The sequence below is a fragment of the Ipomoea nil genome, unplaced genomic scaffold (assembly GCF_001879475.1).
Source record: "Ipomoea nil cultivar Tokyo-kokei standard unplaced genomic scaffold, Asagao_1.1 scaffold1993, whole genome shotgun sequence".
Taxonomy (NCBI): domain Eukaryota; kingdom Viridiplantae; phylum Streptophyta; class Magnoliopsida; order Solanales; family Convolvulaceae; genus Ipomoea; species Ipomoea nil.
Window position 1 is genome coordinate 3,456,615 of NW_017618421.1, and position 72,089 is coordinate 3,528,703.

General features: G+C 38.0%; 3 protein-coding genes and 1 pseudogene across 3 annotated transcripts; 2 read left to right on the plus strand and 2 right to left on the minus strand.

Annotated features, from left to right (window-relative positions):
* Window positions 1-8,063: 8,063 nt before the first annotated feature.
* Window positions 8,064-13,336, minus strand: LOC109147380 (exopolygalacturonase-like). The gene is made up of 6 exons (XM_019295038.1): window positions 13,279-13,336; window positions 11,316-11,386; window positions 10,647-10,949; window positions 9,674-10,186; window positions 9,356-9,554; window positions 8,064-8,209 (listed from the first exon to the last, which is right to left on the minus strand). The coding sequence occupies exons 1-6, from the start codon at window positions 13,334-13,336 to the stop codon at window positions 8,064-8,066; spliced, it is 1,290 nt and encodes a 429-aa protein (XP_019150583.1).
* A 5,656-nt stretch (window positions 13,337-18,992) lies between these two features.
* Window positions 18,993-28,701, plus strand: LOC109147382 (annotated as a pseudogene).
* A 5,677-nt stretch (window positions 28,702-34,378) lies between these two features.
* Window positions 34,379-36,255, plus strand: LOC109147383. The gene is made up of 2 exons (XM_019295039.1): window positions 34,379-34,541; window positions 35,633-36,255. The coding sequence occupies exons 1-2, from the start codon at window positions 34,379-34,381 to the stop codon at window positions 36,253-36,255; spliced, it is 786 nt and encodes a 261-aa protein (XP_019150584.1).
* A 27,124-nt stretch (window positions 36,256-63,379) lies between these two features.
* LOC109147384 (exopolygalacturonase-like) lies at window positions 63,380-65,196 on the minus strand. The gene is made up of 4 exons (XM_019295041.1): window positions 65,056-65,196; window positions 64,348-64,650; window positions 63,737-64,249; window positions 63,380-63,604 (listed from the first exon to the last, which is right to left on the minus strand). The coding sequence occupies exons 1-4, from the start codon at window positions 65,194-65,196 to the stop codon at window positions 63,380-63,382; spliced, it is 1,182 nt and encodes a 393-aa protein (XP_019150586.1).
* Between the last annotated feature and the right edge of the window lie 6,893 nt (window positions 65,197-72,089).

The window sequence follows — 72,089 nt, forward strand, 5'->3', positions numbered from 1 at the left end:
TTTATTATTTTTTAACTGGATCTTTTGTTTTAAAAATAATAATAAATAAATAAATTAGATCTAGACAAGACAAAGCTACTTTGATTATAATTACTTTAAAATATATATTACTATGTAGGTGGATTATAATAATAAAAAAATCATAAATAAAATAAATATTTGGCAATTCAGTCAGCAAAAACCTGGAGTTAACCTGTTAAAAATGTTAATTGCTCATTTTTTTCGGGTTCAATGACTTATTTGGGGGTTATTTGAGTTCGATGGCTTAATTGCTTTTTTCCAAATAGTTCAGTGGCTTATTTGTACTTTATCCCAAAAAGAAATGGTCAGATAATTGCATTTTAATTAAAAATTTGACAAAATATTTCAATAATATTATTCCACATCATCAATAGTAAATGTATATTTTAAACAACAGTAAAGGTAAATTAAAAATGGAACAGAAATATTTCAATAATAATATTGTACATTATCAATTAAAAATGGAACAGAAATTAGGTAAAATATCACTGCATCTATATTCTAATCGACTGAAAATAAAAAAGAATAATTAGCTAAAAATAAATAAAATATTACTAATTGACTGAAAATATAAAATGATCACTAATTGACTGATATTCTACGATTATATATTTTCACCCGAGTCACCCATCCAAATGGACTAAAGATGTTAGCTATAGACGAGGAATGACAAGATTTTTTTGCTACTACCAATGTCGTCTACAATGAGGTTTCAATAATGTATAAATACAACAAGTGATATTTTGTTTTTTTTAGATGGCAAAATTGCTATATATCTAGACAAAAAATATATTTTCCATACAAATGAATTATGATAGCAATTCATTCCTATAACTGAGTTGCTAAAGAACAAGTACATTTACCTAATTTACAAAAATACTAAATAATGATAAATAAAATCATCAAAGTTACAGCACCGCTTGCGTATATCTACAGATTCGCTATTAATTTGAGCAATTATTTGTTCAAATTCAAGCAATGATAACATCAAAACATATAAATGATCTAAACCAAATCTTCAATTGCACTATATAATATTTGATGTTCTAATTTAAATAATTATATATCGATCCAAAGATTTTTAATATATTACAACAAATTCATTCTGTGCATCGCACGAGCGAAAATACTAGTTATAAATTTAATTTCATAAATGGTCTTTTGACTATTGTCATTACCAATTTTTATCTATTTTTATCTTTTTACTTTCCATTGGACCTTAAATGGTCCATTAACTATATATCTTTTCCAATTTTCGTCCACAATTTTTAATTTAACCATAAGTAGTCCCTTGACTATTGATTTTTTCTGAATTTGGTCCTCCCGTTAATTAATTATAGATTTAATTCCTGAAATGGTCTCTTGACTATTATCATTTACGAATTTTTATCTTTCGACCTTCTATTGGACCATAAATGGTTCATGGACTATTGATCTATACCAATTTTCATCATCGACTTTTAATTTAACCGTAAGTGGTGTCTTGACTATTGATTTTTTTTTCCAAAGTTTATCCTCTAGTTAAATATAATTTTAATAAACACTGAATTTAAATGTAATAATCTAAATATTTTAGTTCTTTACAATGATGAACTCAATGTATAAAAGTTATGAACTCAATTTGTCCATCTCAATAACACACTAAATTTTTCATTATTATTCTTAAATTTAATAATTATTAAATAGATATTTAACTGAAGGACCAAATTTGAAATAAAATCAAAAGTCAAAGGACAATTTATGGGTATACTCAAAGTCGAGGTCAAAAATTGGTACGCACACGTGATATTTAATTTCAGAATATAAATATTCGATAATAAATAAAATGTCTTTATTGAATGCTACTGGGCTCTATACATTGTAATATCTGTTCATATACTTTCTCAACCTACTGAAACACAAAGAACCAATAACGCCTCCACTGAAGCTCGAACTCACAACCTTCCAAATGGAAGTCCAACCCAGGTACCATTAGACCACATAGTCCTGGTCGATAATAAATAAATGTAAATTTTCTAAAATATATAGAAAGAAGCTTGAGCGAAGATTATCCAATAAATTGGTCACTTACTTATATGACGGTTTTATCGAAATCAGGCCCACCATAAATCAAGAACATATGTATAGAATGAATCATTATTGCATGGATCGTGGTTCACACATCTCTGTAGACTACAGTCCAAAAATTTATATAATATTTTATTATAACTCATAAAATACATTATTCCAACAGATAATGTACATTATTCTAACTCATAAAATACATTATCTTATCCAAGAAATTTCATTATTCAAATACATGAAGTACATAATACATTATTCTAACTCACAAAATATATTATTCGAACTCATAAAGTACATTATTCTAACTCATAAAATACTTTATCTTACCCAGAAATTTCATTATTCTAACAGATAAAGTACATTTTTCTAACATAGTAGAAACTCATAAAATACATTATTTTACTCCACAAATTTAATTATTCTAATACATAAAGTACATTATACATTATTCTAACTCATAAACTACGGTATTCTAACACATAAAATACATCTTCTTTCCCTAGAAATTTTATTATTCTAATACATGTAAAGTACATTATTCTAACACATAAAATACATTATTCTAACCTATAAAGTACATTATATTACTCTAGAAAGTTTATTATTCTAACATACACGCGAAACAAGAATTTTTTTTAAACATCAAAACAAAGTCGTTGTAGACCGTGATCCACACATCTATATGGACCACGGTCCACGCAATAATTTGCCGTATAGAATGGGAGTAGGAAAATAGTACTTTTATTATTTGGGATCTAGGCCCAAATAAATATGTACAAAGTTCAAGTTACAGGTCGGAGTAGCAATTAAATAATTATTATTGTGTAGACCGTGGTCCAGACAGCTGTGTGGAAAATGATCCTAAAATACAAAGTATATTATTCTAACTCATGAAATATATTATTCTAACGCATAAAGTACATTATTATTACTCATAAAATACGTTATCTTAACCCATAGATTTCATTTTTCAAATACATAAGTACATTATATATTATTCTAACTTATAAAATACATTATTCTAACTTATAAAATACATATTCTTATTCCAAAAGTTTCATTATTCTAGCTGCTCCGTTAAGGTCGTTCCCGCTCAGGGTAGCACGATTGTTGCATGAGTCGTGTTAATTTCGAGAGTTGGGTCCCAATCTTGTCATAGCTAGTGAATATCACGCGCGAACTTGTATGTCGAGCTCTCAATGAAAGCACTAATGATGGATTTAATTAATCCGAATGATCCAAATTATCAAACCCGATAATTAAAGAATAAAGATAATACGGTAAATAGCAAATGAACGCGTATACATCACGTGGACAAACTTGTTTTGATAACAAGGTTGCAAGATGATTACAAAGAATGTATGTAATAATGCTATTAAAATGAATGTTTAGACAATAGAGATGAAGATGATGTCTCAACAAGACAATTATGCCACTATTTATGCTTGATAACCCCCTAATTGTATCCCCTAAAAAGGAGGAATTGATTGCTATTAGGACTCTATTATCCATATTAGACTAGGACTATATTATCCATATTAGACTAGGACTATATTATTCGTGTTAGACTAGGATTCTATCTAGCATCTATATATATTCGTTCCCTGTACTCTTAGATATTATTATGGTATCAGCTAGGTTTTTTTTTTCTCATGGAAAACGTCGGTGTTAATGACGGCTCTGTTCTTGGTTCTTCGGAACGGACCATTACCGAGGTTCCTACGATTCCTGCGAGTAGTAGCCTGTCATCGGCTCATCACTTCGGTTCTTTAAAGTTGACCTCCCGAAATTATCTATTCTGGCGAACTCAGATGCTTCCGTTTCTTGAAGGCCAAGGGCTTCTAGGGTTTGTTGATGGTACAACACCCTTTCTGACGGCATCGCCGGCCCTAACGTCAACCGCGGACAGCGCCCCAGCGGCGGTTTCCGATCTCCCCGCCCGACAGCTCGCTTGGCGTCGACAAGACAAGGCAATCCTCTCCATGCTCATCTCTTCTTTGTCCGAGGAGACTCTTCGTTTCGCCGTCGGCAAGGGCACCTCTCGACAGCTTTGGCAGGTAATCGAACAAACCCTAGGTTCGTCTACTCGCTCTCGTGCGCTCCGGCTACTCGGCGAACTTCAAGGGCTCCGTTAAGGTGATTCCTTGATATCTGATTACCTCGGTCGTGCCCAGATGTTGATTGATGAATTGGCCCTCGCCGGTCGCCATGTTGAGTTGGATGATCAGAATTTATGTGTTTCACGGTTTACGCCCTGAGTTCCGACCGTTGGTGGCAACTCTAGCCCGTGGTGCGCCTGTTCCCCTACCGGAGGTTGCAGATTTTCTTGTTTCGCAGGAGTGGATCTGTTCGGACGATGGTGCGGCTCTCGGTGCACCAGCGGCCTTGGCCGTAAGCCGTGGTGGTCACGGCAGTCGCGGTGGCAGCCCGCAAAACCGAGGCGGTGGCGGCCGCGGCAGGGGGCACGGCGGTCGTGGCCGGGGGCGGTCCAACTCGGGCCCTCGTTGTCAAATTTGCAACAAGCAAGGGCATATAGCTACGGCGTGTTGGCGTCGTTTCACTCCTGATCCTGGTCCTCAGGCGAATGTTGTCGTATCTGGTGTTGATGGTTTTATGGACGACTCTCATCAGTGGTTTCCTGACACTGGTGCCACAAATCATGCTACCCCTGGTCCCACATTATTGACGTCCTCTACTGCATATGATGGTCCGGAGACACTTCGGGTCGGCAATGGTACAGGTTTGCCTATACTGTTGGTTCTAGTTCGTTAGCCACTAATTCTAGGTCGTTTCGTATGTCTGATGTTTTGCATGTTCCTGGTCTATCTTCTTCGTTATTATCTGTTCAACGTTTTGCTAAAGAGAATAATGTCTCTTTTTAGTTTCACCCTTCGTGTTTCTTTGTGAAGGACATTCAAACCAGGAACACCCTTTTTAAGGGTCATGCGTCCGGGGGTTTATATGCCTGGCCTGCCTCGCGTCCGGCTCCCGCTGCTTTCATTGCTGCACGGTCTTCTTTCGTCTGGCATATGCAGCTTGGGCATCCACACTCTCGGGTCCTGCGTCAAGTTTTAGCCTCTTCTAGTCTTAGTTCGTTTAATCCCAGTGATCTGCCCAATATTTGTTCCTCTTGTCAATTAGGCAAGTCGTCTCGTTTTCCTTTATCGCGTGTTGAATGTACTAGTTCGCATCCTTTAGAATTAATATATTCAGATATTTGGGGCCCTGCGCCAATGCTTTCTGCAAATGGCTTTAAATATTTTGTATTATTTGTGGATGATTGCACTCGTTATGTGTGGTATTATCTTATGCGAGCTAAGTCTGATTTATATGCGATATTTGATAAGTTTCGGTCACTTGTTGAATGTTCCTTCTCTCGTAAAATTCTGTCATTTCAGTCTGATTTAGGGGGAGAATACAAAAAGCTTGGTTCGACTCTCGCATCATTGGGTATTCGACACAGGCAGTCCTGTGCGTATACTCATGAACAAAACGGCAGAGTAGAACACAAGCATCGCCATGTTGCCGAAACGGGACTGGCGTTAATAGCCCAATCCTCTGTTCCGTCACGTTTCTGGGATTATGCCTTCGAAATTGCTGTGTATCTTATCATTAAAATTCCCACTCCTATCTTGTCTGATAAGTCCCCTCACTACCTCTTGCATCGGTCTCCGCCCTCTTGCTCATACTTACGGGTTTTTGGGTGTCTGTTTTTTCCTAATCTGCGGCCCTATAATCACAACAAACTGCAGTTTCGGTCGCCTCCTTGTGTCTTTCTAGGATATCCCCCGTCCTTTCGTGGCTATCGTTGTTTAGACACTAACACTAAGAAGGTTTTTATCTATCGCCATGTGCGATTCGATGAGATTGTCTTTCCTTTTGTGGCTTCTGTTGATTCACAGGTACCCGCACCACGCCCGGAGCCATGGGGTGTTGCGCCGGTTGTGCCTCCTAGTGAGCCGAGTGATGTCTCTTCCTTTGATCATCCTGCCGTGCCTGAGCCACACCGCCAGCAGCCCGTTCCTGCCGAGCCGTCTGTGACCGAGTCCGAGCGGATAGTCACGGACCTGTCGCCTGCTCGGCCGAGGGGTCGACCCCGTGGTCGATCCCGTCCTGCGCCCTCGCCCGTTCGATCTCATACGATGAATACGCGGAGCTCGGGACCGCATGATCATGTTGCTTTATCTACTGACATCACTATTGAGCCTACATGTTTTACTCAAGCGGTCAAATTTCCCGAATGGTGGGATGCAATGGATTTGGAATTTAATGCCTTGGTGCACAGCAATACATGACGGCTTGTTCCTTTTAAATCAGGTATGAATGTGGTTGGCTGTAAGTGGGTGTTTAGAACCAAGAGGAAAGCTGATGGTTCGATTGAACGTTACAAGGCTCGTTTGGTTGCCAAGGGATTCAATCAGGTTGCTGGTGAGGATTTCTTTGAGACCTTCAGTCCCGTGGTTAAACCGACAACGGTACGTCTTCTTTTATCCTTAGCTATTTCTCGTGGATGGACTATTCGACAGTTGGACATACACAATGCTTTTCTAAATGGCAATCTCGCTGAGATGGTTTACATGAGCCAGCCCCCTGGCTATGAAGACAAAACGATGCCCGGGCATGTTTGTCTCCTTCAACGTTCTTTATATGGGCTTAAGCAAGCTCCCCGTGCTTGGTTCACTCGTTTGCATGATTTTCTGGTTTCTGCTGGTTTCTCACCTTCCAAGACGGATGTCTCTCTATTTATATATTCACATGGCAATACTCGTCTATACTTTCTAGTTTATGTGGATGATATTTTGATTATGGGATCTGATCCGGCTCATGTGACTGCTCTTATTGACAAGTTGGCTCTTGAGTTTAAAGTTCGTGATATGGGTGTGCCCTCGTTCTTTCTGGGTATTGAGACCGTTCCGTTGTCTGATGGCATGCTTCTATCTCAACAACGGTACATGAAGGATATTCTAAAACGAGCAGGTATGGTTGATTGCAAGCCCCTGGCTACTCCGGTTTCAACCACGAAGGCCGAGACTGATGCCGTGGTACCATACGCTGATCCCACTCAGTATCGCAGCTTTGCAGGTGCTCTGCAATATCTTACAGTAACTCGGCCTGATCTTTCCTATGCAGTCAATCGTTTGTGTCAACACATGCACTCTCCTTCTACTGCGGATTGGGCAGCTCTCAAGAGGGTGTTACGGTATGTAAATGGGACACTACATCTTGGTCTTAAGATTACATTTTCTCCTTCTCTAGATATTCATGCATATTCTGATTCGGATTGGGCTGGCAATCCTGATGATCGCAAATCTACTAGTGGTTTTGCTGTATTTTTGGGGACCAATCTTGTCCCATGGGTTTGTTGAAAACAACGTACTGTGGCTCATTCATCAACTGAGGCTGAATACAAAGGACTGACTGATGTCTCTGCAAAGGTTACTTGGCTCGTCTCTCTGATGAAGGAAATCGGGTTTGCGCCACCTTCTGTGCCCAAACTCTGGTGTGACAATCTGGGAGCTACCTATCTGTGTGCTAATCCGGTGTTTCATGCTCATACCAAGCACATTGAGATCGACTACCACTTTGTTCGTGATAAAGTCGCGAAGAAGGAATTACAATTCAATTTTATTTCTACAAAGATCAGATAGCGGATATTTTTACTAAGTCTCTTTCGTATGTACGTTTTAATTTACTCCGTTGCAAGCTCAATGTTTTGGCTGACCAACCTTGTGCTTGAAGGGGAGTATTAGGACTCTATTATCCATATTAGACTAGGATTATATTATCCATATTAACTAAGACTATATTATTCGTGTTAGACTAGGATTCTATCTAGCATCTCTATATATTCGCTCTCTGTACTCTCAGACATTATTATTGAATACAGAAAATATATTCTCATCATTGCAACGACCTTGATCGCGCACGGATCCCTTCAAAACCACAAGCTTTGTGACACCTTATTATTTTTAACCACCTTATTTTAATAGCCCACACCTTAGCTTTTTATCCTTGTCATACCTCCTAACTTCCATGTCAGCATAGTCAGCTGCATACAATTGGTTATTTACAACTGCAAGCAAAGGAGGTGCTTCAGCTGTAGAAGGCAAACCATTTTCCCTAACTGCAGCCATGCGCACAGGGGACATATTTGGTATTTCCGTCCATGTTCTTTTAATTTCTCGAAATGATATTCCTCCCCACATGTCAAAAGGTATTTTTCAGTGGGGGTGAAACATTATAACAAAAGAGATAGTTTGAAAAACAAAACACAAGACTTAAAATATAGTCATAAATATTGTTGAGTATGAGCAAAAAAATTAAACACATCAAAACTTTATAAAAATATTCATAACATAATATGAAACATAATTAATTCGATAAAATAATTGAATAGAAAACATATTATAAATTACACATCTAATTAAAAAAAATTCCTAAAATAAAAAAATCACTATTACCTTTATTATCCTTATCATTTGAGTAAAAACATTTTGGTCATTAGAATTGTACTTCGAAGAGGAGAAATTCTATTATGAATTGTATTACATTATTTTACCATATTAGAATAGGAATTTGAATGTACAATTGTAGTACGAATAGGAAAGTCGAAAACAATATATTCTATTAGGAATTGTATTATACTATTTACAATATTAACCAAACTTTAATAGTATAAGACTGTTTTGAGCAAGAAGTTAAAATAGAGAATTTTATTTTTATTAACCGTATAGATTATCATTGCGTAGGGGCATTTTGATCATTATATATACTTATTATTCCTTACCATTTCAACTAACACAGCCAAACAATAAAATTAATACTTCAGATAATTTAGTTTTTACCAATCGAATAGTGAAATCAATCTCCCTGAGTCCCTGATAATATATTTTTTATGAAATTTTAATTTCATTTATTTTCAAATATTTTTCGCGGACCAAAAAATACCGTTATAATGTTACTTGTTAGCAGTAAATTAAGTTATAATCATATCCTATTAATAATGAATAGCTCCTTTCAAAAAAACATAATAATAATAATAATGACTAGCTATTTTTAACAAAAGAACTAAAACACCCCATTTTATTAATAGTACATTAATACAAGATTCAAGAACCGCACGTACACACTTTTATTCGGTGTATATAAATGGTTCAAGAACCATTATAAATAGAAGTATATAGAAAAATAAGCTACCATAGAATGTGTGTATCGATGCTAAGCTACCACATACAACTAACATCTCACCAACAATGATTTGGACACTGACATTTACGAAATTTCCCATTAAAATTGTAGCAAGCTGCTTTCGTGGGTTGATAACCATTGTATACTATATTCAATCTCCTGATCTCTATGTCTTTACACGGCACTTTTCCGCTGCAATTGAAATTCGCAGACAACTCGTCCTGGGAGCTCCCATAAATGTTTAAGTATCTGATGTCTGAGACTTCAACTGATGATTCCCCCTGTACACAAAGATTAAATATTAATTAATTAATTCAATTCTTGAGCCCCACACTTCGACCCGACAAATACTACATACTGAATTAGAAAGCTATAGGCGTGCAAGCAGAAATTAGTATACCTGATGTTGGCATTGGTTGTTGGGACAGTAGTGTTGATCGATGAGAATCGGGTTTTGAACACCATTCAAACTGATGTCTTGATAGGTAATGTTGTAGACCTTGCTGGCCGTAGAAGGTGCCCACGTTTTGATCCTAAGCCCATTTGTGGCGTTTGTGATATTGCAATTCTTCACAATAATTCCACTCACATCTTCATTTTCACTTTTTCCTATGCTTCCAATGCTAAAGCCATGGCCAGGACCACAATTCACCTGACTGATCACAACGTTTGTGGTTCCTGGCCCTAACGAAATGCAATCGTCCCCTGTCCCAATATTCACATTATTGACTTGCACAAATTGTGACCGGCCGATGTGAATTCCATCGGTATTTTTGCTATCCGCCGGTGCCGTTATTCTTATATTTTCAATATCCACGTGTTGACCCTCGTCGATTACAATGTGGAAAAATTTACTATCCCGTGAAGTTATCCCTTCAATACGTCCATATACGACATTACCGAATTTCAAATTCTAAACATCAATAGTTCAAGAACAAAAAAGTACGCATTAGAATTATAGGTAATGTCAAATTCTAAACATCAATAGTTCAAGAACAAAAAAAGTACGCATTAGAATTATATTTATATAATTAAGAAAGCAGAAAAGCATGTCTCAGGGATCCTTGTTCGTGAGATGTCAAAATTTAAATATAATACTTAGACTCAAAACTATAATATTAATTAGAAATAAATTGAATGTATATACAGACCGTATTACAATTTCTTATATTTTTTCTTATTAGTATTACATTTTTTTTATCAAGTAAAAGTATTACATTTGTTATTTAAAGTATTACCATTTCTTATATTTTCATCATAAATATTACATTTTTATATTGACACAACTCTACGCACGAATAAAGATTAGTGTGACGGTCTCACAAATTATCAAATTAAGAAAAACCAAAAATTAAATAAATGTATATACATACCGTAGGGAAAGGTTTGCAGTTGGGGTTAACATTGCATTGGTTCACACTCCAGGCGTATGCACCCTGACCATCTAAAACGCCGTTCCCGGTGACGGTTAAGCTTTGCAGATCCTCGAACAGTATCCACTCCGAGCTGTCGAGGAAAGTCTTCTCTGGAGCCTTCAAACCGCCCCACACGGCAAACGTTATCGGGCCGGCGCATGGGCCGCTTAACCTCACGGGATTCAGTAAGAACTCCCCGCCTGTAACGGCCACCGTGCTACGGCTTTCTTTGCATGCATGCATCCATGCTTCCAGTAATGCCTACAAATATACATATATTGAAAGTACAAATCAGATCAGTGTGAATTATTTCAGTGTGACGAAAGAAACCTGCAACCACTATTCATGGTACACAATAGGTAAACTTTCCCATGTAATCCTAACCCGCAAATGACCACAATGAGGTAAATTAGCCTAAGTTACTCATAGCTGGCTGATTCAACAAAGAAAACTGGAATTTAAACACGTGATTTTGTGGTTACAAGTTTGTATCTTAGCTAATTTGGTTTGGTTATCTTCATTCTGTACAAATTTTGCACTAATTCTTCTAATGTAAACCTTTAGTTGCAACTATGGAGTGATGGATATATACATATAAATGTTTTCTATATATATATATATATGTACCTTGCTGCTGTCAGTTTTTCCATCTGGCTTGGCACCATAATTAGTGATATGATAGGTATGGCGGCCATTAACTACAGACACAGTCACAAAAAGTATTAGCAAAAGACACAGCTTAGGATGAGAAAACAAACTGAACCCCATTTTCTCAACTCTGATCTATATTTTCTTTTACTTTTTTTTTTTTCCTGATGATGACAATGATTTGAGCCGAGGTATTTATGTTGACTAATTGGTTACGTTTATGGTAAAGTAGTAAATAGGTGATATTATCATATCAGTACAGCTTTCAAATAAAAATTTATCAGTACTAATTGAATTACCAAGTATACTAAATTTATATTGGTACCAAAAAAGAAATACCACAAACCGCAGTATGGATTTGACAGTACTAGTTATCACCGTGATAATATATGCAAATATCCAAAGGATTCTATTTTCTATAAATGAATCTATATTTGTTTCAAAAAAGATAATGAATTATATTTAATTTATTCCTATATTGGTACCATATTTCCAAGTATAGTAATTAATTATTAATTATATAATTAATTCCAAGAATGGTCTATTAACTCACTACTACAAAAATGAGTATATAAGTATAACTTTACACTACACCCCCTAATGAAGGTGTAGTGGAAAGTTAAAATAAATAAAAATTCGCTATACCCTTAAAACAAAAGTGTAGTGGAAAGTAATTTCGAAATAAAAAAATAAAAAATAAAAAGCTTTCTGCGGCACCCGCCTCGAGAGGGTGCGGCGGAGAGTTTATTATTATTTTATTAGAGAATTTCGCGGCACCCTCAAAAAATGGGTGTCGCAAATTATCGGGGAAAATTTTTATGAAGATTTCGGTAATTCAGTTCAATACATCATTAAAACAAGAATGAAACAGTCTTGTACTTTGAGTCCTCATACTTATCATTATAAATATTGATTTTTTGTTAATATATTAACTGCATTGTTAATTTAAGTAAAATATTTGTAAATTGGCATGAGCTTAAGAATGGTGGTTATTCCCCTATGATGAACTTTTTCAATTAAAATGTTAAAAGTAGTGGACTGAATAATATGCATTTTGAGGATTGATTTGAAATTCTGATGGGTTTCATTTGAGCTATGTTTTTTTCAATATTTCAGAAAACTAGAGAACCAAAATGGAAAATATTAAGTGTTCAAATGGAAAATGGTAACTTTTTGTGTTACGGAAATCAATTATTAAAAAAAATAATATAATACTTTTCGCGGCATCCTAAGTTTATCGGGTTCCGCGGAAAGTCTATATTAACAAAATTAACATTTACTGACAATAGAAGTTGTCACCGAAACTATCAATTTTGGTCACTATTAAAATTAGTTACCAATTTTTGAAGTCGTCACATGTCGTCACTATATCTTCCGTCATTATTGTAGTAGTGACGACTTTTGAAAAGTTGTCACAATTAATCACTACTTTTGTGACAATACTACTTTTGTGACTATTTACTTACACTAAAAGTAGTATTTGAGTGATAACGATAGTTGTCACAATAAATGTATAATTTGTGACTAAATATGCTATTACAAAAACTTGATCTAGTGACAACTAAAATCGTTGCAATTAATTATTTAATTGTGCACACTAGTACAAAATTGAACATAGAAGATTGACAATAGGCCACCATTGTTGAAAGAATGGTTGCCTAATCTTAGCCCAAAAATTTGCGGTGGCAATTTTGTAAATAAGTGATCAATAATCCGCCACCATTGTTAACTGTAATGGTTGCCCATTGTATTTTTTATTTATTTAAAAAAAATTAATTTATAATAGACAATCATTTCTAATAGAAATAGTTGCCTTAAAATAGAAATTATTTTATAATAGGCAACCATTTCTTAAAAATGGTTGCCTAATATTAACCCTAAACTAGATCTACTACCTAGATCAGAAATCGCATCTCATCTGATCTAAAATAGTCTTCATTACCGTTGCTTCGATCCACCGTCGCACCAATCGTCTCACTGCCCTCGTTGCCACCCACCATTCACTGCCACCACCGCGACGGAGGGAGCTTGCGATGGTGGTCTGTGATGCGACACGGAGAGCATGTCTTCTCTCTAATCCCACTCTCTCTCTCAAAATCCTCTCCCTTCTGCGACGCGACAGGGAGCTTGCGATGGAGGTCGTCAACCGCTTAGATCTAGACGGGTAAGTTTTTTAAATAAATATTTTGTTCGGTTGGTGGTCGATGAAATTCTACCAAGATATTTCTCATTTCTCTTTACGATCTCTCTCTCTCTCGCTAGCTCTCGTCCCCTGCGTTCTAGAATTCTCCGGCCGCATGGCTCCGACGAGGATTCGATCGGTTAGTGTTAAGACATAAGTGTGTGGCTTCAAATCCATGAAGAATTGATCTTCTGCTGCATCCACGTCGCATGGCCATCCACCTTGCGCTCCAACACTTACGGACTGCATGTCGCACCATCACCCACGTAATGCACATGTTCCCATTATTCATGCACATTTGTCTCCCTTTGCAATGTATAAATAGCATTGTCTTTGCTTTGTAATTGTATCAAATTGAATTCATTCTTCCTTCTTTATTTTTATTCTTCACGTAGCATATATATATTATATTCAATTTAATATATATATTTTATATTTTCTCATTTTATATTATATTCATTTGTCATTCTATATAATTTCTTCATTTATATATATTTTCCCTATAATTTAACTTCTATAATTCTCAATTTTCGATTCTTCGCTTCCGCATTAGTCCGCTATATTCCTAACAAGTGGTATCAGAGCGGTTTATTTGAGAATTATTTTCAAAGATGTCGACTGTTACTAAGTTCGATATCGAGAAGTTCGACGGGAAAATTAGCTTTTCTATCTGGAAGGTTCAGATGGAAGCCGTTCTAACCCAGAACGGTTTGAAGAAAGCGCTAGCTGGGAAGAAGAAGAAACCGGCTACAATGGCAGATGTAGATTGGGAAGATCTGGATGACAAGGCACGTTCAACCATTCTTTTGTGCCTGTCTAAAGAGGTTTTATGTGAGGTGTTAAGTGAGACGACTGCGTCAGATTTATGGTCCAAGCTGGATACGCTTTACATGGCCAAAACTCTAGCGAACACGCTACGCCTGAAGGAGCGTCTGTACACAATCCGTATGACGGAAGGTACTTCTATTAAATCTCACTTGGATGAATTCAATTCTATTTTATTGGACTTGGAAAATATTGATGTTATAATTGAAGATGAGGATCGCGCTGTTTTATTGCTTGTCTCTCTCCCTAGATCATACACGCATTTCAAAGAAATTATGCTGTATGGTAATAGTAGTGATACCCTTACTTTCGACAGTGTTAAGTCAAACCTATTGTCCAAAGAAAAGTTTGACTTTGAAATTAAGTCTGAGGACAAAGGTGAAGGCTTGACTGTAAGGGGTCGTTCACTTGAATCAGGGAGTAGCAATAAAAATTCTAGATCCAAGTCCAAAGGACATAAGTCCAACAAATCCTGTAAGTACTGCAAGAAGCATGGTCATGATGTGACTGAATGCTTCAAGTTGAAAAACAAGCAAGAGAGAGAAAAGAAGTCCGCTGAAGCTAGTGTTGTTGAAAGTGATTCAGATGGTGATGTGTTGTTATCTGTTAGCTCCGGTGAGAAACGGAGTGAAAGCGAGTGGATTCTGGACTCTGGTTGTACATTCCACATGTGTCCTCACAAAGACTGGTTCGTCTCTCTGGAACCGGTTGATGGTGGAGTTGTCTTGATCGGTGATGATACCCAATGCAAGGTTAGTGGAATTGGAAGTGTGCAGATTAAAGCTCATGATAACGTTGTCAGGACTCTTACCAATGTTCGGTATATTCCTGATTTGAAACGCAATCTGATATCATTGGGCACCTTGGAATCTCTGGGGTGCAAGTACACAGCTGAAGGTGGAGTTTTGAAGGTCATAAAAGGCTCTCTTATTCTCATGAAAGCTTCTCGTTCTGGAAGCTTGTATATCTTGCATGGCAGTACTGTGACAGGTTCAGTAGCGGTATCCTCATCGATGTCTGATGCGGATCTCACTCAATTATGGCATATGCGTCTGGGGCATATGAGTGAGAAAGGCATGCATTTCCTGAGCAAGAAAGGCCTCATTGTTGGTTCAGGTACGGGTAAATTACAATTTTGTGAGCATTGTGTTTTTGGGAAACAAAAGAGGGTTAGTTTCTCTACTGCTACACACCGTACCAAAGATGTTTTGGAATATATACATTCCGATTTATGGGGTCCAACTAAATTCCAGTCTATGGGAGGCTGTAGATATTTTATGTCTATTATTGATGACTTTTCTCGTAAAGTCTGGGTCTATTTCCTGAAACATAAAAATCAAGCATTTTCTATTTTCAAGAAATGGAAAATACTTGTTGAGACTCAGACAGGTAAAAAAGTCAAGAAGCTCAGGGCAGACAATGGCTTGGAGTTCTGTGAGTCAGATTTCAATGACTTCTGTGCGGCAAATGGAATCGCCAGGCATAAGACCTTGCCTGGTAAACCCCAGCAAAATGGTGTTGCCGAACGTTTGAACAGGACTCTATTGGAAAGAGCTCGTTGTATGCTCTCTAATGCTGGGTTATGGAAACGGCGTGATTTTTGGGCCGAGGCCGTTTCTACTGCTTTCTATTTGGTAAATAGATCTCCACATTCATCCCTTGATTTCAAAATTCCAGAGGAAGTTTGGTCAGGTAATCCTGTTGATTACTCTATCTTAAGAGTTTTTGGATGTCCTGCTTATGCTCATTCCAGTACGGGTAAATTGAACCCGAGAGCTGTCAAATGCATTTTCCTTGGTTATGCCTCTGAGTCAAAAGGGTATCGTCTATGGTCTCCTGATTCTCGGAAAATCATTCTGAGTCGAGATATCACTTTTGATGAAAATGCACTACTTTCTTCTGGAAAAGTTCCCAGTACAGATGAGACACAGAGTACTGGTGAGAAGGTGGAGTTTGAGTTCAGGCCTATTGATAGTGTTACTACTGCTGATGGTAATACTAAAGATGATGCATCTACTAGCGTCGCACCTCTCGTCGAGCCACAACGAGAGTATTCCATTGCTATGGATCGTCCTAGGAGGACAATTAAGAAACCTGCTAGGTATGCTAGTGATGATGAAACCAACTTGGTTGCTTATGCTCTTTCAGTCACACAGGAGGTTGATGGTGTTCCATCCTGCTATTTCGAGACTCTTCCTGTTGCTAAGTTCAAGTAGTGCTTGAGTTTAGTCGGGCTGTTCCAGTTGTTAATTCCACAATGGATTTGATCCAAGGTGGAGATTGTTAAGACATAAGTGTGTGGCTTCAAATCCATGAAGAATTGATCTTCTGCTGCATCCACGTCGCATGGCCATCCACCTTGCGCTCCAACACTTACGGACTGCATGTCGCACCATCACCCACGTAATGCACATGTTCCCATTATTCATGCACATTTGTCTCCCTTTGCAATGTATAAATAGCATTTGTCTTTGCTTTGTAATTGTATCAAATTGAATTCATTCTTCCTTCTTTATTTTTATTCTTCACGTAGCATATATATATTATATTCAATTTAATATATATATTTTATATTTTCTCATTTTATATTATATTCATTTGTCATTCTATATAATTTCTTCGTTTATATATATTTTCCCTATAATTTAACTTCTATAATTCTCAATTTTCGATTCTTCGCTTCCGCATTAGTCCGCTATATTCCTAACAGTTAGCTTCGCAGCTCTTTGTTTGTTTGGTTCGGAAGCTTTGATCGCCAGCCAGGATGCCAATCCTCCTTAGCCCAAAGCCATATCTATAAGATTTATCTTGCTTTCTCATTCTCTCTGCTCTTATCTCTTATTGTCATTGATTTTCGTGTAGAAATATCTTAGAAACAACAAATTGTTGAGGAAAACATCCCTAATCTGTTGTGTTTCGGCTAGAGTTGGAATTTTTGCAAGCTGGTTTAGTTGTTTCTGGATTAAGTTTAGCTTTTGTCGTCGTATGCGTTTTATTATGCGATTCTTAGTCAAATTAGCATTATTAGTTTTAATGCTATCAGTTCTATACAGTATGTTGCTTCAATTTTATAAGTTGATGGCAGATGATGAAAATAGCATGATTCTGATGCCTTAGGTTTATCTTCTATTGTTCTAATTGATAAAAGAGTTCTCAAAATTAAATTATTTGAGAAACTTTATATTTTCAATTTATGGCAAAGCAATAGATCTTTCATCTGAATGTGCTTATGTATAGGATCTCCTATCATGCATTAATATCTTTAGAACTGAGAATACTTGCAAGTCGTATGGTTTGATCTTGTGAATTCTACCCCATAAAAAGATATATAGAGAAGTGGAGAACCATTTTTGCAAATGTTGTGTTCTGTTGTTATTGTAACAATTTACATGCATTCATGCTAATGTGGATAACATTTTTGTACTCTACATCACATGTTGAATTCATTATGTAGTCACCACCAAATGGGGCTTCTTTTCTCATTGTAGATAAATGCTTAAATCCAAGAGATGGAAATGCTGCTTTGTTAATTCAAGGTAATCCATCTTTAACTTATAAATTGCAAGATGGATATGATACTTTGCTAGCTGCCACACAGAGGTCAAGCACAGCTGCAGATATGGTCTCAGCCTTTTCGGTCATGGTTGCAGACAATCCAGTTGCAAATATGATATCGCTTGATGCTCTTTTGGGTAAGTTTTGCAATAATTTACTACATTCGCAGTGATTTTGACTTGCTAGAAAGCTTTAAATAGTATGCAAAAGCAAATGCTGGAGTAAATTCAACTAAAGATAAATGCAATACTAACCTAAAGCTCCTCACTTCAATACTGACACATGTTGGGTTCCCCTCCAGGCCTAGGGAAATGATAATGGTATTATCTACTATTAGCTTAATTTCAATATAATACAACTATTATATGGCTTGTATCAATTTACTTTTACTACAAAGTTTTATGTATAATCTTCTCTTGAAAGGGTGTTATATATTCTCTGCCTTGGAAGCTCAGTTTTATATATACCAACCTGGGAACATGTTGTTTGGCCTGAAACTATAAACCATCTTCTTCTGTTGATATCATGTAGGATATGAGGACCACTACTGCATCAATTGATATTTGGAAATCGAAATACTTGGATTGCTACTATGGATGCAGTGAAAGAAGCCATGACTTTGCTCGTAAGTTAGCCATATTTGCAATTTTGCATTATGTGATGACTCAATCATTGTTTTTCCTTTTAGTTTTTTTTTTTTTTTTTTTTTTTTTTTTTTTTTTTTTTTTTGCACCATTTGTCCATTTCCATCTCTTTGTAGCTGAACACTTTGTTTTTGGGGACTTCAAGAGCATATTTCACTAGATAATGCAAGGTCATAATGTTGTGTATGACTCTTATGCATATAAATATGATGTTTGTAACCCTGATGGTCTACCATTACAATTAATAAAAGAACAGCTTCGCTCTCGTGGATGTAGGATCTTTATTCTTGTTTATCTCAATACATAAAAGTTTGCCACTATTAGTTTACCTTTTGGCAAGAAAAACGAAAGAAAGAAAAAATTGTTTATAACATTATTTATTGTAGCTGCTGTTAGTGAGCAATCATCAACTGGCTATTTACTTATTGCAACTAGTGGAGGTCTCAACCAACAAAGAACTGGAGTAAGTTTGGCGAGGAGATGGCTCCTTATGCTCTTGGATTATGCCAGAATCTGGTGAGAGATAATTCATAGTGCAGTTTTATGCAATTCAGATATGCCATTTGTACCTGTAACACCCCGTGTTACGAATCCTAAAACCAACTGATTAATTAATTAATTAAATTAATAACCCAAGAGAAAGAATAAATTATAATGGTTAATTAGGGAAAAAGGCCACCATAGCCCATGGGCCCAATTATGTAAACCCAACCCCTAAACCCAATAGGAATAAACTCTAAATAAACCCTTGGATCTATAAATAGGGAACTTAGGGAGCACCTAGAACCCCCGCCCACACGCCTAGACGCCCCACCACCCCAAAAAGAGCTCCAAGAATCCCCTTAGGAGAAATCAAGAAAGCAAGGAAGCTTAAAGAAAGATCCTTCATAGCCAAGGAATTAATTAAGGCTAAGAGGTAACCCATGTCTCAACAAAACCTATTTTCATAGCTATGATTTCCCCTTAGGGTTTTCCCCGTATAATTGTGAATGGCGAATTACTATGATTACTGTTGATGTTGATATAATGATTCCATGGGGAATCTTGATAATCTTGATATTGGGAGTTTCTTGATAATTGTGATGTTCTTGATGATTAATTGGGATTCTTGATGATTATGTGTTGTTCTTAATGATTATGATGTTCATGATGATTAATTGCTATCCTTGATGATTATGTGTTGTTCCTACCGAATCTTGCAATTAGAAGACGAATCGTATTCTTGTTGATATAAAAGTGATTAGAACCCAAGGTTGTACCATATGCTTTGATTCTTGGATTATCGGGTGGGAAATCGCATGTTTGGGAGTTGATTATGTTTAGAAAAGCATGATAGGATATGTGTCGTTCGTTTCTCGTATTTGATCCGTTAAATTGTCTACGTGTGGTCGTAATTGCGTTGTAAAGAGTCTAAGCATGGTTTCGGGTTCCACAACGGTTCCCGGGGCGAAAAGTGATGAAAAGAGTCAGTGGGGGGTAGGTGGGGGTAGGGGACCCGCCACCTACCCGCGGCAATTTCGGGCAGCTCCGGCAGCGGGCAGCCGGCGGGCGGGCAGCTGCCCGCCGGGCACCCGCTGCCCGGAACAGTGACAGCCGGCGGGTGGACCCCCACCCATCGGCTACCCGCTGGAATCTTTCCCCCCTCGGGAACCCGGCTTCCCCGTTTGATGTTTCCCCGATCCCCGTGGTGTCCCAACGGACCCCGTTTGTCGTGCCTATGTCTAGTTTGGTATTTCGGGTACCGTTCGCAGGTCTATGAGTCGATTATATTGCATGCTAGTTGAATTGGTATCCCGGTTACCTAGGTGGAAGAAGTATGAACCCCCTTAGGACTATTCTTAGTTGGTGATGGTTCACGCATAGGTTTATTTATACGTTTATTCCCCTTCCCAACGTGTAATGTGGGTTGTATGTGCTTGCTATGTGTTATGTGTGCGTGTTGCCCCAATTCGGTTGCGATTGAATTGGCTATTCCTGAGCTGCGGTTCAGAAGCCGGCTACAGTCAGATGGGAATTCCTGGCTGCAGTCGGATGACGGTATCCTGGGCTGCGGTCCAGAAGCTGGTTGTAGTCAGATGGGAATTCCTGGCTGCAATCAGATGACATTTTCCCGAGCTGCGGTTCGGAGGCTGGCTGTAGTCAGATGGGAATTCCTGGCTACAGTCAGATTACACATTCTTATGAGTTGCGGTTCATCGGTCGGTTGCGATCGACCCCTCCGTGTTGCGATACGGGGCAGGGTGCTGCGGGGCCGTGTCAGAGCTATATGCGCTAACCCTCATGTATGGGCATGCGATTGGTCCTGTGGCGCCAACAAAGTGTGTTATGTGTTGTGACATGGACGAGTTGTGATTACGAGTGTCTTGGGGGATGTGACTATGGGATTTATATTGGGGATTGTTCATGTTGGGTTATGATCATTGTTATGCTTTGCCTTATCTGTTGTGAACTGCATATGCTCGTTATAACTGTTGCTTGTGTCTGGCCTTATCTGTCGAGTCGTTCCCGGTTTTAAAGCTAGAGTTCGTAGGATATATCTTCATGCTCAAAATGGTTTTCGTATATCTATATATATCTCTATATGTATTGTATTTCAACGCGTTGGAGTGGGTTACCAGCATCTCTCGCTGAACAGATATATTTGGCTTTCAGGCACAGAAGAATAAGTCACTGGAGAGCGCTAGTACTCGGAACGTAGAAGTAGTTAGTCCCCTTTCGGCCTGCGTGCCATATTATGCATTTACATTATTGAGGATATTAGTTAGTTAGGCTGTGCACCTGGGTTCTCCAGCTCAGGTGTGGCATAGCACCCCGTACACTTGTATTATGTTTTGGGATTTAATGAGATAATACCTTTATTTTATAAGTTTTAAATGTCTTGAAAATCTGGGGTGTTACAGTTGGTATCAGAGCCTAAGTTTGACCTTAGGAAAGACTCTTAAGACCGGACTTTAGGACATTAAGCTTGAACTCTAGGTATTTAGGAACATAGGACTCAGGAATCTTAGGACGCGCGGTGAGATTGTGAAACCTACACATAACCTCCCCTCACTTTATCCCTCTCTAATATTAGGAATCCTTTCCCCGAATAGATGACTTATTTGACCAACTCAAAGGGGCAAGGGTATTCTCGAAGATCGACCTAAGGTCCGGGTATCACCAGATCCAAGTGGCCAAACCGGACATCCAGAAAACGGCCTTCCGGACACGTTACGGCCACTACGAGTTTACCGTAATGCCTTTCGGCCTCACTAACGCGCCTGCCATATTCATGGACCTCATGAACCGAGTATTCCGACCTCACCTGGATGACTTCGTCATCGTGTTCATTGACGACATCCTAGTCTACTCCCGAAATAAAGAAGAACATGAGAAGCACCTACGCATATCTCTGCAAACCCTCAGGGAGAACCAACTCTACGCTAAATTCTCCAAGTGCGAATTCTGGCAAGACAGCGTAGCCTTCTTGGGCCACGTGATAACCAAGGAAGGGATTATGGTGGACCACGCTAAGGTTCGCGCCGTTAAAGAATGGACCACGCCGAACTCACTCTCGGAAGTCCGAAGCTTCTTAGGTCTAGCGGGCTACTACAGGAGATTCGTACCCGACTTCACCAAGATAGCCCAACCCCTCATTAAGCTCATGAAAAAGGAAACCCCCTTCCGTTGGGACAACGGCTGCATCTCGGCCTTCCAAGCACTAAAGGATAAACTAACCATTGCACCCGTGCTAGCCATACCCTCCAGATCGGAAGGGTTTGAAGTCTACAGCGACGCATCCAAGAAGGGGTTAGGATGCGTACTAATGCAAAATGGCAAGGTAATAGCTTACGCATCCAGGCAACTCAAAACCCACGAAGAAAATTACCCCACCCATGACCTCGAGCTAGCCGCTATCGTATTCGCACTGAAAATTTGGAGGCACTACCTGTATGGAGTACAATGCAAGATCTACACCGACCATAAGAGCCTGAAATACATTTTTACTCAAAAGGACCTAAACATGAGACAACGAAGATGGCTGGAACTCATAAAGGACTACGACCTAGACATTCAATACCACGAGGGAAAAGCCAACGTGGTGGCGGATGCCCTAAGCCGAAAGACAAATCATTCCCTTAATGCCACGTGGGTCCTACCGGACCATCTGTACAGGGACTTCCAAAGGCTACACTTGGAAATAATAGAGCAGGGACAAACTCGCCCCAATGCCTATCTACTCAACACACAGGCCGTGCCCACCCTCTTCGAGGAAATCAAATCAGGACAACAACAGGACCCGGAACTAGATAAAATCCGCCGCGACCTGACTCGAGAGAAAGAAGGCCCCTTCAAAGCACACCCAGACGGCAGCCTCCGCTACAAAGGGAGGTGGTGTGTACCCTCAACGCACCCCCACTTGAAACAGCAGATCTTGGAGGAAGGACACAACTCCCCTTACTCCGTCCACCCAGGCGGTGACAAATTATACCAAGACGTAAAGAAATCATTTTGGTGGCCGAATATGAAGAAGGAAGTCGCAGACTTTGTGGCCAAGTGCCTGAATTGCCAAAGGGTAAAAGCCGAACGATGCAAACCCAAGGGACTCGTACAACCCCTTGAAATACCACAAGGAAAATGGGATTCCATATCCATGGACTTCGTCGGAGGGCTACCCCCAACAAAAACCGGTAAGGATAAAATCTGGGTCATAGTGGATCGACTCACCAAGACAGCGCGGTTCATTGCCATGAAAGAAACATGGACGATGACGCAACTAGCCCAAGCTTACGTAAACCGGGTAGTGAAATACCACGGAGTTCTCCGGAACATTGTGTCCGACCGAGATTCCAGGTTCCTCTCGCAATTCTGGAAATCACTACAAGCGGCGTTGGGGACGCAACTAAAGCTAAGCACAGCCTTTCACCCCACCACAGACGGACAAACCGAAAGAACCATCCAAACCCTCGAAGACATGCTAAGAGCCTGCGCGCTCGACTTCCGAGGGACGTGGGAAGAACACCTAGACCTCATCGAGTTCTCGTACAACAACAGTTACCACGCGAGCATTCGCATTGCACCATATGAAGCACTGTATGGACAGAGATGTAGAACCCCATTATGCTGGGAAGATATGGTCAACCCGGCAACACTGGGCCCCCATTACCTACAAGACACCATAGCTAAGGTCAAACACATCCAGGAAAGGATGAAGGCCGCCCAAGACCGCCAGAAGTCGTACGCCGACCTAAAAAGGAAGCAAGCCGAATTCAGCCTCGGGGACAAGATCTGGCTAAGGATCTCGCCCACACGAGGGGTAATGAGGTTCGGGAGAAAAGGAAAACTCAGCCCCCGGTTCATCGGCCCGTACGAAATCGTGGAGAGAATCGGAGACTTGGCCTACCGTCTCGCCTTACCCGTCGAGCTAGAACAAGTACACAACGTGTTCCACGTATCTCAGCTAAAGAAAAACATACACGATCCAAGCCACGTACTCCAACACGAGACCGTGGACCTCGACGAGTCACTAGTATACGAAGAGAAACCCGTAAGAATCCTGGACACCAAAACAAGAAATACCCGGAACCGAGTCGTGGAAATGGTGAAGGTTCTCTGGACCAACCACGGGACCGAGGAAGCCACATGGGAACTTAAGGACACAATGAAGGAGCGGTACCCCGAGCTGTTCACTTCAGGTAACTAAGGGAAAACTTCCCTTTCTTTTTGTCACCCAGGGCCAAGCTTCGGGGACGAAGCTTCCTGCTAAGGGGGGGAGAGTGTAACACCCCGTGTTACGAATCCTAAAACCAACTGATTAATTAATTAATTAAATTAAAAACCCAGGAGAAAGAATAAATTATAATGGTTAATTAGGGAAAAAGGCCACCATAGCCCATGGGCCCAATTATGTAAACCCAACCCCTAAACCCAATAGGAATAAACTCTAAATAAACCCTTGGATCTATAAATAGGGAACTTAGGGAGCACCTAGAACTCCCGCCCACACGCCTAGACGCCCCACCACCCCAAAAAGAGCTCCAAGAATCCCCTTAGGAGAAATCAAGAAAGCAAGGAAGCTTAAAGAAAGATCCTTCATAGCCAAGGAATTAATTAAGGCTAAGAGGTAACCCATGTCTCAACAAAACCTATTTTCATAGCTATGATTTCCCCTTAGGGTTTTCCCCATATAATTGTGAATGGCGAATTACTATGATTACTGTTGATGTTGATATAATGATTCCATGGGGAATCTTGATAATCTTGATAATCTTGATATTGGGAGTTTCTTGATAATTGTGATGTTCTTGATGATTAATTGGGATTCTTGATGATTATGTGTTGTTCTTAATGATTATGATGTTCATGATGATTAATTGCTATCCTTGATGATTATGTGTTGTTCCTACCGAATCTTGCAATTAGAAGACGAATCGTATTCTTGTTGATATAAAAGTGATTAGAACCCTAGGTTGTACCGTATGCTTTGATTCTTGGATTATCGGGTGGGAAATCGCATGTTTGGGAGTTGATTATGTTTAGAAAAGCATGATAGGATATGTGTCGTTCGTTTCTCGTATTTGATCCGTTAAATTGTCTACGTGTGGTCGTAATTGCGTTGTAAAGAGTCTAAGCATGGTTTCGGGTTCCACAACGGTTCCCGGGGCGAAAAGTGATGAAAAGAGTCAGTGGGGGGTAGGTGGGGGTAGGGGACCCGCCACCTACCCGCGGCAATTTCGGGCAGCTCCGGCAGCGGGCAGCCGGCGGGCGGGCAGCTGCCCGCCGGGCACCCGCTGCCCGGAACAGTGACAGCCGGCGGGTGGACCCCCACCCATCGGCTACCCGCTGGAATCTTTCCCCCCTCGGGAACCCGGCTTCCCCGTTTGATGTTTCCCCGATCCCCGTGGTGTCCCAACGGACCCCGTTTGTCGTGCCTATGTCTAGTTTGGTATTTCGGGTACCGTTCGCAGGTCTATGAGTCGATTATATTGCATGCTAGTTGAATTGGTATCCCGGTTACCTAGGTGGAAGAAGTATGAACCCCCTTAGGACTATTCTTAGTTGGTGATGGTTCACGCATAGGTTTATTTATACGTTTATTCCCCTTCCCAACGTGTAATGTGGGTTGTATGTGCTTGCTATGTGTTATGTGTGCGTGTTGCCCCAATTCGGTTGCGATTGAATTGGCTATTCCTGAGCTGCGGTTCAGAAGCCGGCTACAGTCAGATGGGAATTCCTGGCTGCAGTCGGATGACGGTATCCTGGGCTGCGGTCCAGAAGCTGGTTGTAGTCAGATGGGAATTCCTGGCTGCAATCAGATGACATTTTCCCGAGCTGCGGTTCGGAGGCTGGCTGTAGTCAGATGGGAATTCCTGGCTACAGTCAGATTACACATTCTTATGAGTTGCGGTTCATCGGTCGGTTGCGATCGACCCCTCCGTGTTGCGATACGGGGCAGGGTGCTGCGGGGCCGTGTCAGAGCTATATGCGCTAACCCTCATGTATGGGCATGCGATTGGTCCTGTGGCGCCAACAAAGTGTGTTATGTGTTGTGACATGGACGAGTTGTGATTACGAGTGTCTTGGGGGATGTGACTATGGGATTTATATTGGGGATTGTTCATGTTGGGTTATGATCATTGTTATGCTTTGCCTTATCTGTTGTGAACTGCATATGCTCGTTATAACTGTTGCTTGTGTCTGGCCTTATCTGTCGAGTCGTTCCCGGTTTTAAAGCTAGAGTTCGTAGGATATATCTTCATGCTCAAAATGGTTTTCGTATATCTATATATATCTCTATATGTATTGTATTTCAACGCGTTGGAGTGGGTTACCAGCATCTCTCGCTGAACAGATATATTTGGCTTTCAGGCACAGAAGAATAAGTCACTGGAGAGCGCTAGTACTCGGAACGTAGAAGTAGTTAGTCCCCTTTCGGCCTGCGTGCCATATTATGCATTTACATTATTGAGGATATTAGTTAGTTAGGCTGTGCACCTGGGTTCTCCAGCTCAGGTGTGGCATAGCACCCCGTACACTTGTATTATGTTTTGGGATTTAATGAGATAATACCTTTATTTTATAAGTTTTAAATGTCTTGAAAATCTGGGGTGTTACAGTACCCTAATATAGTTGCTGTTATAGGCTGCTGCATTTTGGAAATGTATAAACACCGCGGAAGCTGATGATGAAGCTGATGACCCTGGTGCCTTAGCTGCAGTTGGTTGTTTGCGTGCCATAAGCACAATCCTTGAGTCAGTGAGTCGGCTTCCACATCTTTTTGAACAGATTGAGCCAACACTTTTCCCTATCATGCGTAGGATGCTTACGTCTGACGGACAAGGTACAATTTGCTTCCTTGAGCATTTCCTCTCTCTTTTTTCTCTGTCAAAATGTTTGAGCATTTCCTCCCTCTTTGATTTTAATTAAAGTCCTGATTTTAGTCAATCTATACTTCTGTAGATGTCTATGAAGAGGTTCTGGAGATTGTTTCTTATATGACATTTTACTCGCCAAAAATATCAATGAACATTTGGAGTCTCTGGCCATTAATGATGGAGGCCCTTGCAGACTGGGCTATTGATTATTTCCCAAGTAAGTTTGTTAAGAGCTCTGCTCTAATTATTATTTTGATTAATTGTATTTTTTTCTCCTGTTTTATATTTGATGGTTTGTGGTAACTTTACTAATATGTCCTAGAGGACTTCACCCCATGCATGCATTTAACATGTATTAAACACTTCATTTTATTTTGCAGACATATTGGTTCCATTGGACAACTATATATCGAGGAGCACTGAACATTTCCTTACTTGCAAGGAACCAGACTACCAGCAAAGCCTTTGGAACATGATCTCAACTGTAAGCTAATGCCTCTATTAGAAATGTACCCTTTTCTTTAATCTGCTGCTGACGATTGGCAAGTGAAGTGTATTTCTAATATGGATTTATTTATTCTTTCTTTTCTTTGCAGGTCATGGCTGACAAACACTTAGAAGATAGTGACATTGAGTCTGCGCCTAAGCTCATTGAAGTTCTATTCTAGAACTGTAAAGGACAGGTCGATCACTGGGTTGAGCCATATCTCAGAATCTCAATAGAACGTCTGCATCAAAGTGAAACACCATACTTGAAGTGCCTCCTGATCCAAGTGGTAAGATACTTAAATATTTCTCTGTTTATACATATTCATTTGTTTCCCTTTCCCAGTCTATAAAACATGGTTTCTGGCCTTCTTTTCCTGTGAAATAACTTCTGAGTTTGTTTCTTATTGACAGATTGCTGATGCTCTTTACTATAACCCTTCATTTACGCTGAGCATACTGCAAAAGCTTGGTGTTGCTACAGAGATCTTCAATCTTTGGTTCCATATGCTACAACAAACTAAAAAAAGTGGAGCTCGGGCTAATTTTAAAAGGTAGCTATATGTTGGTCTTGTAGTTCTTGTGGAGAGATGTAAAAGGCATAAGAAAAATGATGGGTTTCTAATTCTTGCCATGTTGGTATTGCAGGGAGCATGAGAAGAAGGTTTGCTGCTTGGGCTTGACCTCATTGCTCAGTCTTCCTGCTGATCAAATGCCAGCAGCAGCCTTAGAGGGCATTTTTAAGGCTATTCTTGATCTCCTTGTTGCATACAAGGATCAACTTGCTGGTAAGTAACCATGTTTTTCCTATACTGGTTTTTCTATTTGCACTTTAGATGGTATATTCTCTTAATGTTTGATATCATTTTCTACCTTGTATATCTTCAGAAGCTGCAAAGGCAGATGAAGATGAAGATGAGATCGAGATAGATGGGTTTCAAAGTGACGATGACGAGTCTGATAGAGACATGGCGGATGATGATGAGGACGGAGATGAAGCTGACAACCTAAAGCTCCAAAAGTTGGCAGCACAGGTAACAGAATTAAGAGACGAATTGTATCATACCCATATAAGCATCTTGTTCCTGCTTGTTTTCTATTCATTGCCTTTATGAAATCAACATCATCTCTACATGCTGAAACTTTGTGGTTTTCAGGAGAGTGCTTTCCGCGCCATTGATGACGAGGATGACTCGTCTGATGATGATTTCAGTGACGACGAAGAGCTGCAGTCACCCATTGATGAGGTGGACCCTTTTATTCTCTTCGTTGATTCCATCAAAGGTATGCCTATTTCCATCCTTTTGGGTTAATTAGTTTTTGCTATAGTGTGTGATCAAAGAATAGTTTTTTTTTTTTTCAATTAATAGAACAATCGTGTACTATTACACTTGAAATACTTTGATCGTTTCTGTTTTGGCTGTCTTACTTGGTAACTTGAAGTTTGTATGCATTTGTTACCTGTCAAAAGAGTCCCGGAGAAGGTCATGACATCAATGGAGAAACCCCCGTATACAATGCGTGTTCCAAGGAAGTCAGAACCGGATTACTATTTGGGCCAAGTACTGCCAGTACTCCAGCGAAGACGTGTATGTAGGCGAGCTCGTTTCTGCTATTAGTTCTTTTCCAATGCTCAAGAAAATATATTTTTTGGCAGGTTTACCTCTTGTAGACAAAATTCATATGTTTTGATGATATTATTGTATTAAAGTATGAGGATTTTAAATATTATTGTGTTTTGATGATAGTATTTGCATTGTGTTAAAAGTATTAGTGTTTAATTTGATGATAGATAAATTGTATTGTGGAGTACTGTTGATATGGATTTTAAGCTGTAACAGGTACAGGAATTATAAAAAAAAAAAATTAGTGTTTTTAATTAAAATAAATTAAATACTAAACCTTTCAAAAAAAAATTAAATATTAAAAAAAAAGTCATCCGCAACCATTCCTAGCCAAAAATGGTCGCGGATGACTAATTATTAAAATAATAAAAAAGGAAAACGCCACCATTTCTAGCTTCAAAATGGTCGCGTTTTACCTTCGAATTAAAAAAAAAAATAATAATAAATAAATACAATACGCGACCATTCTTTGTCAAGAATGGTCGCGTATTACTAACAATGCGCGACCATTTCAAAATGGTCGCGTAAAGTCCATGACTTTACGTGAGCCTCTCATAGGCAACCATTGTACAATGGTTGCCTATTGTCTTTTACAATGGTTGCCTATCTGCAATTTTGTACTAGTGGTGACAACACTTTAGTCACAATAGTTGCACATATTTGTGAGAATTGTTCTTGACGTAAAAACGATTATCAGTGACCAAAAAGTGGTATCAATAATTACTTTCTTGTGACAACAATCATGGTAACAAGTGTTGTATGCATTTGTGACAAAAGAAGTTAACTCTAAAACAATCATTAGTGGTAACTAAAGTCGCACAACAATCCAATTTCTTGTAACCATCATCTTCGTCACTGATATCTTTGAAAATAATGGCAACGTATTTGTCACTAAAATAATGAAAATTAGTAGCGAAATTTGTGTCACAAAAATAAGTTGAAATATTGTAACTATTATCAATCTTAATGTTTTTATAAGTGAGCATTACTTGGTCACAATTCTTTTTCCAAATAATACTAGCCAAGTGCACAAAAATAAAATTATTTATTTCAAATCTTGTCATAATTAAATATTTTAATTTAATTATTATTTAGAATAAAATAATTCATTCAACAAATGTTAGTCATGAAATTAATATATATATATATATATATATATATATATATATATATATAGACATCGATGTCTAACAAATATACTTTGTAAGAAATATAACTGAATTCAAATAAAAATGTTTTAAAATAAGATGTCTTGATTATTCGTCACTTGAGGTAGTTGGTGGAGATGCATTGCTTAGCATATTTTGAATCCCTTGATTGCTTGCTAAGCGAGCAAAAATTTGCTTGATTTCAGCAGCTTGTTTCTCTAAAGCTGCTTGTGCGATTTCTTTAAATTTTACAACTTCTTCTTCTAAATTCTTTTCACGCTTCTTTGAATCTTCTACTTCTGGCCTGGTTGAAGAAGATTCTTCTCTTGGACTTTTGAAGTTATCCCCTTAAGAACTAAATCACGTGCATAGCTTGACTTTCTTTTTAATACCAAATCAAAATGTTCAACAAGTGGTAGAGGTGCAGCTGAAATCTTTTCTTTATTCTTCTCTCCCTCTTCTTGAAGTTTATTCTGCAATTATGATAAATATTAATAATTGAGTAATATAAAAAATATAAATTTATTAATATGATGATCAAGTAATTCTAACTTGTTTTTTTTTTTATTTTTAAAAAAGGTAATTCTAAATGTATTCCAAACCTAATATAATATTGAAATTATTCAAAGTTTCAGTCTTACCTTTAAAAATATCCACATTGTATTGACATCCTCATTAGGAATCTCTTTCCAACTAGAGACTCGAAGTGGTGCAAATTGTCGAATGCACATAGTCACTTCAGCTTTGAACAAACTAGCATCTTTACCACAAACCTTATGGTATGTTGAAGGAAATAGAATACATATTTCTTTGCCTCTAGCTTTTTTCTTGTCAAGTCCTGTATTAATTGTTCGCCCTCGACCACGTTTTTTAATATTTTCGTTGAATCGTTTCCTACAGTAAACTTATATATATATATATATATATATATATATATATATATATATATATATATATATATATATATATATATATATATATAAGTATACAATATTATATAAAAAGAAGATTAAATTTTAACTCAAAAGATTTTTAAAAAAATCACATCACCTGTGCAACCAATAACATGTTCTTGTACTCTAGGTGCGATGTATCAATTATTCCGGAGAGTTGTTGATTAGAAACTTCATTAGTCTAAGTCTCGCCCACCACATGAGAATTATGCTTATCAGTTAAACTTGTTAATAACCTTGGTCTTCTAAAATTAACCATTATACACATATACATAAATAAAAATTGAGTTATTAATAAATCAAGATTAATACATTTTGGGTTAATCTTTCCAAACTCCCACTAATAATAAATAAATAAATACATTTTGAGTTTCTCTCTCGCCACGTTTTCGCGAGTTTTCCAAACCCTACTTTTTTAGGGTTCCGATAGCGACCTTTGGAGGGTTCCGGTAGCGGTGTTTAGCAGATGGCAGCGGACGGAGGAGGGGATATCACAGACCTGTGTGCGAATTTAACCTTGGCAGACGTCGACGATGAGGACATAACGACGCGGGTACCTAATGTTCCAGTAGGAGGGGAAGCCCAGGGTGCAAGCTATTATGCGGTGGGAAGGTTAGTTACCAACAAGCAGGTTAAATTCCTTTTCTTTCAAGATACAATGGCGTCAGTTTGGCAGCCTGCGATGGGAGTTACAATGCTCCAGTTACAGCCTCAACGCTTCCTTATTCAGTTTTATCATGAGACGGATTTGGCTAGGGTTTTGAGGGATGGTCCATGGACGTACGAGCAAAGCTTGCTGGTGTTGAAGAAGGTCGAACTTGATGAAGACCCGGAGACAATTGTTCTTAATCAAATAGAGTTCTGGGTCCAGATACATGCACTGCCGGCTGGCCTACGATCGAGTGCAGTGGCTTCGACATAGGTTCGTTCCTGGGTACTTTGATAGCTACAGATGAAAAGAATTTTGGGGGTTCAATGAGAACATATTACCGTGTTCGGGTGGCTCTTGACATTACTAAACCCTTGAAGAAGCAGTTGAAGATGAAGAAGGATAATGGCGGGGGGGTGTTTGTGGACTTCAGGTATGAAAGGCTGCCGACTTTTTGTTTTCTTTGTGGGATAATAGGGTAAGGTGATAGGGTCTGCCCAAGGATTGCTCTTGAGGCAGATTTAAATGCTGAAAAGCCGTATGGGGTGGGGCTGCGGGCAGGAGCGAGGCGAGCTGTTCCCACGGCGGGGCAGCGCTGGGTTGCGCCTGAGCTTGTTGAAGACCGGAGGGTGTGGTTGGCTCATGGAATGGTGGCGGGGGAGTCTCTGCAGTCTGCAGTAGATGAGACCGAGGTGGCAATTTCAGTAGCTAAGAGGAAGAGGGTTGATGAGCAGAGAGAAACTGATGGGGGATCACGATTTGAGGTGGAAGCGGATGACGGTGTGTCAAAAAATGGCCTGGAGGAGGGATTTGCGTCGCAAGCCCGCCGAGGATTATGAGTATCATAGAATGGAATTGTCGGGGGCTTGGCAACCCTACGGCAGTTCAGGTACTCGCGGACATAGTTCGCGCGAAGCGGCCGAGAGTGATTTTCTTGATGGAGACATTTGTGGACAAGCATAGGATGGAGGGGGTGCGTGTCCAGTTGGGTTATGATAGTGTGTTCGTGGTTGATGCGGATGGGCATAGTGGGGGCCTTGCATTGTTATGGACGAGCTCGGTGGATCTCCAGGTAACAGGTTTTTGTGCTAATTATATTGATACAACTGTGTGTTTGGATGTGGGTAACCCAGAGTGGCGATATACGGGGTTTTACGGTTTCTCCCAAAGAACGAGGCGCCGAGAATCCTGGCAGTTGTTACGGCAGTTGGCAGGGATGAGTACTATGCCCTGGGCTGTAATGGGAGATTTTAACGATCTCATGAGCGAAGCTGAGAAACGGGGACGAGCCCCGCAGCCCCCGTGGTAAATTAATGGCTTTTGTGAAGCGATTGCAGATAGTGGGTTGCAGAATTTCCCGTTTGAGGGCTATCAGTTCACATGGAATCGGCATAAAGGAACGAGTAATATGGTGGAGGAGAAGTTAGACAGGATTCTGGTCACGGATAGTTGGCTGACAATGTTTGAGGGTGCGTCGGCTATGTCATTAGCATGCCCGTATAGTGATCATATGCCTTTGCTGCTTGTACCGGTTGCTGTGGTGCATGCTGCGCGGCGGAGGAGGTTTTTGTTTGATAATGTATGGTTGCGGGAGGAGAGGTATAGGGAGATAGTGGCTCAAAGTTGGGGCCGTACGGTGGGACTTGAGGTGTTGGACCGGATTGAGTCATGTGGCAAGGATTTATGGCGTTGGGGGAGGACCTATAATAGGGACTTCCAACGGCGCATTGATAAGTGTAGACGGGAGCTGGAGATCCTAAAGCCACGTAGTGATCGTGATGGGCTAATTGCTTATGCTAATGTAGAACGGGAAATGCTTCACTTATTAAATCAGCAGCACCTTTACTGGAAACAGAGAGCGAAGGAGCATTGGTATAAGGATGGGGATTTGAATAGTAAATTTTTTCACAACTCAGTGAAAGCTAGGAGGAGGCGGAATAGAATAAGGAAGTTGAAGGATGACGAAGGGAATTGGATACAGTCTGAGGAAGGGGTTGGGAATGTGATGCAGGAGTATTTTACTAAATTGTTTGGGTCTGAACAAGGTGGCATGACTGAAGTAATTGATGCCATTCAGCCTAAGATAAATGCACAGCAGAATGCCCAGTTGCTGCGGCATGTGAGTATGGAGGAGGTGAGAAAGGCAGTCTTTCAAATGCACTCGGATAAATATCCAGGGCCGGATGATTTAGGCCCGGGTTTTTTTCAACATTACTGGGACATCGTGGGGGAATCGGTAACCGGCTTCTGTAGTGAGTTCCTACGTGATACTACTTTACCAGAGAAGGCGAATGATACTTATGTGGTTCTGGTCCCAAAGAAGCCAACACCGGAGTCTATGAAGGATTTGCGGCCCATAGCACTGTGTAATGTAGTGTATAAGATAGCAGCTAAAGTTTGTGCAAATCGGCTGAAACCGTTTCTGGAGGGGATTATTTCACATGCGCAGAGTGATTTTGTGCCGGGTCGCCTTATAACGGACAACATAATGTTGGCATACGAGGCGCACCACTATCTGCGACGGAAGACTCAGGGGAAGGAAGGGGTGGTGGCCCTAAAGGTGGATGAGTAAGGCGTATGACCGGGTGGAGTGGGGTTTTCTCGAGGCTGTGATGCTTAAGATGGGATTTGAGAAGAGGTGGGTGGTTATTTTGATGGAGTCTTTCAGAACTGTAAGGTATCATATTTTGTATGAGCAGCGACAATTGGGGCCTATCTTGCCAGGAAGGGGGTTGCGTCAAGGTGACCCTTTGTCACCTTATCTGTTCCTGTTGGTGGTGGAAGGTTTGAGTGTTATGATAGACAGGTTTATGGGTGTGGGCAAGCTACATGGCATCTGTGTTGCCCGAGTAATAAGAACCAGTACACATGGAATCCAATAAGGGTCTATAGTGGGCTCATCACAAGGCCCATAACTACATCCTTAAAGAATCATTGGTGGAAGAAACAAGAAGGCCCAATAATAATTCCATTCGATAGAGGAAAGTATTATAGTGGCCCATTTCAAGTGATATCATGGATCGAAGACAATGCTTACAAGATTCGAGGTCGAATCATTTTCAAGAAAGTGAGGATGATGCGGCCCAACATAATGAAGATCCATCAAGAGTATCAATTGGGCCAATCACATGGCCCAAGTCCAAACGATTAAGACAACTCCTCATTGGTGATATTCAAAGATGGTGGAAATCTAAGTCAAGCCCATTTGCAAAAGATGAAGAAGATTTCAAGACTTTTTAGAATTGTTTAAGTGCTGATTTTGGTGATTAAATTAGGCACGAATCAGCCGTATTATTTTTGGTCATCATTAATTTAAATTGTTTGGCATAAAAGAGAAAACACTAGTTGTATTTAGAAAGGATTCCTTAAATCATTTTCTAAATAAAACTCTATTTATTTGTTTTCTAGATTAGATTTAGGACTCTTTTTCCCATTGTATTTAGATTACAATGCTGTCCTATACCTATAAATAGGGCACATCCATATCAGTTTGAAGGAGGCTTTAATTCAATAAAATTCTTACGTTTTTCTTTACACTTGTGTAAGAAACCTTGTGGCTAATTGTGGACTCAATTAGTGGCTAGTCGTGGACTCGGCTAGCAAATTGATTCGTGGACTCGAATCAATCTTCCTTTCTTCAACCTTAGATTTAGGTTCGTGGACTCGTTCTTGAATCGAAGGAAACTAGATCCGACTCTAGTTGATTGAAGATTGCAACATCGAGGTACTTGAAGCTACATGGGATTCTTCTAAGTCTTTGAGGATTCGAGACAAAGGTTTTCTCGTGAGGTTTAAGGTATTTTGATCCATCTCTATCTTTAATTTTGAGAGCATTCTTGGGACAATATTCCATCTTTATTTGAACCTTGGACTAGGTTCATATCACTGGGGAGCACCACCGATCTCTCATCTGCTGTTTGCAGATGATTGTTTTCTGTTTCTTCGGGCAAATGAAGGCGAGACTGTTGGTATGAAATACGTGTTGGACAAATATTCGAGAGCATCAGGACAAATGATTAATTATGATAAGTCTGTGGTGTATTTTTCGAGTAATATGAAGCCTGCCCAGCGGACTATGGTCACTCAAATATTGGGGGGGGTGGAGGGGGATACGGCAGGAAAGTATCTAGGGCTCCCATCGATAGTAGGACGGAGGAAAAAACAGATTCTGGGTTTCCTGAAGTATAAGATCCTAGCCAAGGTGAGGTCTTGGAATGCAAGGTTCTTGTCAAGGGCTGGAAGGGAGGTGCTTCTTAAGAATGTCATCCAGGCGATGCCAAGCTATGCAATGATGGTTTTCCTATTGCCACGAGGGACATGTAGGGATATAGAGACTATTATGAATGAGTACTGGTGGACAGGAACTATGGGAAATGGTAAGGGGATACGGTGGAGATCATGGCAAGGGTTAACAGCTCCGAAAGCAGTAGGGGGGATGGGTTTCCGTTCTTTGCATGAAACTAATTTGGCACTCTGGGGAAACAAGCATGGGGGTTGATAACGAGGCCGAACTCAATGGTGGCACGGGTTTATAAAGCCCGGTATTACCCAAATTCTTCTTATGATGAAGCAATGGAGGGGAGTAACCCATCCTTTATTTGGCGGGGTTTGCTCGAGGTCCAGCGAGTGGTACGGGATGGGTGTAGGCGGAGTATTGGGAATGGCCAGGACACGGTGATTGGTAAGCATGCATGGTTGCCATCTGAGGATGAGCCTTTTGTCACTACGCTAGTAGATGAAGGGATTTTTAACTCACCGGTATCTTCTTTGTTTGATGCTCAAAATGCAGGATGGGATGTGGATCGAATACGGGCCATTTTCAATGCCCGAGATGCCAGCTTGATTCTGAATATCCCAATTTCGAAACGGAGGCCAAGGGATTCGTGGTACTGGTTCTGGGAAACGAGGGGCGAGTATTCTGTTAAATCGTGTTATAAACGGTTGAAGGGTATGATGGATGATGTGCGGTTGTGGACTCAGATATGGAATTTGCAGGTGCCACCGAAGGTTAAGCACTTTAGCTGGCAATTGGCTTCTTCTTTTCTGCCTACTAATGATGCCCTAGGAACAAAGAATATTCACTGCGGTTTGATGTGTCATATGTGCAGGAGTGTGCCCGAGAGTGCTTATCATTTGTTTGTGGAATGTGCTGCTGCAGCTCGTGCCAGGACTCTTGTGGGTGTGCCAACCATGGGGGTACCACATGGTAATGATTGGTTTTTTGCTATGTTGTCTCATTTGCATGGGCTTTTAGTACCAAAGTTCGTTATGGTGTGTTGGGGTTTGTGGCAAAGCCGTAATGAGAGTGTTTGGAATAGTGTTGCTTTTAATGTGGAGTTGGTGGTGCACCGGGCACTCAGTTTCTGGAGTGGGTGGATTGCCGTAAATTCACATGACCAAGCAGGACCAACAAATACAGGAGGGGAAAGGTGGGAACGGCCCGAAGCAGGGCGGCTCAAGCTCAACACGGATGCTAGTGTGCTGCCGGACTCCAATTCTATGGGGTTGGGGTGGGTGCTACGAGATCATGCAGGAACTTTTCTGGCCGCGAAGAGTGTGAATCTGGGGGGAACGTCTACAATTAATGAGGCTGAGACCGTATGCTTAAGAGAGGCACTGAGTTGGCTGAAAGACACAGGTATGGGTGGAGTTGATGTGGAGCTGGATTCACAGGTTGTTTATTTTTCCCTACAAGCACCTTCTTTTGTTTCTGCGTTTGGACTGCTTATTGATGATGTAAAAGAATTAGCATCAGTGATAGATGATGTTAGATTCTCTTTTGTTAAACGATCTGTGAACTGTGTCGCTCACACTTTAGCTAGAGGGGCGAGTTCAACTGCAGGTTGTGGAGAGTGGTTTGATGTCCCACCTCATTTTCTTGTAACGCATATATCTTTTACGTGATTTAATGCATTAATCCTTTTTCTTCAAAAATAAATAAATAAATAAATAAATCAAGATTAATATGTATATATTAACAAATCAAAATATATATTCCAGAAGCAGGCTCATTGTTTTGGAAAAAAAAAACAAAAAAAAAACAAAAAAAAAAACAAAAACAAAAACAAAAACAAAAATATGGCAGTAGGATTTTGAGGTCTGATTGGGGTGTGATTTTGGGGAATGCTAGTGTACACAAGTATTTTTTTCTATTTGTATTTTTATTAAAGAAGGTAGTATTATTTCATCTGCTAATTAAATAAAAGAGTAAAAGACATTTTTAGTCCTAAATTTATAGTGGCTTGGACAATTTTTGTCCTTTATAAAAATATTTGTCATTTTATGGACAGAGTTATTGTGGCGAGGACATTTTTGGTCCTCCGTCTATATTTCTGTTAGATAATTGTCTGAGAGAGGGGTAATTACGTTAATTTAGGCTATCTTCTTCTATCTATTATATCTATGTGTGTTTTGTTTTCTTCTCGGTCATAATTCGAAGGAGTCGGAGAGTCCAAGTTGCAGTTGTACGAAGAAATTGCCGGAGAATCGAAGCCACCAAACAGGTTACTAATCAAATAGATAGAAGGAGAATAGAAGCCGCCAAACACACATAGATATAATAGATAGAAGGAGATAGCCCAAATTGACGTAATTGCCCCTCTATCATACGGTTATCTAACAGAAATATAGACGGAGGACCAAAAATGTCCTCGCCACAATTACTCTGTCCATAAAATGGCAAATTTTTTTATAAAGGACTAAAATTGTCCAAGCCACTATAAGTTTAGGACCAAAATGTCTTTTACTCTTAAATAAAACATGCAAGCTAAATTTTTCATTATTATTCTTAAATTTAATAATTATTAAATTAATATTTAACTGAATGACCAAATTTGGAACAAAATCAAAAGTCAAAGAACGATTTATGGTCATACTCAAAGTCGAGGTAAAAAATTTGTACGCAGACGTGTTATTTAATTTCATAATATAAATATTCTATAATAAATAAATGTGAATTTTCAAAAATATATACAGAGAAGCTTGAGCGAAGATTATCCAATAAATTGGTCACTTATTTATATAATAATGGTTTTATCGAAATCAGGTCTACCATAAACCAAATACATATGTATAGAATGAATCATTATTGCGTGGACCGCGGTTCACACATTTCTTTAGACTACAGTCCAAAAATTTAAAAAATATATTATTATAACTCATAAAATACATTATTCTGAGTTTTTTCCCAAAATGGTCCCTCGACTATCGCTCATTCTCAATTTTACATTCCCACTTTCAATTGCACGCAATGTGGTCCTTTGACTTTTAAAAACTACCCCAAATTGGTCCTCCATTACCTTTTCCATCAACTAGGCGTTAAGTTTAAGGGTATTTTCCGTTCATTCACCTCATTAGCGCCATACAACTGGTTCGTCCCTATTGCGCCAATATGCATTCTCATATGCTCATAACACTTAATAACCATTAGACATAACCATTTTCCATTATTCATTCTCGACAATTTCAACAACAATTACGAATTCTCACCTTCCTCTGCCGTCTAACTCACGCTGTCGACACCGCCGTAGCCAACCACAGTCCGACGCAGAGAGAAACCAACCACCCTAAGCTCCGTTCACGCCGGGAAGCCAACCCACTGCCGGAACAGCTACTCGCCGGGTGAACTGTTGCTGACTAAGAGAAAGGGAATAAAGAACAGGCTGCTTCTGCACACTGCCATCGCTTCTTCGCTGCACATTTTTGCCGGAGCTCTTGAAGTCGCTGTCCGCCACCGTCATCGGAAGGGAGATACGAAGAGAGGAGGGCGCTTATTCGACGAGAGAGAGACAAAGAAGTCAGCAGATTGGGGAAGAAAGATGAACATCAATATATTGTACCCCAATCTGCTGACTGCTGAGGTACACAAGAAGAAATATATATTTTGATGTCATACCCAAGAAAATACATATTATCCAGTCAAGTTGTCAATGTTCTTCGATCCTTGCAGTAATATCAACTGAGGTAGAATTGCTATTGCTACAAGATATAGGGAGAAAGTCCAAAGTAACTGAAAGAAGAAGTCAGATTTCAGGCAGTGTCAATAGAAAACTACAGAGTAATAATGGGACATGTATCAATGATATTCCTGACACAAATGATTGCCCACAAATGGTAACAGGATATACAAAACTAAGCTTCCTCCAGACACTTAAACCCTCCCACCACTGCTAGCTTGTTCCTATCTCAAACATAGTAAAGAATAAAGATCTGAATCCAAGAAAAAAGGATCAAGAGCACTTAGCAAATAAAAAACTACGGAGTATTATTTTTTCACAGAAGAACTTGGTAGAATAAATAGCGTCTCTTTTCAAATATCTCCATCAGTAATCTTATTTTCATCCTACTGACTATGAGGTTCCCTAGCATTGTCCCAAAATGGCTTGGAATATAAACTCAAGCCCACAAGTCACACACCCCTACCAAAAGGAAAAGTAGCAGATAAAATTAAATATATTCGGCACCTGAGGTATCAATAACACATGCCTCTATTATCATACCAAAATAGCTTGGATCCGCAGATTCAAGCCTCACAAGTCACACGCTCTTCCCAACAGGAAAAAAATAGGAATAAGGTGCAAATAAGCCATCAACTAGATATGAAAATGCAATTGGACCACTGAACTAAAAAAAAGTTACAATTAAGCCATCGAACAACTTAAAATGATGCAATTCTACCAAATAACACGTTACTTTGCCATGTCACCGGTTACCTTGCTTACGTGGCATTAATTTAAATTATTTTATTATAAAAACATTTTAAAAAAATAAAAAAAAAAGAAAAAAAAAAAAAAAGCCACGCAGACTGCCTTCAACCGGTTCTCCATATCCAGATCCATGGATCCATCTACACTGAAATCACTCACCAATTGCCAATTTTTCATCTGACGCTGCTTCTGGCATGTTAATGTCTCGTGTGGTATCGTTAGAAGTAGAATCCATAGACATAGTTACTGCCTGCTCTAACAAGGCCTTTTCATCATCTTGAAATGTATCCAAGAAAGCTTGGGTGTTAATGAAACTCAGTAACTCACTTCTGAAAATTGAAACTAGTCCTTTTAGTTTTTGTCCAGTCTTTCTTATAATATATATAGTTATTGAAGGATCCTAACCATTAGATCAGAAGCCTTGCTTTCCGATTCAGATATTCCAACAACAACATTTTTTGTCACGCCATCTTGGATAGTTGGCAGGTTTTCTTCTTTCTCTTGTTCTGCAATTTCTTCAGCAGCCATCTTCGCAACTGCTTCTTGTCTTGCTCTTTCTTCTTCCATTAAAACTCGAAGTGCCAGGGTAAGTTCAAGATCCAAGTTGGGATCGACACCAAATTCAAAGCCAAATAATCCACCCAGTCTCCATTGATCTTCATCTCCAGATCCATGGGGAGTTAGGGACGAAGATGCTTCTTCTTCTCCATGGATCTGGAGACCGTCGGTCTCTGTCTTCATCTCCAGATCCATGGAGACGGAGATGCTTCTTCATCTCCATGGATCTGGAGACCGTCGGTCTCCGTTTGGAGGCAGACTTCTCCGGTCGATGGCAGCTTGCGTGGCTGTTTTTTTTTTTTTTTTTTTTTTTTTTTTAATAAAATAATTTAAATTAGTGCCACGTAAACAAAGTAACTGGTGACATGGCAAAGTAACTTGTTATTTGGCAGAATTGCATTATTTTAAGTGGTTCGATGGCTTAATTGTAACTTTTTTAGTTCAGTGGCCCAATTGCATTTTCATGTCTAGTTCAATGGTTTATTTGCACCTTATTCCAAAAAAATAAGATATATTGAGCAAAGGTGTCAACAACACTTACCTCCATCACAATGAATTCATGGTTAACCAAAAGTGCCAATAGGAAAAATGGTACAATAAAAAATCAAGCAGGTGGGAGGAACTCCAGACGAAGCCAACGCCACCACTTACACCTTGGTCAAAGGCCTCCGACCGCCGGGGAGTCAAAGGTCTCGAGGAGAATTCCGATTACCTCCGATCAACCGTCTGAACCATGGGCAATGATCCAGACCCTTCCCTAGGCTCAACCACAGCCTCAGAGTGACCATGCAAAGCCGCGACCGCCGGGAGAACCTTTGCATTGACGTTGACTGCATGGCGACTTGAGAGTTCGCAAGAAGTGGGCGATCAACAAATTGGCGATGGCGATGGCGATGGCGATCAACATCCCTAGCATCCCTGACTCCAACGGTGGACTCCGATTGCCCATGGAAGGCCTCGATCGACCAGGGGCGGTGGTCAAACAAAATCGGAGTCGCGACGCAGTTATTCACAAAAGACGCGATTGAATTACTTCGGTTGTAATAGGCATGCCGCATATGAATGGACCAAAATACCCCTGAACTTAATGGCTTGTTGATGGAAAAGATAACGGAGGACCAAATTGGGGTAATATTTTAAAGTCAAGGGATCACATTGGGTGCAATTAAAAGTCGGAATGTAAAATTGAGAATGAGCAATAGTCAAGGGACCAAAATAGGAAAAATCTCTTATTCTAACACATAAAGTACATTATTATAACACAGTAGAAACTCATAAAATACATTATTTTAGTCCACAAATTTCATTATTCTAATACATAAAATACAATATACATTATTCTAACTCATAAACTACATTATGCATAAACTTTTGTTGCGGTAGTGCCTGATGTATACTGGTGTATACCCTATATTTTTAGGTTCATATATACCCTCCAAACAGTTATTCATTAAGTATATATGAATCGGGGAGACATATTATTTTTAATGGCCATGACTTAAGAACATCTTGAGCCACTAGTCTCCTTAAATTGATACTCTTTAAGGAATTGGTTTTCAGTGAGACTTTGTCTCTAACCACCTTTCCTGGGAGTATATTTAGATTTTTTTTTATCACAATCTGATATAATCTGTTTGCCAAAATTTTAAGCATTCCTTGCCAATGTGATTTGTTTTCGGTTCATTAAAGAATAGCCAAAGCTTCTTTAATTTACTGAAGTCTCTTACGTTTTCAATCTTGGTTAAATAAGAAAATACTACAGCATATTCAGCTACCTGAGGTTGTTAAGTTTCAATCACATAAAGTTTAGGCAATGAATTGATAATTGTCTAGTGATCTTATAATTTTAATTTGGTTTGGGAGTAGCCATAGCGTCCTTAATCTATTAAAATGATATATTAAGCGGTTTGTTTTGATCACATAAAGTTTTGGACATGTCATTTGTGATTAATTGTATGTAATATTATGGAATTTAGCCCACAGGCAATTTCGTTATATTTGTATGATTAATCAAGATGAAATACTGGACTACAGTCATAATTTAGCCCACAGGCAGTTATGTATCGGAATGTAGTCTAGTAGTTTTATCAGTAATGGTAGAAATAAATCAATTTATTTATTTCCTTTATGGTTATTTGTAAATAATTTCTAATTCTATCATGAAGTTTAGTTTTATGATGTAAACTTTAGGTCATATTTCTTAATTTGCCCACAGGGATTAAGAAAATGAACATGATGTCTTATGTTTTTTTTTTTTTTTATCACAATGGTTCTAATGAATCTTATTGAATAAAAGTTTAGCCTACATGCAAGTTTTATGTCATTTGATTCTTCAACTCATTTGATAATGGTTTCATCATAAATAAATTTTTCAGTTGGATCTAATTGAGTAAAACTTTAGCCCACAGGCAAGTTTTATGTCACTAGATTCTTCTAACTATTTAGTAATTGTGATAAAATATTATCATACGAGTTTCTTAATTGGATTTAATAGAATTAAAACTTTAGCCCACAGGCAAGTTTTATGTCAATAAATCCCTCAACCCATTAGATGATAATTTTATCACAATTTCTTAGAATTTATAAATTTAGCTCAATTATAATTCTACCTTTCAGGGTTTGCATTGGCAAAACATGTATTAGTCACTTCCCAAAATTCAACAACTTTTAATAATTGATCCACGAATCTGGCTCGGTTTTTCGGACTAATTGTAGTAAGTTACGTGATTTGACATACCGCTTTTGGATTCCATTAATAATAAAATGTATCTTTTGAGCCAAATTCTAACTTGGTTATGAAAGGTGTATTTTGTTTTTTGTTAGTATGTCCAACTGTGGTGGGGAATTATATCTTCATTGTTCAGTTGTACTTTAATTGGAACCAAAAATTGATTTTTTAGTATGTCCAACTAATGGTGGGGAATTATGTCTTCATTTGTTAGTTGGTCAAATCAATTATGGGTATGTATATTATTAAGTTCACTTTATTAATTTAGCTGAAGAATATCTTAATCAGTGGGAGTGATCATTTAGAAAAAGATCATTAAGATACTCTACTAAAGTTTATGAATTTAATTGGCTATATACATTTCAAATTGGATTGTATGTTAAACAATAAGTCCAAAAGATTCCACAAGTATCAATCTTGTATTTGTTCTTATAAATTCATAAGTTCAAATTATTGAACATTTGGTTGTGAAACATATTTATGAAAATGTTGCAACAATATTAAGGAATTTATTAGAACAAAAGAATTTAACTTCTGGTGCACTGTCATTTAAATAAATTCTTTAGTGATTAATAGAGTCTCTAGTTTCTTCAAAATTGATCCTAGGCCATTTTGGTTTATAAGGCTCAAAACAATTTTGTGAGACATATAAGTAAGACTCATTATGTTTAGTTCATTTAAAGTGGATATTGGAGTTATTTGGGAAGTTATGGTGTATGATTAAGATTCCAAATTTATGGAGGAGTAAAAGACATTTTTGGTCCTAGACTTATAGTGGCTTGGACAATTTTAGTCCTTTATAAAAAAATTTGCCATTTTATGGACAGAGTTATTGTGGCGAGGACATTTTTGGTCCTCCGTCTATATTTCTGTTAGATAACCGTATGAGAGAGGGGCAATTACATCAATTTAGGCTATCTCCGTCTATCTATTATATCTATGTGTGTTTGGCGGCTTCGATTCTCCTTCTATCTATTTTATTAGTAACCTGTTTGGCGGCTTCGATTCTCCGGCAATTTCTACGTACAACTGCAACTTGGACTCTCCGACTCCTTCGAATTATGACCGAGAAGAAAACAAAACACACATAGATATAATAGATAGAAGGAGATAGCCTAAATTGACGTAATTACCCCTCTCTCAGACGGTTATCTAACAGAAATATATACGGAGGACCAAAAATGTCCTTGCCACAATAACTCTGTCCATAAAATGGTAAATTTTTTTTATAAAGGACTAAAATTGTCCAAGCCACTATAAATTTAGGACTAAAAATGTCTTTTACTCTTTATGGAGTTAGACCTTTAATTTATTGTCTAAGTTATTAGAATGCTTCTGTGACTTGACAATCTCTTGGCTATTTTTGATGAGTGGGAGTATACTTATAAAGATGGCATAGAATATAGTTAGCATTATGCTAACATTAAGAGATCTCTACTTAAGGCATGCTTCTAAAGTTTTTTAGAGATCATACAGTGTACTCTTTTTGTACAATTTGGATGTGTTTTCTCTTTCAGTTGTGCACATAATATATGTTGAGAAACATCTCTTAAGGTACCAAGAATAAACATAGGGTTTGTTCATAAAGGACCTGAGTTGGAGAATTAAAATGCATGTGACCATAATGGATATTACTCTGATTAAATAGTGGACATATCATTATGATTCGTGTGTTTTGTTCTTTAATGAAGGTTGTGCTAGTACTTGCACCAAGTGAGAGAATGTAAGATTTTCCCTAATAAAGTTACATGTTTATTAGGGAATTATGTATATTTTGAAATATTCATGTGTGATATTTTATTATATAAAAGATTTAATATGGATGCCTAGTGCATCAAGTAGCATTATTGAGAAAATGCTAAAATGGCTTAACGACCGGAACAAAATGTAACAAGCGTGTTACATGTTTGAAATCTCGTAAGGGCTTCGGTTCTAGTTCATGTTGAACGATATAGATTTCAAAGTAGAATCAATTTGTCAAAATTTGGGATAGTTGTATAATCGCGAGCGTCGCAGCTCAATTGTTGAATATTTTAAATAATATTCTGAGTACGATTATATAAGCTTGATTCAACTAGTCGGGAAATTTGGTTGATTTGTTCTTCTTAATTGTGTTAAAATTAACTTGATCAAAAATTCTAAATTACACTAGTATGAAATTTATTCGAGAAAAAAGATGATTTGTTGGATAGTGATTTCGTAGCACTAACGGAGAGTGCAAGTTAAATTAGCACTGTATTGCTAATTAACTTAGCACTTGTTAAGTGCTATTTTAAAAGCACTAATACTAGTGTTTAATAGCACGAATGATAGTGTTTGATAGAAATAACGAAAGAATGCTTGGCTATTTTTGTAATTAGCTAATAAACATTGAAATTATAAATTAAGCAACGAAAGGTTGTTGTGGGTTTATAATTTAAAGTATTGAAAGATTGCTTTGAAATTAATGTTTTAAGTTTGAGCAACGATTCATGCTTTGTATAGCATGATCCGTGCTTCATGTTTCGAAAGCATCGATTCATGGTTTTGACCTTTCGGTCAATTCCGAATGGATTCGTAAGGGCTAACCTATTATCACCTATGAAATGCGTTAATGTGTAACACATGTTTATTCTTTATGAGAATAAAAAGGATAACCAAATTAATTGTGAATTAATGCGGTTACGAACAATCGATGTGGTGAACATGAAACACCTATTAGTGATTTCTGCACAAGCGCGGGTATCGTACTCGAGCGTACGATACGGAATTCACCTCAATCGGACGTTGTTACCGAACATAAATATCAAGACATTGATAAGTTCGGGTCTACCTCAAGGTGTGTAGGGTGAGACAATACCTTGGACAAGTAAGTACCTTTTAAATGAGGTTACTCGCATGAAATTCTTACAAATTATGGGTACGTAGGAAGTTTTCTTACCAATGCCTGAAATGTGGGGGTGTCTTGCGAAAGGTGTGTATTGGTTCTTAGTTCACGAGTCCTGTAGTTTGGATGTACATAAGAACACAAGAAATTCATCGTTCTTTGAAGATGTATTTCTGTGAAGGTTCAATATCGGACCTAGCACGTTGAAATGAATTTTCGACGTAGCTATGGTTGGAGGGTATGAAAGAGAACCCAAGCTCGAAGCTAGACGTAGCAAGAGATCTAGGATTGGAACAATCCTTTGGTCCAGATTTTTAACAAACATACTAGAATGTGATACGCATATTCTAACTTGTTTACTAAAAAATGAACCGGATTTTCTTACATGGTTGTAAGAAAACGTGTCTCGAACGTAAGTAGAAGTGTTCTACGGATGGACCAACACGAAAGAGGCTACTAAAAGTGAAGTAGATTCTATCTTACACAATCATACTCGGAACTGGTCGTTCTTCCTCCGGGTTGTAAAACCTTTGGATTTTAATGGATCACTATCGGAAGATAAAATCGGTTGGTTATATTGAAGTAAATGGTCGGGCTTGTAATTGTAGATTACATGCAATGCGAGTGCCACAGTTACTTCGATATATATATTCTTTTGTGAAGAGAATAAAATCCATTAGTATGATACTTGCCATAGCCGTTTAGCGAGACTTGAAAGTTCATCGAAATGGATGGATCGCTTTCTTAGTAGACATGGAACGACCTGAGGGTTTGTGGTTCCACGCTGTGAAAAGAAAGTGTGTAATTGGTGAGATCATTGTATGGTTCGAAACAATTGCCTTAGTGTTTGACATGTGAGTTTGATCATACAATGATGACCGACGAGTTTAGTATAAACGAAAGTGAAAGTGTGTCTACGTATTACGTACGATAGACAGAGATATCATTGTTTGTTTATACACGATGAACTCATCGTGGGTAGTAATGATCAATTCTACCAGGAACATGTTAAATTTGAGATTTGACATGAGAGGTGTGAGTTTAGCAGATTTAATCTTCGAGATTAAAATCGTGAGAAAATCGGATGATTTCGTGTTAGACCAATCTCACTGAGTTGATTGAATCCTTGCAAGGATGTTAATCAAGTGGTTTGGGCACCGTTAGATACTAATTAACATACAACTAGCCAATAATCACGAAGATTGTACTTCTCACGGAGAATAAATTCAGATTATTGGTGGTTTAATTATATTAAATAGGTTGTACTAGGTCGGATATTGCCTTTGCGGTTAAAGAACTCGGTAGACATACGAGTAACCCTAGTGTTACGCACTAGAAGGCAATAGTGAGAGTTATGAGATACTTGAGGTATGCTCGTGACTTTGGACTACACTACGTGGGATATATAGCTGTACTTGGAAAGTATATCACGGATATCAAAGGACGCTAAATCCATTAAAGGCTACATGTTTACGTAAGCCAGTGCAGTTGGTTGTAGGGAAATTCTCGAAACGATTTGTGATAGCTAAGATCCATGACGGGATCTAAGCTAAGAGCCTTAGACTCGTGTCGCGAGCGAATAGGCTGAAGGGCTATGCCATTTTTCGAGAATGTTCCTAGAGATAAACTCGTACCTCTAATTTGTGTGCGTTGCGATAGTCATGCCAAAATTGGTTAAGTACAGAGTTAGATGTGAAATGGTAAGTCTAGACTTATAAGTAGTTGACATAATACCATTAAACAATTTCCCAAAACAGGGGTTATCTCTATTAACTTCATGATGTCAAAAGATAACGTAGCGGTCGCTAACTCGCTAACCCGAGGGTAAGCAAATGGTTGTGGATAAGTTGGAACGAGGAATGAGTCTAAAGCCCTTAGACTAAAAGTTCTATAGTGGATACCCAACCTAACTGGCACCTAGGTTCAATGGAGAACTAAATAATGGAACGGAGTGTGTCACTGTGGGGGTCTCGGACTCCCTACCACTCCTCGTTAGAAACAGTGACTCTCACACGAGGCTAGCACGTTGATGCTTTAATGATTCGAATGTCAGTTGACATGTGTGAGTATGCGGGATACTCGAGAAAGAATCACCTATGAAAGAGAAAAGTGAGGGTCGCTTCAAAGGAGAATTGATGGGCATAATTCTTTAGAAACTCTCGCAGAACCATGAATGGTGACCCACGACCAAAACGGGCACAGTCATGAGAACAGAGCATGGTTGGGAGGTTCCTGTGTGAGATGTGTCATCGTATATGCAAACGGCAGTCGGTTTAAAGACATCGCGTTCTACCGTACAGCTAGTAGAGTAAACATGTCTTCACAAGGGATGGTTCAAAGGGTAACACCTACCTATCCTATGTAGGGATCAATCGTTGAACACAGTTGTTTCCGATTTCAAAATACCCTGAAAATCAAGTTTTCATTCATGTGGGGGATTGTTGGAAAAATGCATTAAAATGGCATAAAATGGCATGTTAAGTGGCTATTTTGTGGTACAATTATCATTGGGGTCCACTTCCGATTTGGGTCGGGTCAAAGTGGATTCGGGTTCTTCGTAGTGAGACGAAGAGATTAAGATATTGTACGCTCAAAACGGATAATGGGTGAATGAGATATTGATTCTCAAAGTAGACCCATTGAGTTGGAAAAATGAAGGGAAAAAGTGAGCTTTCGTCCCACATTGGTTTGGGAAGAGGATTTGCCCCACTATTTATACAAGATTTTTTAATAAAGGCTTATTGAATGTATAACATAGAGGCTCTTTCTCTCGCGCGCGAGGGGGGTGCAAATAAAATCCCAAACTGAGATCATTTTTCCAACGCAAAGCCACTGGACGGCTAAGATCATGGTCCAATGCCGAAAGTTCCAATTTTTAATTCTGCAACAGAAATTTGTGAACAAGAACAATAGAGATACACACTTGCACATTTTCCAGCTCTAAAACATCTGCTTCTTCTCCTTTCTTTGCCTAACTCTGTTCAAGGCTTTACTCTAGTTCGCCGGGTTCGTTCGTTTGGGTGCTCAAACGTCGAATCATAGTACGTTTTATCCTGGGAAACCTAGGCCACAACTGTAACACCCCACTTTTCTAACTCATAATTATAACTCTAAACAGTCATTAACATCACTAAGAAGCGGAAAACTAAAAGATAAATAGTGGGAGTGTCACCGCCACAACCACCACTCCGTGGTGATTGCACAGGCTAAAGGGTTAAAACTAGAAATAAAGTAAAAGTCGGGCATCCATCATAAAACTAAAAACATAAGGGGGAAATACGTCACCCCAAATAGTCTACATCAATCCTCAAAACATAAAGTCAAAAGTCTAAAATCCATACATAACATCAGTGGTACTAGAGTTTAGATATCTCTATCTACGAGACTAATCTAACTCTACTTCTTCACATTGCTGGGCCCACCTGAAAGGGGTTTTGCAAGCAACACATAGACAAATAGGAAAACACCCGTTTGCATGAAGCTAAGTATAACCAGACTCAACCACTACTACAGAAAACGGATTTAACGTCTACATTATAACGTCGGTTTTTTGAAAATCCGACGTTAAATATTTAAAATTATTTTTTATTTTTTTAAAAAATACATATGACGTCGGTTATTTGGTATGGCCGATGCCGTCTATTAAATAAAAAATAAATAAAAAATAAATACGAGATACGACGTCGGCGTTATACGTTGCCGACGCCGTATCTCAAATAAAAAATATATATATATATGGTATACGGCGTCGGCGACGTATATCGCCGACGCTGTATACTTGAATTTAAAAAAAAAAATAAAAATAAATAGTAGATACGGCGTCGGAGAATTAATCTCCGACGCCGTATCTCTAATAATTAAAAAAAAAAAATGGTATACGGCGTCGGCGACGTATAACGCCGACGCCGTATACTCAAATTAAAAAAAATAATAATAATAATAAATAAGAGATACGGCGTCGGAGTTAAATCTCCGACGCCGTATCGTATAATTAAAAAAAAAAAATTAAAATGGTATACGGCGTCGGCGATGTATACGCCGACGCCGTATACTCGAATTTTTAAAAAAAAATAAAAAATAAATAGTAGATACGGCGTCGGAGATTTAATCTCCGACGCCGTATTTACTATAATTAAAAAAAAATATTTAAATGGTATACGGCGTCGGCGTCGTATAACGCCGACGCCGTATACATAAATTAAAAAAAAAAAATTTATGAAGCTAGGTACATAGCTCACTGCTCCATCCGCTAAGCTAGGTAAAAATTTATGAAGCTCCATCCGCTCACTCCAAACGCCCTAGCTCACTCCATCCGCTCAGCTCACTGCTCCACCGCCGTACGCCACCGCCGCCGAACGCCCTACGCCACCGATGCTCTCCACCGTCGCCTAAGCCGTCGTCCACTGCCGTCGGCCTCGCTCTCCGCACGTCGTCGTCTTCGGCCTCGGCCTCGCTCGCCGTCGCCCTAAGCCGCCATCCTCGCCGTCGCCCGTCGTCGCCGATCGCCAACAACGTCGTCCCCAAGGTACGTACGTATATATATATATATATATATATATATATATATATATATATATATATATATATATATATATTATATTATATATTAAAAATTGGTTTTTATTATATATATATATATATTATATATTAAAAATGGTTTATATATATATATATATATATATATATATATATATATATATATATATATATTAAATTAAAAATGGTTATGTATATATATTTTTTGAATTTTGAATTTTATATATTATTATTGTGTATATTTTCGAAATTTTGTGTGTATATGTGGAATTTTATGAAATTTTGTTTATATATTATTGTGTATATCTTGAAATATTATTATTGTGTATATAAAATGATGTTGTTTTGGACCAAGACCCACCATGCTAGGTGAATCTTGGTCCATAATTTGCCTTTTCAAGTATATAACTTATCAAATAATTTAAGTGAACAAGCTAAGTGTATAATACATGATGATGTTATATATTGAATATATTGCACTAGTTGATACTTAATATAAAATGATGTTGTTTTGGACCAAGACCCACCATGCTAGGTGAATCTTGGTCCATAATTTGCCTTTTCAAGTATATAACTTATATTACCAAATAATTTAAGTGAACAAGCTAAGTGTATAATACATGATGATGTTATATATTGAATATATTGCACTAGTTGATACTTAATATAAAATGATGTTGTTTTGGACCAAGGCCCACCATGCTAGGTGAATCTTGGTCCATAATTTGCCTTTTCAAGTATATAACTTATATTACCAAATAATTTAAGTGAACAAGCTAAGTGTATAATACATGATGATGTTATATATTGAATATATTGCACTAGTTGATACTTAATATAAAATGATGTTGTTTTGGACCAAGGCCCACCATGCTAGGTGAATCTTGGTCCATAATTTGCCTTTTCAAGTATATAACTTATATTACCAAATAATTTAAGTGAACAAGCTAAGTGTATAATACATGATGATGTTATATATTGAATATATTGCACTAGTTGATACTTAATATAAAATGATGTTGTTTTGGACCAAGGCCCACCATGCTAGGTGAATCTTGGTCCATAATTTGCCTTTTCAAGTATATAACTTATATTACCAAATAATTTAAGTGAACAAGCTAAGTGTATAATACATGATGATGTTATATATTGAATATATTGCACTAGTTGATACTTAATATAAAATGATGTTGTTTTGGACCAAGGCCCACCATGCTAGGTGAATCTTGGTCCATAATTTGCCTTTTCAAGTATATAACTTATATTACCAAATAATTTAAGTGAACAAGCTAAGTGTATAATACATGATGATGTTATATATTGAATATATTGCACTAGTTGATACTTAATATAAAATGATGTTGTTTTGGACCAAGGCCCACCATGCTAGGTGAATCTTGGTCCATAATTTGCCTTTTCAAGTATATAACTTATATTACCAAATAATTTAAGTGAACAAGCTAAGTGTATAATACATGATGATGTTATATATTGAATATATTGCACTAGTTGATACTTAATATAAAATGATGTTGTTTTGGACCGAAATGTAATACTAATTGGCCGAAATGAATATAGTGTAGTTGTTGTAGTAGTTATAATTATATAAATTTGTTAAAATGTTGTTAACAAATGTTTAACTAGGTTATTATTATTTTAGATTGGCTTGTGATGGATAAAAGTTGGATGAAAGCTAATCGACTTAGTCAGGAATATGAAGATGGAGTTAGAAATTTTACAGTTTGCAAATAATAACCTTCCGAATAGTAATAAGAGGTTCTTCTGTCCTTGTACGAAATGTTGTAATCAGAAAAGGTTAGGTGAAGAAGACATATATGATGATCTAATTGTTAATGGGATTAATCCATATTATACACAATGGATTTGGCACGGTGAAAGCGATGTGGCTACAATATCTAACATGTATGTTGACAATGAAGATGATGAGTCTGAAGATCGGTTGGATGAAATGTTTCGCGATGTTGGAGAAGAGTTTAGCAATCGGTCAAATGAGTTGGATGAATTATTGAATGATTCAAAACAACCTTTATGGCCAGGGTGTAGTAAATATACCAGATTATCTGCTGTATTAAAATTATTCAACTTGAAAGCTGGGAATGGGTGGAGCGACAAGAGCTTTACTGCTTTACTTAAAATAGTCAATGATATGCTTCCAGATGGTAATGAACTTCCCAAGAGTACATATGATGCCAAAAAGATGTTGTGTCCCATGGGTATGGGATACAAAAAAATACATGCTTGCCCTAACGATTGCATATTGTTTAGGAATGATTACAAAGACTTGCATGCATGTCCAATATGCGGGGCATCTCGTTGTAAAACAAGAGAGAGTGGTAAAGTACGTTTGAAAAGTCCACCAGCTAAAGTTTTGTGGTATCTCCCAATTCTTCCAAGATTTAAGCGCATGTTTGCAAATCCAAGCGATGCGAAGAACTTATCATGGCATGCAAATGAAAGAATTTCCGATGGCAAGCTTCGACACCCGGCTGATTCTTCTCAATGGATAACATTTGATAATGCATTTCCTGAATTTGGCCACGAGTCGAGAAATCTTAGACTTGGACTTTGTACTGATGGTATTAACCCTCACGGGAACCTAAGTAGCAAGCATAGCTCGTGGCCAGTTATGTTGATAATTTATAATCTACCCCCGTGGTTGTGTATGAAACGCAAATACATATTATTAAGCTTGATGATTTCTGGGCCAAAACAACCAGGCAATGATATAGATGTTTTTTTGGCGCCTTTGATTGATGACTTGAAGCAATTATGGGATGAAGGTGTGTTAGTGTTTGACGCATACCGGAAGGAGACTTTTAAGTTGCATGCAATGCTTTTTTGCACAATCAATGACTTTCCAGCTTATGGTAACTTGTCTGGATATAGTGTCAAAGGTCATAAGGCATGCCCCATATGTGAAAATAATACATGTTATCATCAACTGGTTCATGGTAGAAAGACTGTATACATGGGGCATCGGAGATTTCTTGATAAATTTCACCCTTATAGAAAATTAAAAAAGGCATTCAATGGCGTTCAAGACTATACAGATGTTCCACAACCATTAACAGGGAATCAAGTTTATGAACGAGTTGAATGCATCAATGTTACTTTTGGTAAGACTCAAAAGCTTCAATCTCAAAGAGGTAAGAGGTCAAAAGAGATACCTACAAATGAGAAGAGTCCGTGGAAAAAGAAATCTATATTTTTTGATCTTCCATATTGGAAGACACTAGATGTGAGACATAGTATTGATGTGATGCATGTGGAGAAAAATGTATGTGATAGTCTTGTTGGAACTCTTTTAGACATTAAAGGTAAGACTAAAGATGGACTCAATGCTAGATTGGATTTGGTTGAAATGTGTATACGACCTACATTAGCTCCACGTTGCGGGGATAAGAGAACATATTTGCCTCCAGCTGCTCATACTTTATCAAGAAAGGAGAAAATAAGTTTTTGTGAGTGTTTACGTGGAGTAAAGGTACCACAATGGTATTCATCAAATATCAGTAAACTTGTTAATATGCAAGATTTAAAGTTGGTGGGGTTGAAGTCTCATGATTGTCATGTCTTAATGCAACAACTATTGCCCTGTTAGAGGCATATTACCTAAAAAGTTGAGATATACCATCATAAGACTTTGTTTCTTTTTCAATGCAATATGTGGGAAAGTTGTTGATCCAGACAAATTAGATGAATTGCAAAATGACATTATTGTTACACTGTGTCAGCTAGAGATGCACTTTCCACCTTCATTTTTTGATATCATGGTTCATTTGCTTGTGCATTTGGTGAGAGAGATCAAACATTGTGGTCCAGCTTATTTGAGGTGGATGTACCCATTTGAACGGTACATGAAAGTATTAAAAGGTTATGTTAGGAACCGATATAGGCCGGAAGCATCTATAGTTGAAAGCTATGTTGCAGAGGAGGTTACTGAGTTTTGTACAGAATATTTGGCAGGGGTAGAGGCTATTGGTGTTTCTACTAATCGACATGAAGGAAGAATTGCTGGGAAGGGTACTCGAGGAGTCAAAGTGAAGACTATGCCTCGTGAAGATGTTGAGGAGGCACACTTGTACATCTTGCATAATACAAGTGAAGTCGAGCCGTATTTAGATGAACACAAGGCATTGATTAGAGAGCAAAATCCAAGAAGGACAGACATGTGGATTGTGGGCGAACATAATCGAACTTTTATTCGTTGGTTCAAAAATAAAGTTATTGAAGAGAATAATATGTCTGAAACTGTTTCATGGTTAGCACATGGTCCTGGTTTGGATGTCCTATGCTATAATGGATATGACATTAATGGGTTTTCTTTTTATACGAAAACTCAAGATGAAAAGAGCACTATGCAAAACAGTGGAGTTACTTTGGTTGCAAATTCCATGCATTTCAGTAGTTCGAAAGATACAAATCCTGTGTTCGCAGAGTTGTCATATTATGGTGTGATTGAAGAAATATGGGAAGTTGATTATGTTTTGTTTAGGGTGCCGGTGTTTCGATGTAGATGGGTAGATAATAAACATGGTGTAAAAGTTGATGAGTTGGGATTTACACTTGTTGATTTTAATCGTGAAGGGCACAAAAATGAGCAGTTCATAATGGCATCCCAAGCAAAACAAGTCTTTTATATTAGTGATCCTTGTGACAAAAAATGGTCAATTGTTCTTCATGGAAAGAGACAAATTACTAGAGATGAGAATGAAGATGTTAGTTTTGATATTGAGGAAATACCACCATTTTCTTCAAGTTTATTGCCCACTATTATTGATAATGAGATAGATGAAGTACATGCATCACGAGATGATCATCATGAAGGGATATGGGAGAATTGATTATTACATGTAATGCCCGCTATTTATTTTGTTTTTTAGTTTTCTTATTGTAGTACTTTTATATATTCTAATAATTTTTGTTTCTAAACAGGCGTATGGATTCAGCAAATGGTGATGGTACTACAGAGGATGGTACTGCACAAGATACTCATACTACTCAAAGTAGTAATACTACTTCTAAGACGAGGGGCGCCACTCGTATGCAAAAACTCATTCTGCAGCGTTCTACTGAAGGGAAACACCACATTGAGCTTGATGGATTGGAGCCTGTCTACGGGCCAGAAGGCAGTGCATTTAAAAGTTATGTTGCATTAGTGGGACGAATACATACTCCTATCACCATAGATGAATGGCCGAATGTCCCAGAAAATATTAAGAGTACTATTTGGAAACAAATCCTGGTAACTTTTAATTTTGTAAGATTTTGATTTATTCATAAAGTTTCTATAATTACATTTCTAACTAATAAATAATTTTGTTTTGCAGAATACTTATGATATTCCCGACACAACTGATATGAGGAGAGTATGGTTAAGATATGTGGGTGATCGGTGGAAAGATTTTAAAGCGAAATTGGTGAGCAAGTATATATACGGTAGTTTTGCAGGTATGAGCCCATGTATAAAATACAACTTCATTGAACAAGAGACATGGGATGAGTTTGTAAAGTCGCATACAGGTTCAGCATATGAGGTATCGATATTATTCTATCAATATTTCCAACATAAACTCTATCATTATTATGAGGGACATGTAAAGAGTTTGATTAATATTTTGTATTTATATAGGCAAAAAGAAAAAAATATCAAGACATACAAGCTAAGAATATTCATCCACATCTTTTAGCTCGAGGAGGTTATAAAAGGTTGGAGAAGATGATGATGGATGAGAAGTTGAAAGAAAAACAAGCGGTGGCTGATGCAGATCCGACGTATACAATGAGTCCTCCAAGTCCTCCACGTAGAGCCGAAAAGTGGAAGAAAGCAAGAATTGACAAGTCAGGAAATTATCGCACTGAATCAACAAGATTGGTGGCGGAAAAAATTGTAAGTAAATATGTTGTCATTTACTAAAGTAATAGTAATTATTATTGAATAATTTTTATATATGTTAGGATGCTCTTGAGATCCAAATTTCTCAAGGAGAATTTGTTGAGAAAGGAAGACAAGATTCATTGACTGTTGCATTGGGTACTGATGAGCATTCTGGACGTGTTAGAGCCATGGGAAGAGGACATGGCTTCAAAAGTGTATTTGGCCATGCAAAACGTCGCGAAAAGCCTCCTGAAGATGTTCAACAAATGGTTGATGATGCTGTTGCTGTAGCGTTAGAGAAACAAAAGCAGCAAAATATTTCTGAACGGGAGGAATTTGGTCAACGATTAACTGAGCAATTTGAGGCAAAAATAGCTAGTATGATGTTGAAATTTAGTGCTATGCAGACTCTTTTACAAGCAAAGCAGGTGGATGACGTATGTGTGGATGTTGTGTCACTACCTCCAAGTGACAAAGCTAGTTCCCCAGACCCTTTTAGTAATTTACCGGCTGTAAGTATTCGTTTAAAGTTATCTTATTATTATTTATCAATAAAATTTTATATGATTTTTAATTAAAAATTATTGTAGTTAGGGGCACGATGTCAACTGTTCTTAGAAGATCCAATTAGACGTCCAGTAGCATATGGGACAGCTTACAGTGGTGGACAGGTTCATGGGGTTGTACTGGATATTAATCATGTGAAGGTGAGCGTAAATGAAGTTAGTGATCCAAGTGCACATGTACCAATCCCCACCAGTGAGGTTCAGCTTGTAGGTGATGCAATTCAACACTTTATTGCTTGGCCAAAGAAGCTGGTAGAGTTATGTACTAAAGTTGATGTGGTATGTATACTGAAAATATTTCTATTTTAAAATAGTAAGTAATTTACTTTTTAAAATAATAATTCTTACTTGTATTATAATTCACAGTCAAAAGAAAAGACCAAATTGACTTTTCATTCGGGTGTGCAATCCGTTCATCAACAATTCACTATACCTGATGATGATTCTTTGACTGATGGATGCAAAAAGGCCTTTTCAATAGCTCGCCGTTTTGAACACCCTCTTGTGGTCCATGTGGCTCGTGGTATTATGGGCAACATTGACTATGACTTGCACCTTCTAAGTGATGAGATAATGCGTTTCTTAAATATGGAGACCATCGATGTTTCTCTAATTCAGTTCTTTATGAGGTAATAAGTTCTTTAGTATTATTTATTCATAATAGTTTTATATTTATATAGTTGGTAATCTATATATAATTGGTTGTGTTTGTGAATAGGGGTATTTACATTAGTTTTGAGTTGGCATCAAAAGACACGTATGGCTTCCTAGATCCATATTGGATTCAACCACAAATGAATAATATGGAAGACAGGAAATCATATATAAATGCCACCATGCAGTCGGGGAAGAAATTGGTATACTTAGCCCCATATGTTCTCAAGTAAGTATTAATTACGTTTTAAATAAAAGTACTTATATATAATATATTTTTATTATATATTATATTCACTTAAAACTAATAAATTATTTATTTGTAGTGAGCATTGGATGTTGATGGCGATTTGTCCTCGACTAAATGAAATTTTTTGGTTTGATTCACTTGGTCATGGGCCGCGTGAAGACATTAAACATATAATGGAAACGTATGTAAATTTATATAATTAATTAATAGTTATCATTAAACTAGTGATGCCAAGTATTTATATATATTCTATGTCTTATATTAATAGGTGTATGACTGCAACAAACATGATGAGTGGAAAGAAACAAAATCGTTCACCAAAATGGACTATATGTTCGGTAAGTACTTCATTCACTTTGTAAAACATGCAAACTTATTGTTTTTTTTTATTAATTTATTTTATTTTTATTGTAATTCAATGTAGTGTGCTATACAAAAGGGAACCACCGAATGTGGTTATTATGTGATGAAGTTCATGTTGGAAATTGTTTCCAACAATCTAAGCAAAGGAATGGATAAGGCAAGTAATTTCTTAATATATCTTTTGGCTTCAAATGTTTAAAAATACTTGCTTATTTATTAATTTTATTTCTTTTGAACTTTGTAGGCTTTGGAAAGACAAGGAAGATTGCCCTACAACAAAAAAGAGATTGATGAAGTTAGAGACAAATGGTCTAAGCTTCTTATTGATGAATGGGTTAATAAAACGCTTCTTAGTTGATACTTTACGTTTAAAATTAGTTTATGTTTATTGGCTTAATGTTTAGTAGTTTTGTTGAATTGTGGTACTTATATTAGTTTTATGTTTAGTAGTTTGAATTAGCTTAATGAATTGTGTTCTTTATATTAGTTTCATGTATAATAGTTTGATACTTTACGTTTAAAATTAGTTTATGTTTATTGGCTTAATGTTTAGTAGTTTTGTTGAATTGTGGTACTTATATTAGTTTTATGTTTAGTAGCTTGAATTAGTTTAATAAATTAGTTGATGTTGAATGCTGAATGTTAAATTGCTAGCTGCGCAGGGTTTGAAAATTGATACAGGTGGGGTAGAAAACATAAAACGCATATAAATATAAAAAAAAAAAAAAAGAACATACGGCGTCGGTTTTTACCTAAAAACCGACGCCGTAGGTCAATTATTATTTTTTAAAAAAATAATAAATATATACGGCTTCGGCTTTTAGGTAAAAGCCGAAGCCGTATATATTTATTATTATTTAAAATATATATATATATATATATATATATATATATATATATATATATATATATATATATATATATATATATATATATATATACGGCGTCGGTTTTTACCTAAAAACCGACGCCGTAGGCTAATTATTTTTTATTTTTTAAAAATAATAAATATGTACGGCTTCGGCGTTTACCTAAAAACCGACGTCGTATGTAAATTATTTAAAAAAATATATATATATATATATATATATATATATATATATATATATATATATATATATATATATATATATATATATACGGCTTCGGCTTTTAGGTAAAAGCCGAAGCCGTATATTACATACGACGTCGGTTGTTCAACCGACGTCGTATCATTTACTTACAACGTCTCTTAAGACGACGTCGAAAGATAACCGACGTTAAATGGGGTATTTTAACCGACGTTAAAACCGTTTTCTGTAGTAGTGAACCCTGTAAAGCATTCAAACATTTACTTTGAAAACATTTGATTTCTTTATCAGCAAAAAGCTCATCTCAAATCATCTTAGATTTATCACATTCTTTCTAGATGTTTGCACCCTATAATATCAGCTGGCATGCTCATATATGTATAAGTCTGTTCACATAGATTCGTCAACATATAGACTTCTCAAATAGCTTATCAAGCAATTCTTGCTTACAGATAGGTTCATGCTAAAATACCATATAACAGGTATTCTCATGCTTTCACATTCTCATCATATAACTTGATAAGTAGAGCTTCTAGTACAACAAGATAATCATGTTCAAAGGAATATCTTAAGTCAAACTTCTCGTTATAAAATCTCATACGATATTCTACTCACATGCAATCTTGTATAACACTATAATCATTCTTTTATGCAATCTATTGCAATAATATACTTTTGCTCGTATGCAATCTCGTGCAACATTATAATCATACTCTTATGCAATCTAGTGCAATAATATACGCATGCTCGTATGCAATCTCGTGCAACATTATAATCATACTCTTATGCAATCTAGTGCAATAAATACTCATACTCGTATGCAATCTAGTGCAATAATATACTCATACACTCTTTTATAAAATAGAGTACTTTCTGTGCAGGTCTCTTTGTTACTTTCTCGAGTCTCTCTTGACTCTCTTTCTTGAGTCTCTGTTGACCCTCTTTCTTGAGTCTCTGTTGACTCTCTTTCTTTCTCTTATACTCGTATACGGCTTAGGGTTTCACAGAAGTGTGAATTACCCCATCGGGAACAGCATAATTCCGACCCAATATCTCCTACTGTCTACGGAACCAATCTCGTGGTTCAAACTCTGTGGAATCATGTTTCGAACTATTAGTGTGCACACCCCCTACCAAGATTCCAAGTCTGGCGGGAAGTTTCCAACCTCGTAACGTGGCAATACGCGCGTTACATATACTAGGACCGCAATGTCCATAAATATCTCCCGAGAGGACATAGTCCAAACGGTATCCTCCAAAACCTCGCCGATATAGATAATACATAAATATATCTCTCATGCATCAATGTCATGCATGCAATAACTTTACTACTACTCAATGCATCAAAGAATGATATACCACATGCTTATGGTTTGTTGAAAGTATTCTTGGGCTCACGTTGGCCCCTTATGCATTTTTGAAATATGACACATGTGAAATGTCAAAATGCTCTATAATATACTTCTAAATCATGTATAAACTAACAAGAAGTACTCAAGAATATATCATCATGCTTGGTTTGCAACATAGCAATTTCTATACATTTCACTCAACAAATATGCTTCTATTCTCATTGATCAAATAACACAATTTAATCATGCTTTCATAATAAATCATATTCTTAAAGAATCATGCTTCTATACTCAATAAAACATCATCTGATCACATAACCAAATATTTCTCATACACAGTGAACTAAGCAAAAATATACTTTGTGTAGCAATTCTTCACAAATTCCTTCATAACATACTCGTTTTTAATCAAAATTCAACGAAGTCAAAGCCAAAACATGCGTTGAGACGATCCCGAAGAGCCGAGCCACAAGGGCCCGTAACACTTGGTCTGAAACGACACGTAGCTGAGCCACAAGGGCCCGGCCACTGCACAAAATTCTTCTTAGAACAAACTCAGGGGCCTGGGGCGGGACTCCTCATGGTCCGCCCCATGAGCCTCGTTAAATCACCGGGACTAGGCAACTGCCCTCCCCTAGGGCCGTGCCCTAGTCCCGTGCCACTAAGGCTCTAGCCGGCGGCCCTCCTGATGGGCCGCGGCTAGGGCCGTCCATCTGATCTGGTGCATATTGTATTGGCACCAGATGGTATTTCACCTGCAAAAACTAATCCAAACAAGTCCAAAACAATCTCAACAACTCACAAACAAATACTAAATCACTTCTAAGCATGAACACATAAAAAACTCATAGTTTCTACTCATTTCTACTCATAACTAAGGCTTCACAGAGCCAAAATTTAAAGAGGAATCCATGGGGTTATATCTCTTGTAGTCTTTCTTCTAGCTTGGATCTCTTCTTCCTCTCTCCCTAGCTTGAGCCTCCTTCACCACCTATACTTCCCAAACACACCATATAACCTTAGCCTAGAACCTCAAAGACTAAAGGAAACTAGAAGAGAAAAGAGGCTAGGATTGAAGGATGAACAAACTTACTATGATGTTGTTTCTCCTCTTTTTCTTGACAGACAAATGGTGGGGAGAGGCAAAGAATGAGATCAGGGAATCAAGATGGAATAAGGTGGTTTATATAGGGTTCAAAACGTTAGGTTGATCATCAATGATTGGTTGAGGGCAAAGGAGTAATTTCATAAGCTAAAAGCTGAATCAGGAAGAGATTTTGGATGTCTTGTGGTCCACCATGCAACATGAACCATACGCTAGAAATGCTATCTTTAATTTAAATACTTTGGGGTTGAAAGTGAATTTTCTCCAAAGCTATTTGGATGCACACTTGTTTAAAATCCTTTTTGAATTCTCCCGGTCTCACTCAGATAAAATTCTCTATTTAAATCTTGGTACCCGAAGTACCCGAAAACTTAGAAATGTTCGAATAGAATCCATTTTTGGTGTCGAATTAATTTAAAATGCGAAGAAACTATTTTATTCAAACACCGATTGATCGCAAAAATTTTTAATGGAGTGAAAAAGCTATTTTGGGATTTCTTAATACCGGATTTATAAAATAAAATTTTGGGTTGTTACAACAACGCTCTTAGCACTTTTGGGAGGTGGCAAATAAGGTTTTAAGGAAAGAGTGGTTCGCTCGACTCGTACTTACCATCTTTCTTCCTCTTCTTCTTTCGTGTTGGATTATGCTCTAAGCAAAAATCCTTTCTCTATATTTGTTTTTGTCGTTGGATTGGATTTATAATCTGAGGATTATCAGTTCCAATTTTGGTTGATATATATTTATATATCTTTTTCCATAGATATATATGTATAGCTAACCTTTAGGTCCGTTTTATATATTTTCATGTGTATATATAAATATTATTTTGAAATATTAAATCGACTTTTGGTTCATTATTCCCAACATATAAATGGTTCAAGAACCATTATAAATAGAAGTATGTAGAAAAATAAGCTACCATAGAATGTATGTATCTATGCTAAGCTACCACATATAACTAACATCTCAGCCGCAATGATTTGGACACTGACATTTACGAAATTTCCCATTAAAATTGTAGCAAGCTGCTTTCGTGGGTTGATGACCATTGTATACTATATTCAATCTCGTGATCTCTATGTCTTTACACGGCACTTTTCCGCTGCAATTGAAATTCGCAGACAACTCGTCCTGGGAGCTCCCATAAATGTTTAAGTATCTGATGTTTGAGACTTCAACTGATGATTCCCCCTGTATGATCATACACAAAGATTAAATATTAATTAATTAATTCTATTCTATTCTTGAGCCCCACACTTCGACATGACAAATACTACATACTGAACTAGAAAGTTATAGGCGTGCAAGCAGAGTTTAGTATACCTGATGTTGGCATTGGTTGTTGGGACAGTAGTGTTGATCGATGACAATCGGGTTTTGAACACCATTCAAACTGATGTCTTGATAGGTAATGTTGAAGACCTTGTTGGCCGTAGAAGGTGCCCACGTTTTGATCCTAAGCCCATTTGTGGCGTTTGTGATATTGCAATTCTTCACAATAATTCCACTCACATCTTCATTTTCATTTTTTCCTATGCTTCCAATGCTAAAGCCATGTCCAGGACCACAATTCACCTGACTGATCACAACGTTTGTGGTTCCTGGCCCTAACGAAATGCAATCGTCCCCTGTCCCAATATCCACATTATTGACTTGCACCAATTGTGACCGGCCGATGTGAATTCCGTCGGTATTTTTGCTATCCGCCGGCGCCGTTATTCTTATATTTTCAATATCCACATGTTGACTCTCGTCGATTACAATGTGAAAAAATTTACTATCCCGTGAAGTTATCCCTTCAATACGTCCATACGTGACACCATCGAATTTCAAATTCTAAACATCAATAATTCGAGAACAAAAAAAGTACGTATTAGATTTCCAAAAAAAAAAAAAAAAAAAAAACCGAAAATTAAATGAATGTATATACATACCGTAGAGAAAGGTTTGCAATTGGGGTTAACTTTGCATTGGTTCACACTCCAGGCGTATGCACCCTGACCATCTAAAACACCGTTCCCGGTGACGGTTAAGTGTTGCAGATCCTCAAACAGTATCCACTCCGAACTCTCGAGGAAAGTCTTCTCTGGAGCCTTCAAAACGCCCCACACGGCAAACGTTATCGGGCCGGCGCATGGGCCGCTTAACCTCACCGGATTCAGTAAGAACTCCCCGCCTGGAACGGCCACCGTGCTACGGCTTTCTTTGCATGCATGCATCCATGCTGCCAGTAATGCCTACAAATATACATATATTGGAAGTACAAATCATATCAGAGTGAATTATTTCAATGTGACCAAAGAAACTTGCAACCACTACTCGATGGTGTACAATGGGTAAACTCCTCCTTGTAATCCTAACCCGCAAAGGACCACAATGAGGTAAATCAACCTAAATTGCTCCTAGCTGACTGATTCAACAAAGATAGCTAGAATTCAAACTCCTGACTTTGTGGTTACAAGTTTGTATCCTTAGCTAATTTGGTTGGGTTATCTTCATTTTGTACAAACTTTGCACTAACTCTTCTAACGTAAACCCTTAGTTGCAACTATGGAGTAATGGATATATGTGTAGAGCTCTTATGAAAGAGGGGAGAGTGTTATGCATGTATGAAATGCAATCCCCTACAGGGATATATATACCTTGCTACTTTCAGTTTTTCCATCTGGCTTGGCACCATAATTAGTGATACTATAGGTATGGCGACCATTAACTACAGACACAGTCACAAAAAGTATTAGCAAAAGACACAGCATAGGATAAGAAAACAAACTGAAACCCATTTTCTCAACTCTAAATCTTCTTTTACTTTTTTTGTCTGGTGATGACAATGATTTGAGCCGTGATATTTATGTTGGCTAATTGGTTAAGTTTATGGTAAAGTAGTAAATAGGTGCAATATTATGATATTATCATATCAGTACAGCTTTCAAATAAAAATTTATCAGTATTAATTGAATTACCAAGTATAGTAAATTTATATTGCTTGGTACCAAAAAAGAAATACCACAAACCGCGGTATGGATTTGAGTCAACATGATAATATATGCAATTTTGCAACGGATTCTATTTTCTATAAATGAATCTATATTTGTTTCAAAAACGATAATGAATTATATTTATTCCTATATTGGTACCATATTTCCAAGTATAGTAATTAATTATTAATCATATAATTAATTCCACAAATGGTCTCTTAACTATTGTCATATACCAATTTTTATCTATCGACTTTCAATTGAATCATAAATCATGTTTTGACTATTGATCTTTACCAATTTTCAACATCGACATTTAATTTAATCATAAGTGGACTTTTGAGTCTTGACTACTGATTATTTTTTTGTTTCAAATTTGGTCATCTAGTTAAATATCATATTAAGAAACATTAAATTTAAGGGTAGTAATGTAAAAATGTTAGTTCTTCACAGTGATGAACTTAATGTGTTAAATTTATCAATTCAATTTGTCCATCTCAACAACAAGCTAATTTTTACTTTATTATTCATAAATGTAATGTTTATTAAATAGATATTTAACTGAATGATCAAATTTGGCATAAAATCAATACATTATTCTAACACATAAATTACATTATTCTAACTTATAAAATACATTATTTTAAATCAGTTACTTGCACTTGTAGCACATTTTACTTGCACCAATGTTCGGATTAAAATTACATCGTGTTTTTTAAAATTACATATTATTCATGATCTGGACACATAAACGCCTGTGAGTGGTTCTTATTTCTCTCCTATGTGGCCGTTCTCACCTGAGCACGCTCCTATATATATATATATATATATATATATATATATATATATATATATATATATATATATGATGTTATCACATCTTTGCTTGTTTTTATAGTTATTTTGAATCATCTTAGTATTTTAGTTCTTTAATTTTGCTTATTTAATACATATTTTCCTTGCTATTATCATTTAATTATGGTTCACACTTGTTTTGAATGTTTTACGGTGTTTGTTAGTGTTTTTGAACCATTATAGGTCAATTCTATGAGCAAGGGAAGTTCAAGGATGAGTTTGGAGCAATTTTGGACAAGTTCGGGGCCCAGAGTGCTCGACGCGTCGAAAATTTCCAGAAAGTTTGGTGATCGGGACCTGCCGGTCTCGACACGTCGAACGAGCGCCGCAACAATTCTTCCGAAGGCGCTGGAATCAAAGGAATTAAAAGGGGCGTTGTTTATCTCCAATTCATATTCCAAATTCCAATTCCAACTTCAATTAAATACGGCAATTTCTTTATTTAAATATAGGAATTATAATTTGAGTCCAATTTTGTACAAGATTCCTATTTCATCTCAACTTTGTACCCACTATAAAATCCCTCCTTCCTCAACCCTAATAACGGAGACATAGAATTCAGAGATTCTTGGAGACAAGAAGGAGAGAAATCAAGAGCCACAAGTTGTCAAGGAGGAAGCCAAGAAGAAGACTAGGGAGATTTGGGAAAATCGTCTGGTTAATTCTTGTACTCTTTTGATGATTTGTAATTCTTTATTTATATTTGCTATGTATAATTTAGTCATGCTTGGCTAAATTCTTTAGAGATTCTTGGGTAGAAGTGTTTATGAACCTATGTGCCTGAGCTCTCAGTTTCTTTAATATATTATTATTTGGGTTTAATACTTGTGTTGCAATCGTGATAATATTGTTTGATGCTTGTAATTAATGGTCATAGTTACTAGCTTCATAGCCATGTTTGTGTCACCAATGGGAGTTGGGGCATAAATTAGGGTACACACAATTGCACCTAATGGTTGGACCTTGGGAAAGGGGAACTTATTAGGGGAAGTTTATTCTAGATTGTTGCCAATCGGAAGATGGTAGTAATTAGGAATAATTGAATGCTGATCTTCGATCTTATTGGGTGTTTAAGCCACGGGAGTGGAAATTCACTAGGAATAGAGATTACGGGAGTAATTCGATTCCACTTTGCATTCCCACACAAATCTTAATTCCAAACTAAATATTGCAAACGATAATTGGCACTAGGTGATTAAATACTTGAATCCCATGAATCTCAACTTCTCTCTAATTGTTTTCAAAATCCTGAACCTCTGTTTTATTTTATTTATTTTATTCCAATCAATCATCTAAGTAATTGTTAGGATTAGCTCTAATGAATAAGTTAGTAACTAGTGCTTGATACAACCACTTCCCTGTGGATCGATAACTCGTACTCCGAGAATTATTTGTTTGCAAATATACTACGCATCAAATTGGCGCCGTTGCCGGGGAAGTGGCGTTTCTAGTATTAACATTAGTGAAATCTTTATTCTAGGAGACTAGTCCATTTTTATTTTTTTTATTTTATTTTATTTTGCTAACCCATAACAAGTTCATTGTTTTGAGTGTGATTTAGTTTATGGATAGATATGCATTCCAAGGAACCATGCCACCGTTTTACCCTCCTTCTCAAGGTTATGAGATGAGTTAGAATATGAATCGAGAATATGGAGGAATGGAACAACATTTCCCTTTCTCAAATTTTGCCAACTCTAGTCAAGGATATTATCAAGAAAGTTCATATCAAACATCACAACCCCAATGGTGCTCATTTTGTGGTGGGAATCACTTTGTGGAAAATTGTTACATGCTCAACCCCACCAACCATATCCATCAACAATCTACTCAAGGATTTTGTGCCAACATGAGTCAAGCTACTTATCAAAGATGCACACCACCTACTCCACAACCCTCACGGTGCATGATATGTGGTGGATCTCATGAGGCGGAAAATTGCTTTATCATGGATCCCAATTACAAGTATCAAGGGCGAGCTCAAGAGTTGCCGTACCAAGAGTTTCAACAAGATTGTCAATCACTTGACCAAATAATTGAGATGAAGTCCAAAGAGACCAAGTTAATGCAATTGTGCTCGAAATATCTGGAGTTACAAGATCACATGAATGCTCAACTTGATCGCATGAATGCTCGACTCGATCACATGATGGCTCGACAGCAAGATTTGACAATTCAAGAGCCACTTCAAGATTCATTTAATGGAGAGGTTCTAGAAGAGTTTCTCTTGCCAAATGAAGGTCATGAAGTTGAGAGAAATAAAAAGGATGATGAGGATCTTAGAGAGGGAGATGAAGAAATATTTGATAAATGCATTGAGATGGAGACACCAAGCTGGGAGGAAAATGTAGAGTTGCAAGGTAATGATGGCAAGGAACATATAGAGAGTTGCCCATTAGATGAGGAAGTTCTTAATGGAGCACATGATTTGAATGAGGATGTCTCACCAATGGAGAACACTTCCCTTGGAGAGAACTTCAGAGAAATTTTGAATTTGGGAGGCATTGGAGTTCTTAAGGATAATGACACATATTTTCCTATCTATATATCCAATGATTCCCAATACTTGCTGGTTCATGTGAATGATCCGAGACTCTCATTACTTGTTGAACAAAAGAGTGTTGAAAAAGAAGGAAAAGAGAATGGAGGCATAATTCTTGATTCGGGCAAATGTGGTTCCTTACATGATGACGTGAAGGGTTCGAGCTTAAGAGAGTTTATAAATGGACACCACTTGAAGAAATACTTGGAAGAGAAAGTTGATGGAAAGAAGGGGATTTTTCTTCTCCAATCACTTGATGGCTAGAGAGGTAACGTCGAGCTAACGACGTTAAATTTAGCGCTTCATGGGAGGCACCCCATGTTATCTTTTATTTATTTCATATTTATTGCTTTCTAGTTCGTGATTCTTAGTTTTCTCTTTTCTCTTGTTCTCCTTTTCTTTTATTTTGCATCAGGGATGATGCAAAGTTTTAAGTGTGAGGGAGAGGAATCATTAATTTGGGGATATTTCTAAATTTTTAAAATTTTTGCTTTTGCTTGGATGACTCATATGCTATTTTTGGTGAATAAGCTACTTGTCTTAGCATGCAGTTACAATTATTCTCTCTTGTTGGTTTGTGGTTTGTTTTAGTGGTGCTTGCTGCATCTCAATTTGTGATGGATGATTTGAGGTGTAACACATATTTGATCTATTCCCTTGCCAATAGCTTTGTTAACCACTTAATAATTGGATTAATTCTTGATCTTGTGTTTTGCATTGCTAGTGAAGGCTTGTAACACCCCATGTTACGAATCCTAAAACCAACTGATTAATTAATTAATTAAATTAATAACCCAGGAGAAAGAATAAATTATAATGGTTAATTAGGGAAAAAGGCCACCATAGCCCATGGGCCCAATTATGTAAACCCAACCCCTAAACCCAATAGGAATAAACTCTAAATAAACCCTTGGATCTATAAATAGGGAACTTAGGGAGCACCTAGAACCCCCGCCCACACGCCTAGACGCCCCACCACCCCAAAAAGAGCTCCAAGAATCCCCTTAGGAGAAATCAAGAAAGCAAGGAAGCTTAAAGAAAGATCCTTCATAGCCAAGGAATTAATTAAGGCTAAGAGGTAACTCATGTCTCAACAAAACCTATTTTCATAGCTATGATTTCCCCTTAGGGTTTTCCCCGTATAATTGTGAATGGCGAATTACTATGATTACTGTTGATGTTGATATAATGATTCCATGGGGAATCTTGATAATCTTGATATTGGGAGTTTCTTGATAATTGTGATGTTCTTGATGATTAATTGGGATTCTTGATGATTATGTGTTGTTCTTAATGATTATGATGTTCATGATGATTAATTGCTATCCTTGATGATTATGTGTTGTTCCTACCAAATCTTGCAATTAGAAGACGAATCGTATTCTTGTTGATATAAAAGTGATTAGAACCCTAGGTTGTACCGTATGCTTTGATTCTTGGATTATCGGGTGGGAAATCGCATGTTTGGGAGTTGATTATGTTTAGAAAAGCATGATAGGATATGTGTCGTTCGTTTCTCGTATTTGATCCGTTAAATTGTCTACGTGTGGTCGTAATTGCGTTGTAAAGAGTCTAAGCATGGTTTCGGGTTCCACAACGGTTCCCGGGGCGAAAAGTGATGAAAAGAGTCAGTGGGGGGTAGGTGGGGGTAGGGGACCCGCCACCTACCCGCGGCAATTTCGGGCAGCTCCGGCAACGGGCAGCCGGCGGGCGGGCAGCTGCCCGCCGGGCACCCGCTGCCCGGAACAGTGACAGCCGGCGGGCAGCCGGCGGGTGGACCCCCACCCACCGGCTACCCGCTGGAATCTTTCCCCCCTCGGGATCCCGGCTTCCCCGTTTGATGTTTCCCCGATCCCCGTGGTGTCCCAACGGACCCCGTTTGTCGTGCCTATGTCTAGTTTGGTATTTCGGGTACCGTTCGCAGGTCTATGAGTCGATTATATTGCATGTTAGTTGAATTGGTATCCCGTTGACCTAGGTGGAAGAAGTATGAACCCCCTTAGGACTATTCTTAGTTGGTGATGGTTCACGCATAGGTTTATTTATACGTTTATTCCCCTTCCCAACGTGTAATGTGGGTTGTATGTGCTTGCTATGCGTTATGTGTGCGTGTTGCCCCAATTCGGTTGCGATTGAATTGGCTATTCCTGAGCTGCGGTTCAGAAGCCGGCTACAGTCAGATGGGAATTCCTGGCTGCAGTCGGATGACGGTATCCTGGGCTGCGGTCCAGAAGCTGGTTGTAGTCAGATGGGAGTTCCTGGCTGCAATCAGATGACATTTTCCCGAGCTGCGGTTCGGAGGCTGGCTGTAGTCAGATGGGAATTCCTGGCTACAGTCAGATTACACATTCTTATGAGCTGCGGTTCATCGGTCGGTTGCGATCGACCCCTCCGTGTTGCGATACGGGGCAGGGTGCTGCGGGGCCGTGTCAGAGCTATATGCGCTGACCCTCATGTATGGGCATGCGATTGGTCCTGTGGCGCCAACAAAGTGTGTTATGTGTTGTGACATAGACGAGTTGTGATTACGAGTGTCTTGGGGGATGTGACTATGGGATTTATATTGGGGATTGTTCATGTTGGGTTATGATCATTGTTATGCTTTGCCTTATCTGTTGTGAACTGCATATGCTCGTTATAACTGTTGCTTGTGTCTGGCCTTATCTGTCGAGTCGTTCCCGGTTTTAAAGCTAGAGTTCGTAGGATATATCTTCATGCTCAAAATGGTTTTCGTATATCTATATATATCTCTATATGTATTGTATTTCAACGCGTTGGAGTGGGTTACCAGCATCTCTCGCTGAACAGATATATTTGGCTTTCAGGCACAGAAGAATAAGTCACTGGAGAGCGCTAGTACTCGGAACGTAGAAGTAGTTAGTCCCCTTTCGGCCTGCGTGCCATATTATGCATTTACATTATTGAGGATATTAGTTAGTTAGGCTGTGCACCTGGGTTCTCCAGCTCAGGTGTGGCATAGCACCCCGTACACTTGTATTATGTTTTGGGATTTAATGAGATAATACCTTTATTTTATAAGTTTTAAATGTCTTGAAAATCTGGGGTGTTACAAGGCTTATGTGAGATTCCGGTCATGGGTGTTTTGCTAGAACTTGCCTCATTACTCCCTAAGTGATGTCTAAGTTTTGCATGTTTTAAAGTGATTTAGGCTATTTTTGTTTAGCCATAGCCTTTAAACCTGTCCCTATATATATTTTTATCCTTCGTATCCCCATTGTGCCTTTTGTTTGTTCAAATAAGTGCTAAGCACTTATCCCCTCTTTGTGATTGTTTTTTATTT

Bases quoted from the DNA above. Each gene is read 5' to 3' on its own strand.
- LOC109147384 (XM_019295041.1), bottom strand. From the start codon at position 65,196: ATGGGTTTCAGTTTGTTTTCTTATCCTATGCTGTGTCTTTTGCTAATA. The intron at 64,651-65,055 runs GTATATATATCC...GTATATTTGTAG, and splicing joins GAAAAACTGAAAGTAGCAAG to GCATTACTGGCAGCATGGAT. The intron at 63,605-63,736 runs GTATACTAAACT...ATGATCATACAG, and splicing joins ACAACCAATGCCAACATCAG to GGGGAATCATCAGTTGAAGT.
- LOC109147383 (XM_019295039.1), top strand. From the start codon at position 34,379: ATGGGATTTGAGAAGAGGTGGGTGGTTATTTTGATGGAGTCTTTCAGA. The intron at 34,542-35,632 runs GTTTGAGTGTTA...ACCTTGGACTAG, and splicing joins GTTCCTGTTGGTGGTGGAAG to GTTCATATCACTGGGGAGCA.
- LOC109147380 (XM_019295038.1), bottom strand. From the start codon at position 13,336: ATGGTGGGTGGCAACGAGGGCAGTGAGACGATTGGTGCGACGGTGGAT. The intron at 10,950-11,315 runs GTACATATATAT...GTATATTTGTAG, and splicing joins GAAAAACTGACAGCAGCAAG to GCATTACTGGAAGCATGGAT. The intron at 8,210-9,355 runs GTCAGTGTCCAA...GCATGGCTGCAG, and splicing joins TAATGGGAAATTTCGTAAAT to TTAGGGAAAATGGTTTGCCT.